The 72,089-nt window shown below is 37.5% G+C and overlaps 1 long non-coding RNA gene and 1 pseudogene across 1 annotated transcript; both read left to right on the forward strand.

Annotated features, from left to right (window-relative positions):
* The first annotated feature begins 20,535 nt into the window (after positions 1-20,535).
* LOC138816100 (uncharacterized) lies at positions 20,536-28,893 on the forward strand. The gene is made up of 4 exons (XR_011368557.1): positions 20,536-20,843; positions 22,979-23,112; positions 27,130-27,181; positions 28,854-28,893. It is a non-coding gene; the product is annotated as an uncharacterized lncRNA (long non-coding RNA).
* A 5,316-nt stretch (positions 28,894-34,209) lies between these two features.
* Positions 34,210-34,306, forward strand: LOC138816102 (U6 spliceosomal RNA; annotated as a pseudogene).
* Positions 34,307-72,089: the final 37,783 nt, after the last annotated feature.

Here is a 72,089-nt window from a genome sequence, read left to right on the forward strand (position 1 = left end):
CTCCTAGTCAGGACCTTAACTTTTTTTGGGGGGCAGGCACGGGGGTTGAACTCAGGTCGCCACAACTCTGACTCAGCCCTGATTACCCTAGGCTGGGGTGCAGCTTTTAAACCCACAGATGATCCAGGGATCCTAGGACCTGTGTTCAACTCCCAGCTCTGGCAAAAAAGTAAACAACCAAGATTGAGGAGGAAAAACCAGGAAATTTTAGACAACAGTTTTACCTTTGTTTCCTTTGCACTGTGACCATCCTGGCTCTCAATGACTCGGCTTGAAAATTGCACATGTCCTTGCATGGCCGAAGGCTGGCAAGCTGTCAGTGAAGCCTGAGCCCAACCAAGACACCTAGGCCCTGAGTTTGATGCTGGGACTTCCACCTACTCGTTCCTATCTATAGGAACAATAATAGAATCTTTGTAATGTACCAATTGAACTACTAATTAGCTAGTCATTGTATTATAAGATTGTACGCAATAAATATAGGTCATTGATTGACTTAATTAACACTTTATTAAGTCTCCTACTGTGATAAATTAATGGTGGCATAATTTTAGACCAAATAATTCATAGTAATAGAATATATAAAAATATGATATAGGTTATCATTCTTTATATAGAGTTACACACTTGAATCTACATAAATGTCTATCTGTCTCTATAACTTTATTTATAGATTCATATACGTATGTAAATACACACACACGCTGCAATCTACACATATATCTGTTTATATATATTGGCCACTCCTAGGGCTTCATCTCAGGTCCTCAATTTTGCCCGACAACTTCACTTGCGTCAGCCTGGTGGGCTAACATTGATCCACTAAAATATATAATTGACCCTCTAAAATATATGATAACTAAATAAAAAAACAAAATAAAATGAATAACTACACTAACTGCAATATGCAATAAACATGTATATGTAAATATAAATCATGTATTTAAAATGTATATGAATATTATTTTAGCAAGTGCTAGGAACAGGCCTGTCTTTCTTGTCTTCCAGCATTGTGAGCTTTCCTTTCCCCCACAGTACTGCAGATTTACCTAGCCCCTGAGTTCAAATCCCAGGCCCAGCAGAAAAAATGGCGTGTATACAACACCAAGTAGCCTAAAAATTGTTTAAATATTTTAATGTATATATGTATGTATGCATTTATGTATTACATATTTTTATTTTGTCAAGCACAGGACTTGAACTCAGGGCATGGCAATTCTGCCTAAGCTTTGATCACTCTAGGCTGGGTTGCAGCCACTGGACCCACAGCCGAACCTAGGTTCCTGGGCCTCAAAGGCTGAGAGGATAAATAAATAAATAAAACGACACAGAAAAAAACCCAGTAACTTGCAATGGCTGCCTGTTTTACATTTGTTTTCTTTTCAAGGTGACCATCCTGGGTCTAAATGACAGGGCTGAAAAAAGTGTTGTTAACCTGGCATTGATGAAGGCTGTCGGACTTCCAGAGAAGCCATGGACCAACACGACAACATAGGCTTTGTGTTCGAAGTCGGGTCCTGACCCCAACCAATGGAGGGAGATCCTAAGAGTCTCGTTCCTATTCATAGGAATAGTGATGGAAAGATATGAATGTCAAGGTTGAATTACTTGTTCCTGCATGATACTAGCATAAAATTAAAGAGGGATTTTAGGAGGCTGATGGATTTTAATAAATATTTTTGACACATTAAAAGAATACTATTAATTACATGGACACAATAGTTTCGGGACAGGGGTCAATATAATTAATAATTCATTAGGGATGAAAACAGTAATATTAATTACATGGAGGCATAATAAATACCCAAGAATTAATAGGAATGTAGCCTATATAACTGAATAATGTACAGACATCTCTGGCACTCTATAAAGATCTATATTTATTTGTGTACTACCATCTGCATGTCCATCTGTTCTTGTTTTGTAAACCCCTGGGGCTCAATCTCAGGTGCTGGGAACTGCTTGTTGGCTCCATATGCCCCAGGCTGGCATGCTGACACTCACCCATTCATGAATTGGGCCTTGTAGGCTGTAAGTTCAGATGCCAGCACTAACAAAAATTGAATCATGCAGTAAGACACAGGGTGACACATGTTTTCTTTTTCTGTGAAAGTCCTGGGTGTCAGGTGTGAAGTTTCATACATAGGCAATTCTATATCCTATGTAATAAATATAGTAAATATTCCATGTGTTATAGCAGTCAATAAAATAAATGGTAAACAAATAAAAAATAAAATGAATAACTACACTAAGCACAATTTGGAGTCAACATACAGGGCTCAATCTCAGGGCCTGGGCACTATCTGGCAGCTGAATTGGCTAGTGGCTGCTGTGCTGGCAGTCACCCACTCATGAACTGAGACTTCTTTGCCCTGAGTGTAGATCCAAACACTCCCAAAAATGTAATCTTGTAGTGAGAAGCTGAACATGACACATGTTTTCCTTTTCTGTGAAAGTGCTGGGTGTCAGGTAGGATATATAATTTGGATATTAATCTATATGCTATGTAATATGATGTAATAAAGTTAAAAAACATCATAGGTAGAAGAACTGCCACTACAGTAAATGATAAACAGATTGAATTAGTAGTGAATTATTCTAGGATAAAATTAGACACAATAAGTGTAGGATGTGCACTGTTTAATATTTTATTAAGCATGAACAGAATAAAAATTACATGGAGACATAATTAGATAACTAATAATTGGGAGTAACACATGATGCATAATTTAATAATATATAGACATTGGTCTCATTCAATGAAATATCTAATTATATGTATGGATATATGTACATATATGATAAACAATTATAGGATATTGAGTAATTATTAATTAATGCTTTATTAATTGTTAACTGGGACACATCATTAAATGGAGACATAATTTAATACCTAAGAATTGGTAGCAATATTATCTATAATTTAATAATATGCAGAAATCTCTTTTTCTGTATATATTTATATGTAGCAATCTCTACACCTCATTCCCTCCAGATGCTCAGGATTGAGTGCTCTCATAGTAAGCACAAAGCCCTGGGTGCGATTCCTCAGTGCCACAGAACAGAAAACCCAGAAGTTCTGCTGTCTTTCAATCAATTGAGTGCTAGCCTTGAGCACAAATGTTTAGGCACAATGTCTAAGCTCTTACTCAAGCCACAGGTCTGATGCAAAATAAAGGTAGGATATTCTAACTGCTTAATAAAATATTAATTAAACTTAGTGCACATCCTACACTTATTGCTCATTACAGAGCAATCTAGGAGTCTGATGCTGACAGCTGCCACCTAACCTGACTTAGCCACATGTAAACGGCTGCAACCCAGCTCCACGAGTTACCCAGGTCATCCTGGCTTATGCCCATCACCTTAGCTGCTCAGGGGCTTTAAAACCCAGTCTTGGAAGGAAATCTGAGAGACACCTCAAAATGTGGATCCAAGTGGTAGAGCTTTGAGTTCAAGCCCCATGGCTAACACCCCAGAAAACCACCCCTCTAAACCATTAGATGTGAACTTCTATGGTTTGTAAATTTTCCTCAAAGAATGGTGATACTGATGAAAGCACCCTAATTCTAATGACAGCTTGTGGAATGGAGCTATTTGCTGAGTCCTCCATAGGTTGCTCTGTTCTGAGTCCTGCACAGGGTGCTATATGCTGAGTCTTTCACAGGATGCAGTGTGCTGAGTCCTGCATTGGGTGCTGGGTGCTGAGTCTTTCACAGGATGTTCTGTGCTGAGTGGTGCAAAGAGTGCCATGTGCTATGTCCTTAACTGGGTGCATTCTTACCACTTTTCTATGTAAGAGCCCCATAACTTAGATAATTATACAGACAAGAATATTGAGGCTCAAATAGGTCCCCATGTCAGGGACAAAATTATGTATTACTGAAGACTCATGAGTTGTCTTCAGCAGAAAATGGCTTGGTTTGATTTTTTCTTGGTCATGAACCTTGAACTTGGGGCTGAGGCACTGACTCTTACCTCTTGAGCTCATGGCTAGCACTCCACCACGTGGAGCCATGGACCCCCTTGCAGCAGAGGCCATGGCCAAGGGGTCAGTAGCTGAAGTCTGTCATCCTGCCTTCTTGGGAAGCTGAGTTCTAAAGGTTTGAGTTCCAAACTATCTCACACACAAAAGGTACCATGAGTCTATTATCTCCAATTCACTACTAAGAACCTGAAGGGGAAGCTGGGTGTTTGAGGTCATGTGAGTTATCTTACCTACTCAGGAGGATGAGATCTGAGGATCATGGTTCAAAGCTAGCCTAAGCAGGAAAGTCCTGAGAAACTTAGTTCCAATGAACCACCAGAAAACCGGAAGAAGCCCTATGACTCAAATGGTAGAACACAAGAATTGAGCTGAAGAGGACAGGGACAGCACCAAGGCCAAGACTTCAACTCCTTCAATCGACAACAACAACAATAAAAAAAGACAGAAATAAACTAACAAAGCTGAAGTAGAGGGCTGGGAATGTGCCTTAGTGGTAGAATGCTTTGCATATATGAAATCCTGGGCTTCATTTCTCAGGACCACATTACTAGGACAAAGCCTGAAGTGGCTCTGTGGCTCGAGTGGGAGAGGGATATCATTATACAAGAGAAACTAGGTACAGTGCTCAGATCAGGAGGTCAAGCTTCAAGATTCATGTATATGTTTGCATGCACACTCACACCCGTGCACACACACAACATGATGTGCACACATACACACAAACACATACATCACAGACCAGATGTGATGTTGTTGCACAAAGTGGAAAAGTACTGGGCTTCTGCACTGAGCTCATGGTCAGCACCCAGCCCTGTGTTCAATCCCAAAACCTAGCCACCCAGGGCCCAACTAGGAGAAGTCAAAGGTTTCAAAACCTGATGAGCTTCACCAGTCCTACATGACAGGAAGCTTTGTGATATCCAACATGTGCTTGGATTTCCCAAGCTTCTGGAAACATAGGAGCGGCATCATAGGCCCAACATTGCCTGCAATGAATCGTATCATTATGTTCAGTGCCCTAGTTGTTTGCCCTTCAGGCAGGCAACTGAATTATGTTGAGCACTGTAACTGATCACCAGACTATAATCTCACAAAGTCAGGATAATTGCACATAACTTGGCCTGCCATGGGAGGTGGCACAAATGAAAGTCTCCTGTTAAAACAGAGCACTGAGGAGAGAGATAGCTAAGGGTACAAAGAGGAATTATTTTTTGTAACCTTCAGAGCCCGCCCACACTCATCCTCACTAACTGGCCCAGATGGAGTTGTTTGTTACCCAGCTGTACAGGAGTGAGGGCTTTTGTGTGCGTGTCCAGACAATGAGATAGTCTTCCTCCAGCAGGCCTGTGATGCAGAGAAACCCTTAAGTTACAATGTGAACAGTGAAGGGAGCCCCGGAACATGCACTATCTTGAAAGAAGTCTGTCTGTTATGAACTCATTGTACTGAATACAAATTTCCTCAGTTGGTGCGATTCATCATAGCTACTCTGGATTTTCACCTATAAGAATACAATGCAAAAACAAAGACAGGCTCTTTTTGAAGGGCCAGGTCCTAGGGTGGAAGTATAAGCCTATACACGGTCCCTGAGCTCCTTTTGCTCAAGGGTAGTGCAATAAGCTTGAGTCACAACCCCACTTTTGGGTATTTCTGTGATCTCTTAGAAATAACTGTGTCATAAATTTTCCTACACTGGTTGGATTCAAACTAAGTTTCTCTACATCTCAGCCTCCTGAGGACCTGGGATTACAGCAGCAGTCACTGGCACCTTTTTTCTTCTCTTCTTCATTTTTTAATCTGGACAATCTGATTCTTAATGGTCATTCCCAAGGTTATAATTTATAAGTAAACTACCCAATGTTTTTTACAGCTGCTTTCCCTGAGAAGGATTTTCTCTCCTCATCTTCCCCTCTGGTCACAAGTTTGAGGCCAAAATTGAGAAATGAGTGTCACAGGATTTGGGAGCAAATATCCACAGTACATGCCAGTTCTGTTACTTAGCATTGAGCTGCTGTGAATTTACTGTCTCAGGATATGAGAACCGAAAGCTGGAGCGATCCTCATACAGTCTGCATTGCTCCTTTAGCCTATAAAGTGATCTAATAATTATGAGTGCTTTGTGTCTCCAACATTAAGTGTCTAGAACACACTAGTAGCATCTTCATGTGAAGGGTTAAAGTTTTGAGGCAGTGACCGCTTGTTGCTTGTTTCTAGCAGAACAACATTTGGTGGTAATCCAAACACCTGGTTGGTTGTGTGCCTTTATAAACCCTGCAAATCTTTAGCTCGGGGTTCTCCTCCTAGGCTCCACTGTGTTCGAGTGTAGGATGAGACCGAGCTGCCGCCCATTTAAATAAAACCTTAAAACAGCTGTAAAGTCTGACACTCGATGGTCTTCTTGGTGGGGATCCTGCGACCTGGGTATAACATAATAGTGGGGGCTTGTCTGGGATCCCCCCAAAGACCTCCGAGATCTCAGACTCCAAAGGTAAAACAGCGCTGTCTTTATTAATTTGTCTTGTCCTGTCATTTGTCTGTTTTACTTTCATTTTCCTTTGTGAGGATGGCCACTCCGATTTGTAAAGGGTTGTTGAAGCAGGCGCCCTTTCACCACAACCCTGGAGGAACTAGGAGATGTCCAAGATCCTCTTGTGGGGCAGGGGTCCTTCGAACCCTGCCATGTGGGGCGGGGTCCTTGGAACCCCGCTGTGTGGGGCAGGGAGTGGGGCGGCCCTTGGAACACCACTGTGTTAATTGTGGGGCGGAGGTTGGTTCAGTGTTGGGCCAGAACTGAGCAAGAGGGCCTCCTAACAGAGGCCCAACTCGCCCACTGTGGCTCTGCTCCTTCTGCTGTGTGGTGTGGGTGTGGAACCCCACCATGACAGTAGTCAGTGGACCAATTTGGGAGATGTCCACTTTGTAAGCTTTTTTTTGTAACTGTCAGGCCTGCATGTGTTTTGTTTGTACTGTTTATTGTTTTTTGGACTGTACGTCTGACAGGACTGGAAACCATAGATACCACTCCATCTAGTCCCTTGCACTTACAAAAAGAAACTGAGACACAGGGAAAGAAAAGGTACCCCCTGGTTTTTCAGGGAGATAACTTGAAATAAGAAATGTTTCCTCCCCCATACTCTCCTTTCCAGGTTCCTTTTGCAGAACCTGAGAATGATCAAGAGGAAGAGCGAGCTATAGAACACTCGGCACCTGCCCTTAACGTTTCTGAGGAGCCAGTCACTCGAAGATGCCGTGGGATCAATCCCCCTTCTAATGCAGCTGTTTTACCCTTATGCTCCATAGGTCCTGTGGATGTGGATGATCAACAGCAACTCTAATATTGTCCATTTTCTATCAGTGATCTATACAATTGGCACACCCAAAATGCCCCCTTTTCTGAGAAACCCCAGGATTTAATTCGTTTGCTTGAATTTGTTCTCTTTACTCATCAGCCCACTTGGGATGATTTTAGTCCGCTTTTACAGGTCATTTTTACCACCGAAGAGAGAGACTGTATCCAAGAGACAGTCCGGAAACATATCCCTGGCCCCACAAGAGCACCTATTATGGATCCTGCCCTGATCACTGTCTATTTTCCTGAGATCCGACCAACATGGGACTACAATACAGTTGAAAGTAGGGAGCGACACTTCGTCTATCGTCAGGCTCTGTTGGCAGGTCTCAAGGAAGAGACTTGCCAACCTACTAATATGGCCAAAGTTTATGCTGTTATACAGAGAGGAAGTGAAAATCCCGCAGCATATCTTGAGCAGCTCAGGGAAGCTTTTAGTCAATATACCTGTATGATCTTGAGACCCAGGAGTCGGCTCAGATGATTATGTTTGCCTATATAAATCAAGCTGCACCAGACATAAAGTAGAAGTTGCAGGCTCTAGACAGACTTGGTGAAAAGTCTATTAGGAATCTAGTAGCAATAGCGGAAAAGGTTTACAGTAAGAGAGAGAGAGAGTACCAAAGACAGGAAAGGAATGACAGAGAATGTGAAATTGAGTGTGAAAAGAGTGACCAAGCCAAAGAAAAGAGGCCAGACTTGTTGGACTCATCACTATCGCACGCCGACCATACCTGGTTCACAGACAGCAGCAGTTTCATTTGAGATGGAAAAAGGTACGCTGGTGCAGCAGTCACCACAGACACTGAGATAGTGTGGGCAGAAGAACTCCTCCAGGGAATGTCTGCACAAAGAGAAGAACTAGTGGCACTAACAAAAGCCCTACAGATGGGAAAAGGGAAGATACTAAACATTTACATGGACAGTCGGTATGCATTTGCCACTGCATATGTCCATGGAGCCATTTACCAAGAGAGGGTTTGACAGCTAAGGGAAAGGCTATTAAAAATGAACAAGAAATTTTAAGGTTCATCCGGGCCTTATGGGAACCAGCAAATATTGCCATTATCTACTGTCCTGGCCATTGAAAGGTAACTGATTCAATAACCAAAGGAAATAACTTGGTCGATCAGGCAGCTAAGGGGGTGGATCTCCAGCCTAAAGCAGAAGTAGACCCAGGGCCCCAAGCTTTGCCTCCTGAGCCTCAGTACTCCCAAGAAGATTTGGAGTGGATAAAGAAAAATTCAATGGCCTATAAATCCCCAAACAGAGAAAGAAATAAAGACTGGTGGAAAACTGGTGAGAGAAAACTTATCTTGCCACAAAGATTGGGCAAGAGGATTCTTATGAGAATCCATCGGGTCTCTCACATGGGAACTGAAGAATGGAGGACTTGTTCCTACACTCAGAAGTAAAAATCAGGCAAGGAAATCAACTCATTGAGGACATTGTTAAAAATTTTAAAGCCTGTCAACTTACCAATGCCCTTAATCAACTGGTTACAAAAGGAGCTTGCCTCCATGAAGATAGGCCAGGTGTATATTGGGAAGTAGACTTCACAGAAATTAAAACTGGAAAATTTGGATATAAATATTTGCTAGTTTTTGTAGACACCTTTTCAGGATGGGTTCAAGCCTACCCAACAAAGCATGAGACTGCGCACGTCATATCTAAGAAGACCCTGGAAGAAATCCTACCCAGGTATGGCATCCCATCCACCATCTGGTAAGACAATGAACCAGCCTTTGTCCCAAAAGTAAGTCAGGGAATAGCCGCGGCACTGGGGATGGATTGGAAATTGCACTGTGCTTATAGACCCCAGAGTTCAGGGCTGGTAGAAAGAATGAATCAGCCTCTAAAAGGGACCTTAACTAAATTGGCTTTTGAGACTGGCGCAGACTGGGTATTGCTGCTTCCTTTTACCCTGTTTAGAGTAGGAAATTCACCCTATCAGCTTGGCTTTACTCCTTTTGAAATAATGTATGGACACCTTCAACCCATTATCCCTAGCCTTAGACTGAATTGCTTGCTGATTTGGATGATATTGAATTTCTGTGTAAGCTTGACTATTTAGAGCTGGTGCATAAGAGGATGTGGCCCCAGCTTAGAGCATTATATGATTCTGCTTCTATTCCTACCCCCATTTGTTTAAACCAGGGCACTGGGTGTTTGTTCGAAGGCAAAACCTGAGATCTCTGGAGCCACAGTGGAAGGGACCTTACATGATTCCACCCTTACATGGTGCTACTGGTGTGTAGCCCTGCTGCTACTGTGGCATTGCTGCTTGGATCCACTGCTCCCATGCCAGACAGGCTGACCCCTTTGCCCTGGACAAGCATGGGGAAACATGGGAAGTCTCCAAGCATCTTACCCAACCAGTCTGCATACACCTCAAGAAAAGAAAAATGAACTGATTGTTATTGGTATACTTGTTTAATAATATGGCTATACCCATTCAAGATCAAGAGCTGTTGGAGTTCAGTTTAAGGCTGGAGCCACAAGATTTTGTTCCAGGACCATAAGTCAAGGGGGGGAATGAAGGGTTAAAGTTTTGAGGCAGTGACCACTTGTTGCTTATTTCTAGCAGAGCAACACATGGTGGTAATACAAACACCTGGTTGGTTGTGTGACTTTATATACCCTGTAAAATGTTTACCTTTGGGCGCTCCTCCTAGGTGCTACTGTGTAGGAGTGTAGGACAAGGCCTGAGATGCAGCGCGTTTAAATAAAACCTTACAACAGCTGTAAAGTCTGACTCTTGGTGGTCTTTTTGGTGGGGGTCCTGCGACTGCGGTATAACAATGTTTCCATTTTTCTCTAGTACTCCTCGAAATATAGACTAAGGGTTTGTGTGGAGAGGCTCCTTGGTGAATCCCTGAGGAAACCACTTGAAGCCTCCTCAGGAGAAAGCCATTCAAGCCAGCTGAGCAGGAGAGTCTCTGAGACTATTTTCTCCAATAAACCACCAGAGAACCAGAAGTAGAGCAGTGGCCCAGAGGGTAGAGCTCCAGCTTTGAGAGAAAAAACTGAGCAGGAGATACAATCCAGACAGTCAGGAAAGCCTGGGAATTGCTTATGTCCAATTAATTACCAGCTGGCGGGAAGTGGAGCTGTGGTGGTGGTAGAGCTTCAACCTTGAGCAAAGCAGCTCAGGAACACATCGGCCCCTGAGTTTAAGCCCTGGGATGGCCACAAAAAAATTCAAAAAGAGAAGGCCAACTTTATGTATCAGTGCCCTACCTACTTATGTGTGTATGTAAATTACCTCCCATAGTGCAAACTCTGCTTTTATTTACTGGTTTATTTTTCAGATATGCTAATTGTGCATACTGCATCATTCTCTTCATTTCAGGCCCATTGCTTTTCTCTTCCAGGACTCTAGGCCTGTGTCTTTATATGATGCACACTGAAGCTTTCAACAGCCTTTATTTACATTTTATCATGAGGGCAATGCAGGAACAATCACAAATCAGGCAGGGGAAGAGATCAGGTCTCTTGGAAATAACCGATATTCAGAAAATTAAACTTGAGAACATAAAATGGTAGCATACTTATGTAAAAACTACCATTAAGAAAAAAATGAAGGGGCTAGGAATATGGATTAACGAGAGAGTGCTTGCCTAGCATGCAAGAAGGCCTGGGTTCGATTCTTCAGGCACCCGTACACAGAAAAAACCAGAATATGTGCTGTGGCTCAAGTAGCAGAGTGCTAGAGACAGTGCCCAGGCCTTGAGTTCAACCCAACAACTGGCAAAGAGATAGCTACCTAGTCAGGAAGGTAGGTAGATAGATAGAAAGAAAAAAAGAGAAAGAGAGAGAGAGGGAGAGAGAGGGAGAGAGAGAGAAAGAAGGAAAGAAAGAAAGAAAGAAAGAAAGAAAGAAAGAAGGACGGAAGGAAGGAAGGAAGGAAGGAAGGTAGGTAGGAAGAAAGGAAGAAAGGAAAGAAGGAAGAAAGCTGATAGATGAATCCGTTTTTGACATCAGAAGGAAAGAAGGGAACACTTCCCAGTCACGAGTCTTTCTGCAGTGTTCCAGGACTCCAGCATCACCTTCACACAAACGCAGATCTGGATGACTGTCTCTGTCCCACTTCTCAGGCAGCCAAGAGCCCCAGAGTCAAGAGGGCAGAGCCAGGTTCTAACTCAGGTGCTTGGAGACAGAAGAGAAATGGCCCTGCTCCTCCTTGGACTGTGGATTTGCATTAATGATGTGGAGAATGTAGTAAGGAAAATGGACTGGCAGAGATAGGAGGGCCTTCAAACCTGAAAAATGGAGAGTCAAAAGCCCACACCTTAAGACCAGAGAGCAGGGTTTTCTACTCTGTTCCTCTCCTCTTCCCCACAAAACTGGCTCTCTGTAGGTAACCTAAAGATAGCCTGAGGCTCCCTTCACCTGAGGGAGGAAATTTAATTAGTCATCGTTTGAAGATACTGAGAGAAGCCTGACCCTGCTGTAACTCTAACAAATGTTTCAGGTTTCTCCCATTGCTGGCTGTGCCTGGAATGAATGAAGTGGTTTTGCAGCTCACTTCCCTTCCCTGTTGAGTGTGTACATTCTGCCTCCTAATCCTGCAGGCCTAGTTCTCTGCACCTAGCCTGGCTTTTGAAACTGTTTTCTGTGCTTCAAATACAGTGTTACTCTGGAGTTCTTTCTGCTAACAGAGCCAGGGCTTGGATCCTGAGAACTTCATTTGAACCCCGATTGGGTCAATAATATTTCTTTCCTTCTTCTGTAGCTCAAGAACTCCAAGAACATTTAGAGTGCAAGTAACTTCTCATCACCAAGCGAAACACAGGAATTTCTTGAGCATCTGACCTTTCAGAACAGGAAGCCAGAATGTCCTAGACTTCCCTACCTTGGCTGGTTTCACCCTGTGATAGAGACCTCAGCCTCCTGAGCTAGGGTGATGGGTGTAAGCTATTGGTTCTCTGCTAGGGTCTGAACTGTAATGACCTTGACAATACAAGTCAACTGCTTATCACAAAGGGCTTGGGGAGCATATTAAGCCTTTCAACAATGTGCCTTTCAGAACCTTGTAGGATGCAAGTTTATAATGCTAGAATCTGAGAGGCTGGGATTATGTATGTGCTACACTTGAACCTTGAGGTCTGACTCCAATTCTGGTGTACATCATCATTCATTTTCCAAACCATATTCTCATAAATAGCAAATAGGAAAATTACTTTGATTATCCCTCACTCTTTATCCAGTGTGTGTTTCAAACTGAAGCCTGGGCTCTGTCTGTGAGCAATTCAGCTCAAGGCAAACACTCTACCACTTGACCCACAGTGCCACATGGGGTTTTTTGATGGTTCATTGGAGGTAAGAGTCTAACAGGCTTTCCTTCCTTAGGCTGTCTTCAAACTGTGATCTTAAGATCTCAGCCTCCTGAGAAAGTAGGTTTCCAGAGCCACTGGAATCTGGCGTATTGTTTTTGCCAGACCTGGGGCTTCAAATTAGGGCCTGGGTACTGTATTTGAGCTTCTTTTGCTCAATGCTAGCACTCTACCACTTGAATCACACCACAACTTCTGGCTTTTTCTGAGTATGTGGCACTGAGGATTCAAACCCTGGCATTCAAGCATGCTGAGCAAGCTCTCTACCACTAAGCTACATTCCCAGCCTCAACCTTACGATTTTATCCCTCAACTTGCCTATCCACAAGAAAAGGCTTCTGAGTATAAATCATCTAAACAAATCCCTATAGGAAGTTGTTCAAGATAAATAAGACAAAGCTCATACTAGGGACAGACTCTAACCATGTGATGACTTGACAAATGCCTCCATTTAATTATGTATCATGTTTCAACACTTAATTAAGTATTAATGAAAATGAGTCAATGTACTGAATTATTGTGTATAATTTTATAATATATGTACACAACATAATAAATATTATGTGTATAATAATACTAAATAAATAAACAATTAAATGAATAAAAAATTAAATACAAAATCAATAATAATCATAATATGAAATAAATATACATATGTACCTATATATCTTATATTACACATGTATACAAATATTTTTTTCAATTGCAAGGCCTTAATTCAGGCCCTGGAAACACTAGCTTGAAAATCTTTCCCTCAAGGACAAGGAGCTTAGCCTTCACCCAAGGTGCAAAAGAGTTACTTAGACAGTGAGCTCAAATCCCAGCAATGGCAGAAATACTGGCCCCAGTTCCAAGACAGTGACTTATTATTTGTAACAGAAACAGTTACATTTATTCAGTTCCATACTGAACACTGAAATAAATCAGTGTAGAATTTTGTACAGCTATTCAGACATCCATCCCTTACTCCCAAAGTGCTTCTTGAGCACTACATAATTTTGTACGTTTTTCATTTTAAAATGTTGTACAGAGGGGTCACAGTTACATGAGCAAAGTAATGAGTACATTTCCTATTGAGCATTGTTGCCTCCTCGTTTGTTTTTCCCCTACCATCCCTTCCCTCCCATCTTCACAACTAACTTCCCTCCTGAGGTCAGTGACTTATTTATTTTTGGCTTGGCATGGGGTTTGAACTCAAGTAATAACAACTCTGAGCCTTCTGTCACATTGCTACGGATTCATCAAGACTCTGAGTTCAAATCCCAGGCTAGGAAAGAAAACTGGAAGAAATTCCAAACCAAGGAGCTTTATTATTTCAATTTAGTTAGTTAGTTGGTTAATTAATGAATTAATTAGTTAATTAATTTTGCCAACCACGGTGCTTGAACTCAGGTCATGACAACTCTGACTCAGCTTCACTCTCCCTAGGATGGGGTGCAGCCTCTGGACCCAAAGCTGATCCTGGGACCCTAGGCCCAGAGGGTTTGCAGGAAGAAAAAAAAAGCACAACAGCACAAAAATTGGGGAGCTGTAGAGGACTCAGGGTTTTACAAGTTTTTCTTTGCATGGTGACCATCCTGGGTCTGAATGACATGGTTTCAAAGTGGACCTGGCCTGCCATTGCTGATGGCTGGCAGGCTATCAGGGAAGCCATAAGCCAACATGTCAACATAGGCTCTGGGTTCAAACACACTAATAGCAGGAGATCACAAGAGATTCATTCCTATGCATAAGAATACAGATTGAAAGAGTAGTTCATACATTTGTCTAGTCTAAAATTGGATGCAATAATCCTAGGATGTTGATTGACCTTAATTAATAGTTTATTGAGCATGAAAAGAATAATATTTTTTCAATGGAAATATAATAAATACCTAAAAGTTGGTAGGAATGTAGTAGATGTCGTTCAGTCATAGATAGACAGCTCTGGAACTCTTTAACAATATATATTTATTTGTATACCACCTTCTGCCTATCCATGTATTGCTGTTTTGGCCAATCCTGGGTCATGATCTCAGCACCTAGGAACGACCTCACAGCTTCATTGGCTAGAGGCTTCTGTGCTCACACTCATCCAATCATGAATTGGGCCTGCTAGGCCCTGAGTTCAGATCCCAGCACTGCCAAATATTTAATCTTTGAGTAAGAAGCAGAGTGTGATATATGTTTTCCTTTTCTGGGAGAGTCCAGGGTGTCAGGCATGATGGAGAACACATCTACAAATCTAGATGGTATGTAATATGATGTAAACAATGTAATAAATGGTATAGGTGTCATGAAAGTCAATGAATAAATCGTAAATAAATGAATAAAAAAGAAATCAAATGAATGACCACACTAAACGTGATATGGACTGAACATCTATATGGAAGTATAAATCCTACCACACCAAACACGGTATCTACTGACCATCTGTATGGAAGTATAAATCCTGTCTTTAAAATGTATATACGGAGTATGTTTTCCATGCCTGAGGCTTGAATTCAGCCCACCCCCATGAGAAAGCAATGGCGGGAAATCCTGAGATACAGGAAAAGTCATGGAATGCGATTGATATCATCGAATAAGTAGTTAATGCATGATGTGACTAGGAAATGATAGGCAAGACTCATGGGGTATCACTTATTTGTAAAGCAGTGTTGATTAAGCATGACAATAATCATCACAGTCATGAAATGAAGACATCTGGAAAGATCCAAAAATCAGTAGACACATGGTAGATTGGATTCCATCACAGGTTATCATCTCTCCTACTCTATACAATTGTGTACTTATTTGCATACTACCTTCAACTTATGAATGGATGACTGCTGTGTGCCCTCCCCCCACACCCTCACCTGGGGGTCCATCTCAGGTCCTGGGAATGGCCTTACTCCTTAGTGGATCACAGACTGGTGTGCTCACATGGACCCATTCGTCAATTGGGTCTGCTAGTCCCCGAGTTGAGATCCCAGCAGTGCCAAAAGATTCATCCTGATGTCAGAAGCCAATTGTTGCACCTGTGTTCCTTTCCTGTGCAAGTCCTGGGTCTCAGCTAGGATGAAGACTGCATGGGCCACCCTGTGGCCACGGAAATAGGTTGTTATCATGTGAGCCCAGTTATACCTGTCATCATATACTGAAGAAAATACACAATACATCCATGAATAGCATACAAAATAGAATAACTACACTAAATGCACAATGCAGTCCACACATAGATTTGAGTATACATCCCATGTTTAAATGATGCATTCAGGACAATTGTGGCCCGCCCGTTGCTCGATCTCTGTTCCTGGGAACCAACCAGCTCCTTAGTGGCTCACAGTCTGGTGTGATCACGTGGACCCATTGGGCAGTTGGGCCTCCTAGGCCCAAAGTTCAAATCCCAGCACTGCCAAAATTCACCCTGATGTGAGAAGCCAGTCATTGCACCAGTTTTCCTGTGCTGTGCAAGTCCTGGGTCTCAGCTAGGATGGAGAATGTATACGGAACTCTATACTCATGGGAATAGTTTGTCATCCAGGTCACCACAGTTATATCTGTTATCCTATACTCAAGAAAATACACAATACATCAATGAATAAGACACAAAATAAAAGAATGACTACACCGAATGCAAGATGCTGCCCATCCATGTATGGAAATATAGATCCTCTGTTTAAATGATGAATTTATGACTATATTGGCCCCAACCAGGGCTTCATCTCAGGTCCTCGGAATGGCCTACCTCCTTAGTGCCTCACAGGCTGGTGTGTTCACCGTGACCCATTCACCAATTGAGCCTGCTAGGCCTTGAGTTCAAATCCCAACACTGCCACCAGATTTACATTGATTTGAGAAGCCAATCGATCCACCTGTTTTCCTGTCCAATGAAAGTACTGGGTCTCAACGAGGATGGAGAATTCTATATAGACAACTCTAAAACCATTCGAATGGGTTGTTATCCATGTCAGCATAGTTATATCTATCACCATACTCAATAAAATACACAATACATCCATAAATAAGACACAAAATGAAAGCCGGGCGCTGGTGGCTCACGCCTGTAATCCTAGCTACTCAGGAGGCTGAGATCTGAGGATCGCGGTTCAAAGCCAGCCTGGGCAGGAAAGACCTTGAGACTCCTATCTCCAATAAACCACCAGAAAACTGGAAGTGGTGCTGTAGCTCAAGTGGTAGAGCGCTCGCCTTGAGCTGAAGAGCTGAGGGACAGCGCCCAGGCCCAGAGTTCAAGCCCCATGACCGACCAAAAAAAAAAAAAAGACACAAAATAAAAAGAATAACTACACTGAATGCAAGATGCATACCACACTTATAGGTAAAGAGAGATCTTATGTTTGTTGTTTTGTCCAGTCCTGGGGCTTCAAATCAGGCCCTGGACCAGGCGTGACATTGTAGTCTTCAAGGATGGTGAGATTTCCCTTCCCCCAAGGTGCAACAGAGCTACCCAGACCTCAGTTCAAATCCCAACACTGACAAAAGATTCATTCTGTTATCAGAAGCCAGTCGTTGAACATGTTTTCCTCTCCTATGAAAGTCCTGAGCTTCCACTAGGATGTAGAATGCATAGGCAACCCTATTACTATGGGAACAGGTTGTCATCCATGTCCACATAGTTATACCTGTCACCATACTCAGTAAAATACACAATAACTCCATGAATTCAACACAAATTAAGAAGTGCACCGAATGCAAGATGCTGTCTACACATGTATGTAAATATAGACCCTATGTTTAAATTATGAATTCATGACTGTCTGGACCTCCCTGGGACTTGACGTCAGGTCCTGGGAATGGCCTATCTGCTTCGTTGCTCACAAGCAGGGGCCTCACCTTGACCCTTTTCCCAATTGGGTCTGATAGGCTCTGAGTTCAAATCCCAACACTGCCAAAAGATGAATCCTGATGTGAGAAGCCCATCGATTCACCTATTTTCCTGTCCTTTGAGAGTCCTGATTCTCCGCTTGGATGGAGAATGCATAGGAAACCCTATAGCCAGGGCAATAGGTTGTCTTCCATGTAAGCACTGTTATATTTGTTACCTTACTCAGTAAAATACACAATATTTACATAAGACAGAAAATAAGGAGAAAAAGTACTCCAAAGGCAAGATGCTGTCAAAACATATATGTAAATATTGATCCTATGTTTTAATTATTAATTTATGACTATCGTGACCCACCCTGGAGATCAATGTCAGATCCTGGGAATGGCCTAACTCCTTTGTTGCTCACAGGCTGGTGTGGTCACTTTGAACTATTCACCAATTGGTCCTGCTAGGCCCTGAGTTCAGATCCCAGCACTACCAACAATTGGATCAGGCAGTAAGAAACCAAGTGTGAAACTTTTTTCCTTTTCTCTGAGAGTCCTGGGTGTTAGGCATGATGGAGAACACTTCTACAAATTTAGATTCCATGTGATAGGATGTCATCAATATAATAAAGGGAATGGGTGTCATCATAGTAAATTCAATGGTAAATAAATGAATAAAACAAAAAGTACAAGGAACAACCACACCAAACGTGTATGGACTGAACACCCATAGGTAAGTACAAATCCTGCATTTTCACTGTATATAAATAGTATGTTTTCCAAGGCTGGGGCTTGAATTTTGGCTTAGAGTACAGGCCTGACTTTCTTATCTTCAAGTACGGTGAGCTTGCCCTTCTAACACAGTGCTGCAGATTTCCCCAGAACTTGAGTTCAAATCCATAGTCTGGCAGAAAAACGGGGTGAATTGCAAGCCAGGGAGCTAATTTATTTTCATTATTTTTTGCTCAGTAGGGGGTTTGAACTCAGGTTGTGGTAACTCTGCCTCAGCTTCGACACCCTATGCTGGGGTGCAGCCACTGGACATACAGTAGATCCTGAGATCCTAGACCCCCAAGCCTTGTGTGGCAAAAATGTACAGAAAAAATGCAGCGAGATGGCCTTTTTATGTTTTCTTCCTTTGCACGGTGACCCTCCTGGGTCTGAATGACATTGTTGCAAAGGGTACTTCACCTTGCATTGCTGAAGGTTGTCAGACTATTGAGGAAGTCATAGGTCCACGTGGCAATGTAGGCCTTGATTTCAAATCCTAGTCCTGACACCAATCAATGGCAGGAGATACTAAGAGACTCGTTCCCATCCATGGGAATAACAAGGGAATATTATCAATGTCAAGGTTGAATGAATTGATGGTGAATGATGCTCCTATAAAATTAGACAGCATAATTTCAGAAGACTGATTTTATTTAATATTTATGAAGCATTAAAATAATACTATTACTTACAGAATGTAATAATTTCAGGATACTGATTGATTTACTTAATAGTTTGTTAAGAATGAAAACAATAACATTAATTATATGGAGGCATTATAAATACCCAAGTATTGGTAGGAATGTAGTCTATAATACCGAATAATGTATAGACATCTCTGGCACTCTATAAAGATATATATTTATTAGTGTACTACCATCTGCATGTCAATCTGTTCTTATTTTGTCAACCGCTGGGGCTCGATTTCAGGTACTCAGAGCTGCCTGTCAGCTCAATTTTCCACAGGATGCCAGGCTGACACTCACCCATTCATGAATTGGGCCTTGTAGGCTGTGAGTTCAGATGCCAGCACTCCCAAAAAATGAATCATGTAGTAAGAAGTTGATGCTGACACGTTTTCCTTTTCTGTGAAAGTCCTGGGTGTCAGGAAGGATGTGCAATACATATGCAAACCTATATCCTATGTAATCAATGTAATCACTGTTCTATGAGTCATATTAGTCAATAAAATGAGAAGTCAATACATGAATAAAACAAAAAATAAAATAAATAACTACACTGAATGCAATATAGAATCAACATATGTATATAAATATAAATCATATATTTAAAATGTACACAAATAGGATGTTTTCTAGTGGTGGGCATCGATTTCAGGCCTAAGGAACAGACTTTGAATTTCTTGAATTCAAGGAGGCAAGCTTCCCCTTTCTACACAGTGCAACAGCAGGGATACCTAGGCCATCAGTTCAAATTCCAGTCCTGGCAGAAAAAAAATAGCATCTCCATGCTATGTGATGCCCAATTCGTAGGTATTTCATTTGGCCTCCATTTAATGAATGCGATTGTTTAAATGCTTCATAAAGTATTAATTAATATCGACCAGTGTCCTATAATGTAATTGTGTATAGTTTTATCCTCAAATCATTCAAGTACTGCCCATTTAATCATGATATACATCACATTCCTTTGGTAGTCATATGAATAGGAATGAGTTTCATAGGATCTCCTGCCATTTGTTGGTGGTAGGACCAGGATTCAAACTGTGTGCTCCAGCTCCTACCACTTCAACCTGAGGATAGGGAACTCACAGGTCTGTCCAAGAACATCAGCAAAACCAATGATTAGTCAGGCATCAGTGGCTCTCAGCAGTCCTCCTTAAAACTTACAAGTTTGTGAAAGGAGGATCATGGTCAAAGTCACCCCAGACAGGAAAGCCCTTGAGACTCCTGTCGAACTAGTGCCAACAAAGCCAGAAGTAAAGCCATGTGGCTCCAGTGGTAGAGAGCTAGCTTTGATCAAAAGCAACTCACAGATTGTGCCCAGATCCTGAGTTCAAGGTCTGGGAACAAACAGACATAGACAACAATCTGTGCAGCCATCCGGCTAAAGCAGGTCACCCTCTTGTCCCCAACTGTCATGGACAAAGTTCCCTGGGGAATGGGCTGCGTCATTCTACCTGCATCACAGGATTCCAGCCACACCCCCATTGTTTCATGGTTCTTTCTGACCAATGGGATACAAGAATGGTGGCCACGCCCACATTCCATGCCGACCAGTAGCACCATAATTCCCTCTGTTTGTTGACACCACTTCCAGCAGTTGAGGAAGGTAGAGGTAGCTGAGTGGTGAGCAAGATACTCGAGGCCTAGGAGGAAAGGCCTTCCTCAGGCCCATCTGCCTGCCTGAGCCCTGGCCCCCTCACCCCCTTCCCCATGGAGCAGCATTTCAAACCTGGTGCTGTGGGCTCAGACCCATGGTTTTCTCAGGCAATGGTGCAATGGTGGGCCAGGAGCCAGCTTGCGGCCCGGACCTGGTCCTTGCTCCCCTGTCCTCTGCTCAGGGCCTGAGTGTGTGTCAGGCCTCTGCCATTGCTGCTTGCCACACCTGTAGCAGCTGCCAACAGCTTCTGCCAGCAACACATGTGAGTGGCTGCCACACATCCCTGCACCTTGCACCTCATATCCCCTCCTCTCTGACCTGGACCTGCGCCTCCCCTGTGCCCCACAGTCTGGCCCACGCCCTGCCACAAATGTGCCCCAGGGGTGGGGGTGGGTGTTGACCCGAGGATCTCACCCCCATCCCCAGCAGCTAGTATCCCAGGAAACGGGGAGATATATGGTTGAGTGAGGAGTGGGCGCCACAGATCCCCTGGCCTGGAGTAGTGGGAGCCACACTGCCGCACATCTGCACCCTTCCTCTCCCTGGTGAAAACCCGGTGGCTTTAGTCAGAGGTGGGGAGGAGCATGTCTACACCTGCCTTGTGGGGTCTTTTTCTTTTTTTCTGGGGATGGGAGGTGTTGGATGCAGAAGATAGACACCCTTGCTGTGTGAACCCTTGTGTTCTGTGTTCGGTCAACCTTTCACCTGAAGACAGAGAGACAGAGAGACAGAGACATAGTCAGAGAGACAGAGAGAGAGAGAGAAAATCTTTTTCCTTGTACAGCCTGACTGTGCTCAGGTGAGTGATCAGTTGGCAAATTGCAGGTGCTGCATGGATGAGTTTTCTGTCACCGGTCTGAATGTGTGTGTGTGTGTGTGTGTGTGTGTGTGTGTGTGTGTGTGTGTGTGTGTGTGTGTGTGTGTGTGTGTGTGTGTGTGTGTGTGTGTGTGTGTAGAATTGGGTTGTAACCAGGAGGAAGAATGTTTTGGTAAATTCTACTGCTATTTTTCAGGCATGTATGGGCTTCACAGCTGAGGTCTGGGGGCCTGGAAAGGTGAGAGGCTTGAAGGGGACACAGCACTGTTAAATTACAAGAACAAGGGTTCTGTGTGCAATGGAGCTGGGTACTCCCTTGAGCCTGATTGGTGGCAGTGGGAGATTTAGAGGACATGGGAGTGTGGCCTGCAGGGGATGGCTTCCCAGGGGGACAGAGAGCATGACCAACACTTAGTAAGGATATGAGTTCTGCTAGTATGGAGCGCAACAGCATAGGTCAGACTCTGGGTCTTCTCATCATGACGTCTGATGGGCGAGGCCAACCCTATCTTAAATCTTGAGCTGTGATCTTCAGATCTCAGCCTCCTGAGTATGTAGGATTATAGGCATGAGCCTCTGGCACTGGGACTCTGGTTCTTTTGGTATATTAGGGTTAGACCTAAAGACCTAAGGCTTGCCAGTCAGGTCTTCCACAATGCGAGTCAAGCATTTCTGTCTTGGGCATTTCTGAGATGGAGAATTAATATATGCTCAGGCTGGGCTGGATCATGGTCCTCCTATCTGTGACAGGCATGATCCACCAGGCCTGGTCTTCTGTAGTTGGGATGGTAGACATGTAGCACCACGCTCAGTCATTGGTTTAGATGGATTGTCCCAAACTCAGTCCATGGCAGCTGATTCTTGACCAGAGGTGAAGCTCTGGGTTGGGCCTCAACCATTGGACTTCAATCTCCTAATGGTACAGTTGAGGAAACAAGGGATTAATACAGAGGGATCTCTGGAGCAGGGACAGGCACAGAGGGAGGGGCCATCTGATCCTGTTCTTGGCAATTCTGTGACTATATGATAGGAAGATTCCCAGAAAGATCTCAGATAGTGTGTGTTATTAATGGTGAAACAGGTATAGGATTATGAAACAAAACATGGCTCTTTTTCTTTATTATCCTATCCCTATGAGTAACGGGATCCTTAATTTTGTTCACTTTTGAAGCTGGGGAAACTGAGGCACAGAGAAGCCAGGTGACCTACTAATGACTCCTAGCTGACAGGAAGCTCTGTCTGACTTCTCTGCCATGCTCCTTAGGACAATGGGTGCAATTCAATCCACTTCTTGTGGTGGGAAGTCCACTTCTTTTCAGTCATGGGGCTTGAACTTTGGGCCTGGGGCAGCTCCCCAGCTCCTCAGCTCAAAGCTAGCACTCTACCACTTGCGTCACAGCACCACTTCCAGTTTTCTGGTGGTTTTTGGAGATAAGAGTTTCACAGGTGTTCCTGCCGGGCTGGCTATAAACCACGATCTTCATATCTCAGCCTCCATTATACTTAGGATTATAGGCCTGAGCCACCGGCACCTGGCTTAAGTGTAATTCTGACCTTCTTTCTTTCTCTTTCTCTCTCAGGAACTGATTCAATGGGTGCTGGAGGAGGTGGCCCAGCATCTCCATATGGTTGAAACCAAGGTGGCCCTCTCATTCTGGAGGTAGACTGTGGGTCAGGCTCTGTCTTGCTCACTATGTTGTACCAGCTCCATGAGGTAATTCCCTCTGTGCCCTGACTACACTGTGACAGTAATCCATTATCCAACTAGCCTTACTGGACTCAGTACTGTGTTCAATGCTCTTTTCTAGCAAAAATTTCTTGTTAAAATTATGATACATAGTTACAGAATGAAAATGTAATGCCATCTTAAGAAAGTCATTTAGGGTTCTGGGAATGTGGCTTCATGGTATGGTGATTGCCTAGCATGCATGAAACCCTGGGTTCAATTCCTCAGTACCACATAAATTGCAAAGGAAACACTGAAAGTGGTCCTGTGCCTCAAATGGTGGATGGTTAGCCTTGAGGAAAAAAAATAAAGCTGAGGAAAATTCCCAAGCACGAGTTATAGCTCCAGGACTGCCAAAACAACAAAAGTAGCAACAACAACAACAGTCTAAGTGAGATTTGGAAACTCTTTTTGCAAGTCTTCGCACCAAAAGGGCAGAGGCTAATTAACAGTTGTGACAGAAGAGAAGGAATAACTCCAGATGGAAAGAAAAAATGATCGTAACTAAGGTATAGCAGAAACCGTTCTAGGAAACCATTTTTGGATATTGAAGAACTAGTTATCAACTAGGCTTATTCCTCATTGCCTTTAGCATTCCAAATCTCCTAGGCTAGTTCTTAATCTCTGTGTGATAAATGTATCTCCTTCTATGCTGTTCTTTCCCACCTGATATCCTTTGCTTTCTAAAAATCTGTCTTTCTATATTTCTCTGTGAACAGTTTCTGATACTAAATACACTTACAAAGATGGAAGAGGATGCTAATGTAAGAGTCCCATAGCTCATGGGTCATTAATGTAACAAAATGGGAAAGGAGGACATATTTTTTGCTAACTCAATCATTCTGGCAAGCTTCAATGTCACATCATTTGGTTCAGATTTCCATTCTTTGTCTACATAGTGACATTAAGTGCACAGAAATGCAAATATGAGCCGGGTGTTGGTGGCTCATGTCTGTAATCCTAGCTACTCAGGAGGTTGAGACCAGAGGATTGTGGTTCAAAGCCAGCCTGGTCAGGAAAGTCCATGAAACACTTACCTTCAATTAACTCCAGATACTCGGATGTGGTGCTGTAGCTAAAGTGGTAGAGTGCTCAATTTGTGCTGAAGAGCTGAGAGACAATGCCAAGGATCAATATTCAATAATCACAACCAACAAAAAATTACAAATATGGCTTTAATTTTCCCTCAAAGGAATGATGAAGTCAATAGTAATCTTCCCAAATGATTGAGTAGTTCACCTACTTTTGCTGAGTTATTTGTTATGGCTTCTTTGCTAAACATATTCTCTTCTTTAAAAATTGCCAAATAGTAACTTTATAATAAACTTCATCTAATATTTCTTGGTTCAAAAGAGAAGTACATACAGTTGATGTCACTTAGCTTTCTTATTGTCTTAGTTCAAAGCCAACCCAGGAAAGAGAGTCTGTCAACACGTATCTGTAATTAAACACCAAAAATCCCGAAGTGGAGGTTTGGCTCAAGCAGCAGCGGAGTACTAGCTTTGGGCCAGGTGGGAAAGAAAGACAACTGTTCAGGGACAGTGGCCAGTCTCTAAGTTCAAGCCCCAGAACCAGCACAAACTAAATAAACAAGGAAACAAAACAAACCCTGGGTATTTCTTTGGGACTCTCCTTAAAATAGTGGTGGTCTGAAAATAGGCTGCTTTTGCTTATCATACTCACTGGATCCTGCTTTTTTGGAATCCTTATTGCTATGGAAAACTCAGGACTTGACTAAAGGAATTGATAACTGATTCCTGCAACAAGAGAATCATCTCAGGAGTGAAACATCCATCCATAAGACAATTTAAAGCCTCCATATCTTTGCTTCTTTGCAGTAGAACATTTTTAAAATAAAGTGACTTCCTTTTGTTCTATACTGGCCTTCAAATGACACATTGTTTCCTTTTGTAATACTCTCAACCAGAAGTTCACAGACAAGTTTTATATGAGTAAAGGACACACTCACAAAAGTCAGGGACAGAATTTCCTTCCAGCCTAGGATCCTTTTCTTATACAGTAAAAAAGAAAGCAATAGTTAACTTGAACTTTGTCATTTCTCTATGTTCGATTCCTCTCCTGGGATCAGTTTCCACATCCAGTAACAGTTACTTCCACTTACTTCCAGTAACAATCTATGGTGCTGCTCCGGAAAAAAAATGAATGTTTTCTTGCTTCATTGAAATAGCACAAAGATACTTTTGGCCATGAGGTAACACGTGTTTCAGAGACAACTTAGTAAAGAGAAATGAAATTTAAATTGCTTATAAATACATTATCCATGAGAACATTTTGTTCAAACTTCCTATGTGCTCTGTAAATTAAGGTGAATTTTAAATGGGAAGAAGGTTCTCAGATCATTTTTGTGAGTCTATGTGCTGCGCATGAATTTCCCAAGTGTACATGAGTTAAGAGTAAGACAAACAATAGCAATTATAAGAGAAAAAGAAGTTCTGTGTTTATGTATAAGTGTTCAATAAAATATAGAAGACTCAACAAATAAGAAAACATTGAAAAAATAAAGCCAAATCCAATATGTAGATTTATGAGAGTGATATAGAGAAAGCATTACTCCTAAGTGGAACATGAAGCATGAGGCCACTGCCTTTCTAAATCACGCTTGCTAATCACGTAAATGTGCAAAAAGGAGAATGGAAGAATGATTCTGTTTCCAATGCAAGTCAGATATAGGAGAGTCTACACGTAACTGGAAAAAAAGAATCCATCTTGAGAGAACAGGAATTATACCAGCAATGAACCTGGTGGCTAAGATCACATTCCTTATTCTTTCCTTTTCTTATATTCTTTTTGTTGTTGTTTTTGTTGTTTGTGGCACTTGAAATATAGGACAGGTTGCTGTCCCTCTGAAACGCAGCTCAAGGCTAGGGCTCTTGCACTTGAGCCACAGTGCCACTTCCAATTTTCTAGTAATTATTGGAGAAAAGAGTCTCCAGGACTTTCCTACCCGTGCTGACTTTAAACCCCAATCCTCAGATTTCACAACAACTTGGTTTATGATCACATTTCTAACAGTGTACACTCAGGATATGTAATGCATATGTTCATCTATCTTTATATGAATTCTTGAGTTAAAAATCTGGGCTACAGGTTAGACTTTACACTCGCAAAAGTGTTTGAAGTTTAAAAGTTGATACTCCTGGAAAAATAAAACCTAAGAATGTAAAGGAGTCTGGGAAGGTAAATTTGCATCCAGCTTGGACAGTATAGGCTTTGAGACACTACCTATAATTAATCAGCCAAAAGCTAGAATACCAGTCACGAGCAACATTGCTGAATAACAGCTTTAGGTTTTTGCATACATACATATGAACATACACATACACACAGAGGCACTTATAGGTGCACACAAAAAGACACAAATGAAACAACTCTCAGAATATGTAGAAAAGTTAGAAAACAATAGAAAATAAGTCCTGAGTAAGATTAGAATCAAATGATAATTTTAAATATTAGAAAGCCTTCAAGTGAACATTCCCCCAGAAGTTGAGAATATTACATAGGTAGGGACCAGAGATAGTAAGAAAGTCAAGTAATCATTATTATTATAGGATCCATGGTGGAATGAATCAGGGAACCCTGCAGGTGCATCTGAAAATGTTCATATCCTGTGTCAAATGTTAAAACATCTTTGAAAATAGTACATAAACAGTCTGAGCATTCAGTCTAGTGGATAAGATCATAGGAGAAGTTCAGAATTGCTAGTCTGTTTCTAGATTAAATAAACAAACTATGGCAGGGCAAAGTGCTACAAGCTTGGAATTCTAGCACTCAAACAGGAGATTAGAGAGTGGAATTACATAACGATACCTTCCCTGGACCAGGTAGAATAATTTTGACTCAGTAAAACAAACCAAACAACAAAAAAGGAATACACAGTTGGAAGTTTGGGCTAATTTTGTCATTATGTTTTGAGAAGTCAAGTTTCCTATTGAATGCAACTCATATATATCCTCACTTGTGTTTTAAATGCTCTCATCCTTACAGAACATTCCTAGATGAAAAATAGCTCATGATTCCCATCCAAAAATTTGCAAAAGTAAGTCAGCCTCATTCTGTTGGATTCCAAATTAATGTTGAAGGATTACAAAAGCTTAAATCTGGAGAAATAGCAAAGTTCGTCTAATGTAGGACTTTGTAGACCTTGTTAAATTAGAATTTAGATTTAAAATATATTTTTTGGTTTTATTTGTAATTTCATATTCTATAGTATACTACAAAATTATTTTTAAGTAGAGGGATTAATTGTTAAATTCACAAATGATTCTGGCATTCTATTTGTCTAGATATTCTTTCAAGAGAGTTATAATTAGAACATAGTTAATAGACAATTCCCACAGTTCATGTATACTATGTTAATGTGAATAATCTAGACAGAGTTGCCAAAAAATGGATGACATTAATTTATACATTTAGAAAAAACAATTTTTAAGGGTTTGGTTTAATATGGTATGAAGAGAGTAATTGTGTGACATCTTTCTTCTACCTATATGTAAAACAGGAAGTCATTTCCTTATTTACGTGCCTCTGTATACATGGAGAAAAATGCTAGGTTTGGGGTTTCTTTTCAATTTTGTTTTTGTTTTATTGGTTCATCCTAGAGCTTGAACTCTTGGCCTGTACAGTGTCTCTGAGCCTGTTGATGCTCAAGTCTCGTGCCCTACCACTTCAACCTCAGTGCCACTTGAGTCTGGCTTTTGTGGAGAATTTTTTTGGAGATAAGATTCTAAGAAACCTTCCTGCCTGGGTGGGCTTTGAACCATAATTTTTTTATCTTAGCATCCTGAATATCTATGATAGTTAAAAAAGTATAAATATAAATAATATTTGCAAGTGTTCTGATCTCAAGAATACCAGTGGAGGAAAAATGATGCAGATCAATGTATTGTGGTGTTCTTTTCAGAACAAGGAGGGCGTCACATTAGCAGAGGTGTAGTATTTTTTCAAAATAGAGATAAGGTATTCATGATGTGAATTAAGGAATTTTAAGGTGCCCCTTAAAAGTTGGAAACTGTTGGGCTAGGATGATTTTATGGCATAAATCTTGGGATTGATAGTCATAGAAATAATAGCTTACGCTGTTAAACAATAGCTTACTCTTGAAGAAATAATTATTACACATGCTTCATAGTTTTATCCTCTACCACAATGTGGTTATTTTTCTGTTGACTTCTCAGTCTGTAACACCCCATTGGAAACTACATTTATTGCACAATTATATAACATGCAAACAGGTACTGTTTAGAATCTCTCAGGAATGTTGAGAATTTAAAAATGAGTAGTTATTAGTCATAGGAATTTTGAAGAACACATATATTCTGTCCTCTTAACAACTTACTTTTAAAAGTTATGGGTTTCCATAGCATTTTAAACAGTTTTCTGTTTTATAATGAGAAAGTACTAAATTTATTCTTTTTTGAAAAATTTGGCAAGTATATTGTGAAAATATTGTCTAGTTGGATAACATTCAAGTTGATGACCCTCTGATAAATAAGGGGTAATTAATACAAATTAGATGCCAAATAGTATTGATTTTTAAAATATTACTACATAAAGAATATTATTTCCTGTGCCAATACAGTGAAATTATATTTTACGCAGCTTATTTTTCAATTTTATTATCAAACTGATGTACAGTGGGGTTACAGTAATTGTAAGGTATTAAATCATAACTTTTCAAATTTGTTAACCTTTTCTCATTTTTTTCACAGTTTTCCTTCACCCCTTCATCCCTCACAAGTTGTAATGTACATTTCCAATATATTGTCTTGTGAGTATTGCTATTGCATTGGTTTGCCTTTTGTCCTTTGGCTCACCATTATGCTTTTCCTCTTCCCTTCGCTAATTAAGGTAAATGTATATACAATACAAAATGATATATCAGAAGGATAAACCACAGGGGGAAAACCCAAAGAAAACAGAAATCACATAGTTCATCAAAAACAACAACCACAAATGAAAAAATCTGGTTCCATATCTTGGAATTAATTGTGCTTAGCATCAGCTAATATGGTTATATATACGGATAACAAAGCCACTGGAATATAATAGCTGCCTGGATACTATATCATGAAAATAGCATGTTAACTTTTTGATGGTAATGGTGGAATTAGGATTGGTGAATTAGCGGTTCTGATAAAGGATTTTCAAGAGTTTTAAAGTTATGACAGGTAAATTTTAATTGTTCAAAATTTTAACAACTTAGCCTATTACGAAAATTTAAATTGCCTGGAAGAATAGTCTTTCATGCAAAGAAATCCAAGGAGATTTAGTAGAGTAGAGAGGGAGCAATGTGTATTAAGATGGCTCTTTTTCACACTAAACAAACAAACATGTAAATCCTGTAGGGTTCCTTGGAATTGTCCTTAACCAGGAAATATATTTTCACTGTTTGAAACAAGGTTGTATTGGAATTTAAATTCAAAGTTATTAAAAAAAATAAGGCATCAAAATTTGTGAATTTACCTTTAATTACCAAAGAGTAATTATCTGAAAAAGATAATTTGAGTCAAAATATTTAGGGACAAAGTGCTCTTCACAATGAAAGAAGGTGTTGGGATTACACATTTTTGTTTGTAACACTTTCCACAAAATCTTTTGATGTGAAGCAGTGAAACACAGAAAAAAATCTGATTGGATACTTCAAACCAATGATTTCACATTTCTAAGTGGCTTACAAAAGTAATATCCTTATTAATATGAGATAGTGAAGACTTCTGTTATTACATATGCCAAAAAGTTCAGACAAGAATTGAGCAAATGGAAAAGTTAATAAAAAAAGTTTTCTTAGAAGACTTAGCTAAGTATATTGTATTCAGCAGTGAAGGAGAGGCCAAAACTTTTTGATATAAATTGTGTTAGTATTTTTACTCCCTAAAGTGAGTTTACAGAGCCTATTTGGCTCACTACAATGCAGAACTGATTGAATGAAGACATGAAAATAAATTCCACATCCAAATGAGGCAACTTAAAGAGTTTTAAAAGAGAAATAATGAAGATTTCACAGTGGTGTAGCCCATATAGTCCTTCAGCTTCACTAGACATGAAGCCAAGAAGCTGTGATTAATTGGAACTCCGGCAAGAGCTAAGAGGAGGACATAGAAGTAGGAAATAGAAGCATTGTCCTTTTGTAACAGACACTGTCTTCCAAGGTATGGGTCATTTAATTCTATTCTCCTCCATCCATCTTGGTGAACAAATGCAAGACCAAGAGAAAAAAAATCTATTGAAATAATTTTGCCTAGAATAACTTCACTGTTCCTAATATGGTATCTAAGGAGAATCTTAAGAGAGAGAAGATAAAAGTGCAGTATTTTTTGTTTCCTATCAGCATCTTGTTAGGAAAATATATCTTTGAGCTTAGACAATTCTGATTGAACCAACAAGTGATGGAGTACTTATTTTTGTGGGCATTTTAGACACAAGAAATCTTTTAAGGTAAAAGAAAAAAATAGCCAAATATTTGTGATCACAGCTTCTAGGGCTGTATTCTGGAGACAAAGTTTTACATTAGATTTCTCCTCATTAACATTAATGTTGTTTCATGGCAACCAAATGCAAGAGGGATATTTAATGGACTCACTTGGCCAATTAAACAGCATGAAAGAAGAAAATGGCAAATAATATTTAATGAATTACTTTGCCAGAAGAAAGAAGGAAAAATATAATTCAAAATCAATTGACTTAAAAGTATGAAGAAAGAGTAGTGAAGAGAGATTAGAGAAAATATAGAGTATTGTTTTCTCTCCAGTGGAGTAATGGGTTCATGATCTTGTTTCTTCCACTCTAACCTCACAAGCTACCAAGTGTGTCTCAGGACTGGATTATCCAGTTCAGACAGAAAAATCGTAGAAGAAAGATACTATTTGCAGCAGATTTAGGTGATTTATAACCTTAGACATTCTATTTAATTCTGTTCAAAATTCTCCCCTATGCCAAACTTCCCTCTTTGAACAGTTTTGTTTGCTTTTCCCAAGACTGCCCTTCATTAATTGATTAAAATTTTGAGAGGTCATATTCATACTCTCTGGAGATTGCTGTTTGGTTGTGATTTTTCTGTTTTTTTGTTTCTTATGTTTTTTAACTGAATTTTAAAAGGTTGTGCAATTGTTTTACAATTAAATATGTGCATCTAATTGTCCAATGCTCCTAGATCTGAGTCACTCCTTCCATCATTCTCAACCAACCCTTTCTCCAAGATTTATTTCCAATTTACCACTTCCTTTATCATATGTTTACATTGAATATTCTAGCTGTACTTGCCCCTTGTTCATTTTTCATTCACTCTATGTCTTTACTATAATTCCTCTCTGGTTTCAACTTCCTGATATTGTGTTAAACTGTCTATTAATACTTTGAATGGTTTATATGCATTCTATGGACTTTCAATCCTGCATATTCTTGAACTGATGTCAGCTTATATTTCCATAATTGATTCATCTGCAGCAACAATTTGCTGGAGACTGGAGAGGTGAAGCACCTAAACAAGATTTTATTCTCATCCATTTGGAAGATTAATCTTTAGTCAAAAAGAAAGTTAAAAAAATGGCTTAGAATGTATTCCTAACTACGAATTTTTATAAATGACTTTGTACAATGGTGTGATTCTTTTATTTTACATGGAATAATATTTTCTACTGCCTCTAAGTTTTGAAAAAGAAGAAAATGAAAATTTATTCCAAAAGAGGAATATGATAAAAATAGAAGACAGATATTATGTTTGTCATATCTCTGATGAATACCCATATTCAAGACTTAAAGTCATATTTCTTACTATGTTAGACAGAGGGAAAACATAAAATAACATATGATAAGGCAACTATTTGTGACTTTTTAAAGTGTACCTTATTAAATGATGAAATTTATTAGCTCAGGTTTGGGTTTGAAATTTAGGAGGTTAACCTATTTAACACATTTCTGGAAGGCCCTTACTGAAAAACACAAATTGTGGGTGGTACTATTTCTACAATTTAATGAATGGTTGAATGTGTTTGGCATTAGTGCTGTGTAAAAAATTCAACTCTACTGTAACTTGCTCCCTACACTTAAAAAACTTGTAATGTCACTAAGTATCATCAATTTGTAAATCGTCATTTTGACGAATGTGATTTTAAAAAGTTTATTTGAAAAGGAATACACTTTCAGAAGATTAAATGTAGATTATCATTGGTTTGAGAGTGACATTTTTATACCACAGAACCATGTTGTACTGAAGTCCCAGTGTTTTGAAGCACTCCGTAATGCTTCAAATATTTTTCTGAATTACATTTGACCTCTAAGTCAAGTTTTTTGGGCTTTGGTAGACCAATTATGGATCTATCCTTCAAGGAACTATTTTTTGGGCCACGTATGTTGGAATAAAATCTTTCATTAATCATAGGGGAGGGGTATTAAAAATAATCTTATGACACATTGTGAACTTGTTCACTCATATGGGCTGGTCATCTATAAGTTGAATGTTTTAATTACAGTACTTTCTCTTAAATTTTCTTATTTCATTCTTCAAGTTGCCTTGCATTCCACAATTGCTTACTGCTAATTCCAGCATTTCAAGGAATTGGGGCCCTGAAATATAGGAAATGAGAAATTGAGATTGGTCTTCAATTACTATGTGCTGACATGTTGCATGGGCCTTGGTGAGAAGTCTTGCCCCTGTTATCTGATGATGCAGGTAACTGGGACCTGGGATCCTAGGACCCATGGGGACTGCAGAAGAATAATGTTTTTTTAGACATCTTAGCAAAATTTAGGTATAATCAATAGGAATGCTCCCGAAATATGGAGAAAAACAGTTTGGGACAAGAGAGTTAAAACAATAAACAGAGCAGCAGAGTAAAATGCATTATAGATTAGAGGAAAACATTGTTTTTTTACCATGTGGATTCAGAAGACCAAGAACAGTTAGGATATATCACAAGTTAATACTAAAGACATTGCATTGATACTTTTTATATTCTAATATATATTTTAAACCTAATTATTTATATTCCAATTCTATTTATTGGAATAAATAAATATCAATTTATTTGTCCAATTATCAACTAATTCTAGTAAGTTTTACTTTGTGAAATATAAAATCAGCACATATAAATATAAAATATATAACTATATATAATATAATTAAAAGGCACAGGTTTGCATTGTTTTGTTGTAGTTACTGTATCAAAGGCAACTCTGTTTTAAAGTATTATTCCATTATCTCTACCTTAGTGTTTGATAGAGTTAGACCTAAAGCTTTACCATTTGTAGATTTACAGCATGGAGGCAAGAGGAAACACTGTGATTAAAACAGTATCAATTTAATGCCTAATAACGAGGAGAAACATATGAACTTCTCCTGCAACTATGAAAATATTTGGTGATAAAAAGGCAGTAGTTTAAGTTCCTGCCTGGTTGGATGGTAGGCAGGCCAGGACATTAAGTAATCATGCATATGAACAATTTTTTTACCTTCTTGGCTTTAGCTACTTTTGAAATGGAATGTATAATAAACAATTATATTTTGATAAAATACCTTCTAGTCTGAACAGTTCTGTTTGAACTGTTCATCTCTCTATGATCCCTTGTAACCAAGATTAGTTTTGCTCTAGTAAGACAATCTATGCTGTCAGGGTAAGATATTCTGGTGGGTCTGTTCCCACATGGAAGAAGGGTAAAGGCTCAGGTAGACATTTGTGACAGTAACACCTCATTTGGGAAAATATCAGCTGAAGAAGTTTAGAAGTACCTCTTAAGCAACGCTTACTTTGAATCCATTAGGTCCACATAGCTAACACAGTTGGATAAATAAGTTCTTGAAAAAGCCATCACCTTGGACCTATCTATAAATAATTGAGAGTACGATCAAATTCCAAATAAAAAGACTTAAGATAGTCATTGACAAAAAATTTGCAAATGTGAGCAATTGACTGATCAATATAATTTTTTCTACTATTCACAGAATTTTAGGGAAATAAGATCGATAGCATTGTTCGGAACAATACAGTTTCCTTGTTACAAGTAGGCACCCATAGATATAGGCTTGTATAAAGATTGCATCATTAACTACTTAAATTTAGAGGATACTACATGCTTCAGCAGCACGAATACTCAAATTACAATGCAGAGATTAACATGGCACTTGCACAAGGATAATATGAAAATTTGAGAAGTATTCCATATGTTTCATTCTTCAGATGCAAGAAATGAAAAACAGTTATTAAAAAGTTGATTACAAAATTTCAACTGTAACAATACACGTAATTCATATAATTAAATTTAGTTTGACATCAGTGTATTAAATATTCACCTCAGAAAGGCGTTTACATAGCATAAACTTTAAAAAACTTTTCAAATTAGACAACATTGTCATTTTATCCCAAAGAAAAATAATATTAAGACCTAGAAAAAAAGGAATCAAACTGTTTCTATATGGAATGCAATCAGAAAGGACACATTAATGAACCTAAATATTATAAAATAATGTAGAATTCAAAGTATATCTAGGAGAAAATAAAGTAAATTATGAACATTATGCAAACATAGAATATAGTATATTTTAAAATATGCTTTTTCAGACAAGCACCAGAAATATTTTAGTTTCTGTACTACTCATTTCAACAGGTAAGTTAAAATTGTTTCTGATTAAAAAATCACAAACTCTGAAGAAATCATTATACATGTATACAAAAACTATTGAATACATTTTGACATCCAATGCAGGCAATTCACTTGGAAGAATTCTGCGGAATCCATGAATTTTTACAGTAAAATATTGGTGTTGCCGGGCATATGTGGCTTATGCCTATAATGCTAGCTACACAAGAGGCTGAGATCTGAGGATGATGGTTCTAAGGCAGCCTGGGAAGGAAAGTCTGTGGTACTCTTATCTCCAATAAACCACTAGAAAACTGGAAGTGGAGCTGAGGCTCAAGTAGTAGAGCGCTCACCTTGAGCTGAAGAGCACTGAGATAGCTCCCAGGCCCAGAGTTCAAGCCCCATGACAGACCAAAATAAAATATATTGCTCTTATTTGGATTGTGAAAATATTTTGTAGGGACACAAAAGATCGACTTGCATTTTTGAAATTTAAGAAACTTAACCCGACCATTAGGACATAGGTGAACAATTTGTACAGCCTTCCACAACTTCATAGAAGTAGTGATACATACTTATCCTTTTGGCAATATCAAATGCAATTTTTTCTATGTTGTTCTCCAGGCCTGGTTTTATATAATGGTTCAACAGATGGAGATCCAGCGTATCTTTGCTACCTCAATTCTCAGCAGCAAGATGTAAGGGGGACAAGAGGCCTTTAGTTGGGCATTGGTATTTGCATCATGATGAAGTAATAAAGAAGTCACTCCGGTATTATTCCACGTATATGCACTGTGCAGGGGTGTCCAGTCATCTACATTATTGCATGTACCGCTTGAGACACCAACTCACTGACAATGTCTAATTGTCCACTGTACGCTTCTCGATGAAGAGGGGTATACTCATCGTCATCCCTACTATTCACATGAGTGGCCTTTTGGGAAAGAAGTCTCCGCACTGTAGTAAGCCGAATATTTTTGGCAGCCCAATGAAGAAATTTGCTTGGATCCTTCTCCATTTTTTTCTTGCAATTGATATCATTCCTTATTTTTTCATCTTGTTCTTCATATTCCTAAGAATTGCCTAACCAGAAACTTTGAGTGCCAGTGGGAATGAGGTGTCCATGTATTTTCCTAATAGTTCACATTGGTTGAACTGGTCAGAAATATCCAATGATTTTTCTGCAACTGTTTATTCACCATGATTTATTTTCTCTTTTTCCAATTTTACTATTCGAAATTATTCTAACTGGAGAGTAGGGAATTGATGGAGAGCAGAGGAAAGATGTTCCTCCGTATTCAAATGTACACACTGACAATGAGGACCAGTGATATCTTCATGTGCAGCTTATTCTAGGAATGAGAAATTAGGAAATAACGCCTTCTATATAAATGACTTGGGAAATGGCAGAGCAAAAACTGAAATGATGCAACCAAAAATATGAAAGCAAAGTAAATCAGGATAATTATGGAGCAATCATATTATCTATGAGAACCAAGAAAGGGAGAGAGAGAGACAGATGATGTGCAATGACCTAGCTAGCCACAAAATCCATGCCTCTGATGAATTTATAGAGCAAACAGAATTTTATTTTTTAAAAAAGTGGGAATAGAATTTATGTATTTACTTGAAATTAGTAAATACATTTATAGTAGCCTACATAAAGAGACATAACTTTGACCAAATTACAGACAATAAACTAATTCCTTGATAATTATAGCAACAGATATGACTGAAATCAGGTGAATCAACTTTTCCTGTATAATGAAGAAATAGGAAGGTAGTAAAGCAGCTAGAGAAGGCAGGGAGATTGTATCTGTGACAAAACTTTGTGCAAATTGGTATTGAGGATTTCTTACCGGTGATCCACTTTCACTGGAGGCATGATACTGAACTATAGATTTCTGATTCTGAATTATTGATTTGATCATTATATTCTCCAAGAAGAAAAATGAGAATTGATAGTTAAGGACTACTAATACATTTTGACCTTCTCACTAAGCACTTTCAATTATTGAAATCACATGAAGACAATAGACAGGCCTACTTTTTTAGATGAAAGCAAGTGTCTTTAAAAAAAAAAAAACAAGGAATGTATGTAGTCATGCAAAGGACTTCTATTTTACCAATGCCTCATACATTTTTCTAATGTTGGGTAACAATAAATAATGGATCTATTAGAAAGCTCTTAAGGATCATATGTTCAATAGTGAGTTCTCTTACACTATAATATGGTATTTTTTGTGTATGGTCTTAAGAATAATTTACATTACTAACTTGAATTTCTGACAGGACAGTATCATCACTGTACATCTTGCTTCTATACTCTCAGTTTTAAATTACTATTTAAGTATGTGCATTAGATAACTATAGAGGAAAAAGTAGAAGCCACACTGATGGCTTATGTCTTTAGTAGTAGTTAATCAGAAAGATGAAATCTGAGGATTGTGGTTTGAAAGCAGACCAAGAAAAAAAATGTCCATTAGATTCTGATTTGAAAGTAACCAGAAAAAGCTAGAAATGGAGCTGTGGTACAAGCAGTAAAATGCTAGCCTTGAGAAAACTGAAACAAAAAATAAATTCTGGGACAATGCCAGGCCCTGAGTTCAAGCCCTAGTATTAGCACCAAACTAATTAATAAGGTAATCAATTAATTAAAAATAAACTAAGTGGTCACATTTGGAGAGGCAGGTAAAATGTAACATGGGTGGTGATGGTTCATGTATTATTTTGTAATAAGGCATATTATCATTTGTCCTAATCACTAATATTTTATTTGAAATTTTTTGTACAATAAACCCTGAATTTAGCATGCATGTATATGTGTGTGTACATGTGCGAACATGTGTATACATGTATATGTGTGTGTGTGCTTTTGCAATGTTGCTTGACAATCTGGACATGGTGAGGCTGAAAAGAGCTAACTGTGTTGCAATGTTTTATTTATCAGTGTTCTGTCATGTCATTTCAGTGGAACCACCCTTCTGTACATATTATTTGTCTACTAAAAAAGTCATCATAATCAAAGCATTTACAGCATTAAGTTAGATAAACAGACCACTTTCAGCTCTTATTGTATGTGAGGTAAGAAGATACAGACATAATTAGGTAGTAAGTTATTGCTGTAAGATCATTGTCAGTACAAAATTCATATTTGACCTCTTAAATTGGTTATATTTTTAAGATACACTCATGGAGTGATTTGGACCGACTTGACCAAATAGGTATTACTCTCTGGTTATTCTTGTGAAACACAAGTTGGATAAACTCCGGATTTCTGTAGAAAATCACTTTCTTTGCAAGACCATATCTATTCGCACTAAGAGGTAATCAAACCCATATTACGTTTGAATATCCCATCTTATCGACAAAATAAGTATTGTCGATATGCTTGTTAGATATTCCTTCCAAAAACGAACAAACAAAAAGGATGTGTCATGTCCAGATTGTGTTTGCATTTGAAGGTGTTTTGTACATGCACAGGGATCTTTACCAATGGCTCTTTTGTGGGAGTAACTATGGCAACTTTAACAAATAAGGCTTTTTGAATATCTTTTCCAATATACATAACATCCCAGAGGAAGTCCTGCAATTTCTGAAAGTCCTTTGAATATTTTAGTATTATTTCAGTTCATTGACTATAGAGCTAAATTTTCTGAAATAAATATTGTTAAGATCTGAAAATGTAAGTGGGCATATAGGCTTTTTTATGCCTCATTTTATGAAAACCCACTTTTTATGAAAGTAAATGGAATAGAATAAAATAATGTAAGTGAATTGGGTAAGCTAATTATTAGTATAACTTTGTTTTCTATTAACAGTCCATTGAATGTACATGATAGTTAAATTATTTGCTTTGTGTCTCTGTACTTCAGTTAGTTTTAGAATCTTTATAGTTATGAGTGAATGTTTAGTATAAAGGTCTTTTTAAGTGATTAGAATTAACCTTGTGTTTTGTGTCCTACTCCCAAGAAAATGAGTTATTTTTAAGTGTTAATAGTTTATGATTTTCATTATCATTATCATAGGGAATCATTATCATTATCATAGGGAATTAAAAAATGCAGCAGTATTGATGTCTTTTTAAACCAATTGTATTCACAAGTTGAAGAGTCTTTAATTCATACTTAGGTCTTGGTGCCTATGATTTTTAACCTCTCATTCCTAAAATTAATATGTCAGACTGCATTTTTGTGTATATGAAAGGTAAAATATTTATCTGGGGTGAAAAGTAATTTTTATATCAGTCTTTCTTTAATAACATTATGAAGTAGTACATTTCTCTCAAAATGTTGGGTATAAAAAGCAATCAAAATACTTCTAATGGTAAACAATTTAGGTGAGCTACAATGTGGAAACGATTGTTCCAAAAGACCTGCATTCTGTTTCCATCAGGAATTGGGCAGGTCATTTTTTCAATAAGACTGTGTTAACCAGAGATGGGGTCCCCAGGCAGTGTAGTGTTGAGTGAAGGGATAAAATATGATTTCTAGTATTTTGAGCTAGAAATCAAGAATGTTATAGTTTAGCAGTTCCTTTCATCAGGGAGGTATAAATTGATTATGAACTTGGAGTTTTCATATTACAGTTACTTATTTTCTTTTTTTGTTGTTGTTGGTCATGGGGCTTGACCTCTGGGCATGGGTGTTGTCCCTGGTCTCTACCATTTGGACCATAGTGCCACTTCCAGTTTACTAGTGGTTTATTAGAGATAAGATTCTCACAGTCTGTCCTGCCCGAGCTGGCTCTGAACCACAATCCGCAGATCTCAGCCTCCTGAGTAGCTAGTATTACAGGCGTGATCCACCGGTGTCTGGCTTAGTTACCTATTTTCTAACAAAGATAAAGTGAAATATTATTAGAGTGTGCACAATAATTTTGGGAAATTTTCCTAGAATTAGTAGACTGAGTGCTGGTATTTAGTTATAAAATAGAATGAGGTTATTTGATATGGTGGGAATGGACTGCAGCCTAACATTTACCGTGGGTACAATGTTGTACTAGTAATTGCAACTCTGAAGACTTACATATCATCATCTTAGAATTAAAAATAGAAGTAGTTCTACTTTATGGGATTATTGTGAGGATTAAATTAGATACCAAAGGTAAAGTACTTGGAAAAACAATCATAGTTTGATATTTTCTACTTGTTATTTTATCATGTGATATATTCAAATATTTGTACTGTGATTTTTATATTGTGTCTATTTAGGATAGGCAAAGTGATATATTGATATTCATTGTGTTGTTCACTTTTCTGTTATTATGAGGATAATACCTGCAAAGAAAATTTCTGAGAAGGAAATTATCATATTGACTCATGGGTTAAGATCAGATGTCTCCATTGTTTTTCATTATATTTTTAGTAAATAGTTGTACGAAGGGTTTTCCATTCAATGAATCAGTTTTTAAGTATGATGGCTCTTTACATAAATTTCTCACGTCCTTCCAAACCTCACCCCACTTTCATTTTTTCCTAGTTTCATACTATCTGCATTGAATATTATGGCTTCACTCTCTACTTCCGTAAGTGTCTTTAATCCTTCCCTTTGACTTCCCCTCACATTTTCCAAGTGATACTTTCCTGGTATTCTTTTTGTTGGATTAAAAGTTCAATTTTATAAGAAATTACACCTTTTAAATACTCCTCTGCAAATAGCATGCTTTGATTAATACTGTTGTTTAACTTGCATAAAATTCTGTCTTCCAAATACGCGTCCTTTGTGTGTCTGGTTCTGACGTCGTTTACTTAACATAATTTTAGATCTATCCATTTGTTTGCAAATGCTGTAACGTCTTTATAATGGATGGGTGCAATCCAATTGTGTATATGTGCAACACTTTCTCCAACCATCCCTCTGGTAAAGGGCGTCTGGGCTGATTCCATAAGTTCTCTATGGTGAATAGTGCAGTAGAGAACATGATTGTGAGATTGATTTTACTGTAACTTTTGGGAAGAATTCACCACTGTTTTTCTAGGAGCAACCCTCTAGCCAATTTTCCAGAATAAGCACATCCCTTCCTTCATCTCCATCACAAGGTTTTTCAAGTTCTCAAAAACACACTACCCCCTACAGATCTGAATCAGCTAAAACCACACTGTGCCCATATTCTTTGTTGTTGTTGTTGTTGTTGTTTTCTGTCCGGTCGAGGGGCCTGAACCCTGGGCCTGGGCGCTGGCCCTCAGCTTTTCTGCTCAAGGCTAGCAATCTACCATTGGAGCCACAGCGCCACTTCCAGCTTTCTTCTTTTTGCTTATGTGGTGCTGAGGAATCAAACCCAGGGCCTCATGCATGCAAGGCAAGAGCTCTACCACTGAGCCACTCTCCTAGCCCCGATGTGCCCATATTCTTTTAATACATTTTTCATAATTTTACACATAATTTAGTGAGAATCTTCTATGTACTTTCCTAATGTGGTAATGAGGGATATGACAATAGAGTAAAAGTGAGAGATATGGAATTTAATTAGCTACTATCATTTAAAATAATTTTCAGCTCTCATAGCATCACTTACTATTATTTTAATCTTTATTTGATTACTTCACCTATCCCCTAAATTATAGCATGATTTAACTACAAAGGCAAAAATGTGTGGTTTGACTTTGACACTCATGTGTGAGGATGCAAAATATGGACAAATAAAAGGATTGGAATTAATAGCCATTATCCATTTTGTTAAATGGTTTTCTCAAACTGATTCTCACAATTTATATTTCATTCAACAAGAAACGTGACTATTCCCTATGCTTTGCTCCTCATTTAACTTGTTTCCATGTTATTTTGTAATGAAGGATGATTTCATAAATCTACTGTAGATACAAAAATACATTAAAATATTTCTATATGTATGCATTGATATAAATATACACACATATATTATAAAAGTTATAATGATAAATTTTAACTTCTGTAACTGTACAATTTACTAAATTATTAAAAACATGGACGGCTCAGGCCTGGAATCCTGGTTACTCAGGAGGCTGAGATCTGACGATCTTGGTTTGAAGCCATCCTGGACAGGAAAGTCCATGAGCCTCTTATTTCCAAACAACCAACAGAAAATCAGAATTGGAACTGTGGCTCAAAGTAGTAGAGTGATAGCCTTGAGAGAAAAGACTCAGAGATATCACCCAGGCTCTTAGTTCAAGAACTAAAATCTACCCCAAAAAAGTATTTAATTTACACCTGTGTAAGTAGAGTATTTCTTTCACCCAAATGCACATCCATGCTCATTGCAAGGTAACTCTGTTGTATCTGGAGTACCACATAATATTATCATAAGTAGAAAGCATTGCAACATGGGTAAACTCTATCTCTCTCATGGATTTTTCTCCACTCAATATTCAAATCTTGCAATTATTCCAATTATTTAAAGTCATAGCTTTTTTTCTTTAATACCCATAATATTAGAATTTAAATTTAGTGTCTTGTGTCTTCTAAATGGATGTTCTTGCCACTTTGGCATGCCCCCAGCCCTAAATTATCCTGATTAACTTTCAGATTGAATCTCGCTTCCTACTTGTGTATGATCGTGGGCTCAGTCTACTTGGTGTTATTCTTCCTGGAATTTAGAATAACAGGTTCCTGGCATTGTGTACAGATCTTTCGGTCCAGTCTGAGCTTTAACCACTATCCTCACCACAGTAGGCTCCCATGTAGTTAGGATTTTCATAAGCTTATCATAGCTATTTTTTTTTTGAGTCCGGTCTTGGGGCCTGAACTCTGGGCCTGGGCGCTGTCCCTCAGCTCTTAAGCTCAAGGCTACCACTCTACCACTTGAGCCATAGTACCACTTCTGGCTTTTTTCTTTTTGCTTATGTGGTGCTGAGGACCTCATGCATGCAAGGCAAGCACTCTACCACTGAGCCATCTTCCAAGCCCCTATCATAGCTATTTTTAAAAAACCTTTGAATTTCCTTCAGGTTCTTGAGTACTGAGTTAATTTGGGCTTGCTTGGGTTGTTTTGCTTCTTTTGAATGTATGTATGTGTTGAGTTGTTCCTCATTTTTCCTTTTGTTTCTTTCATTCAAGTTCTTACCTATCGTGCTGAGAAACCAAATCTTCTTTCTCAAGATAGTCAAGGTAAAAAAAAAATATTTATTCCAAAACAATTCCAGTAACATTTAAACACCTTCAGGAATTTCGAGAAGATGGCAGAGGAGAACCTGGTGGCTAAACAAGCTCTCGCAGAGAAAGCAGTTCTAATGTTCCAGTGAACAGTCCTAGGCACACCAAGTGTGCATCACAGTACAGAGAGTTTGGCCAGAGAGGGAAAATCCAGGTAAGGAGACAGATGTGAGCATTTTCCAGCAGCCATGGCTGTGGCGGCTGTGGCGGCTGGGGTGGCATCCATAGCCACCATCCCTACAACCCAGAGAGTTTGGGACAAATGTGCCAGATGCAGCAGGTAAGCAGATTTTACTCAAAACCAACAAGAACTGACAAATAGCAGATATCTTCATCCTGCAGATAGCAGAACATAGGCTACCCAGGAACCAACACTCCCGCATGAGTACAAAACTGACATTCTCACTGCTTCTCAAAGGAAGCAGAGGAGGGAAGGCCACTCCTCCCCCCAACAGCGGAACTATCCATCTTTGATACAGACAAAGGCCTGGCTAAGCAGCTAGCTTCAACTCAGTCCTTTGATGAAAACAAAAGAGTCATTTAGCGAGTCACAAGTACTTACCCTGACCTGCCATTCTGAACTCCACAACCAGGCAGAGAAAGCTACACCCCCGAAGGAGTGGCTTTCTTTACTGGGTAAAAAGAGCCAGAGGCTGCTCCTCTCTACATCAGCCCTGACAATCAATGAAACACAGTAAACATAAACCCTGAGAATGGCTCCAGGCTGGGCTCTGTGAATGTCTCATAAGCTAGCTCCTCAGGGAAAAGCTATTGTTTTCTGAAAGGCCTCAACTTTTCCCAGAACCCAACCTTTTCACAGCAACTCCAAACTAGAGGAAACAGCCATCTCCCTCTTTTGTGATACTCAAAGCAGATCTCCCTCCCACTGAACTAGCCTGGGAGGAGTATCACAAACTTCTGGGTAAACCAACAGAATTTTTTCTGCCTGCCCAAACAAACTGACTTAAAAAAACCAATCAAGCCACAGAAAACGAAACACCACAAGCAAACCAGAGACTCCACCAAGAGACTGGTTACTGACACAAGGGAGATACAGGATCTTCCCATCAACACCCCAAAAACAAAATCAAAGAAGTCTTTTTTTATATATTTTAAAATATTTACTTTTTAATTATAAAAAATTGTTTTTATTAATCTTTTTTTCTTCCTCTTATAACTCTTATTTTAGGTGTATATGTGTGTATGTGTGCTTTTTAAAAAATCTCTACTGACCTTTAGGTCTTTTTTGTTCTTTCTTTCTCATTCGTTTTACTTTTTCATCTTTTGTTCTTTTTGCATGAATTATTTGTTGTTCTGCTTATCCTCATATATACCTGTCATTGATTATAAGACCTTATCCCCCATTGTGTACATACTTAATTCATAAATGTATTCCTCAATTCAAAACTGTTTAGTATTAAATTCCTTAATGGCAGTATTATCTATTTATACCTATACAATATTTGAAGTATTTTTAATTTATTCTTTATTGTGAAAATAATGTACAGAGAGGTTAAAATTACATGGGCAAGATAATGAGAACATTTCTTATCAAGCATGTAGCCTCCTCCTTTGTTTCCCCTTCCCTTCCCTTCCCAGCCTCCCACTGCCCCCCATTTTATCCTCCCCCCCCCACCAAATTTGTAAAGTTCGTTTTCGACATGACAACTTGTACTTATCATTGTTGCTATGGGTCCACCTGTATCTGATTTAAATGACTTGTTTTTCCTCTTCCCCTCCACAAATTATTATTTTTTGGTTTTTCAGGTCTCCTTTCTATCCCTCCCCTCCTCTCATCCTATCCCCCTTCATCTCTCAATGTCACTTCTTTAAATTTTCATTACTTTTAAGAGTTTCACTTTTTAAATTTAAATATTTGTCTTTCCTTTTTTTTCTTGTCTCTTCTTTTAATTTTTTTCTCTCTCCTTCCATTCTTTCCAATCCATTTCCCTCTTGAGAGTAGGACTTGGTTAATTTCACTCTCCTTTTGCCTTTCCACATCCCTCTAACCCTATTTTTCCACACCTTTCTCCCTAAACATAATAATTTCTGGTTTGTCAAATTCTTCTTTGCTATTCTTACCCCATTAATACATAGTTGTTTAATGTTGAATAGACTGTATCTCTTGAAATAGATTGTATCTGCAGACTTTTGACTATGCAATTACAGGACTTTGGTTGATGCTTGCCTTAAAATGGTGTTCTAGCACAAAACTAGCATTACTTTCATCCCAAATGGGCAGAACAAGCAAGAAAAACACAAGGAAAAATGGCAAGTCCGGGTATCTCAATTCCCACTCAAGATAATCAGGTGATAGAACAGATAATGAATAATCCAGAGGAGAGTTCCCATAAAGCTCTACAAACATTACTGGTAAACATGGTGAATGAAATGATTGAAACCCTGCAAAGGACTCAGTGTGAGCATGATAGGGAGAGAGAAGAGGCAAACCAAAGATCAAAACAGGAAGCTCATGGGCTTGAGGAAGATACTAAAAGGTTCATACTGGAATTGTGTGAGCAGGTTGAGAACACTTAAAGAGAAATAAAGGAATTGCGTGAGCAGGCTGAGATCAGACAAAGAGAACTACACAAGTTTCATGAACGTTAGAAATCTAATCAAAGAGTAATACAAGAATTGCAAGAGCGGGATGAGCATAGACAAAGATCAATAGAGGCATTCATGGAATCCATAAACAGGCACCTGAAAGGAGTCAGGGAGACCACAAAGAGAATGCTGAATGGAGCCCCACAGAAGCAATGGGAGTCCAAGGAAAACATAACCAATCAACCAAGTGATTTGAGAATAAACACTGAACACAAATTAAGGAAGTAAAGAATTTCATACAAGATCTAAAACAAAGCTCCAACAAAGATTTTGAAACCATAAAAACCGACCAATAAGAAGCAAAAGAAATGAAAAAATGTAGTAGAAAGTCTTGACAGTAGGTTAGACCATGCAGAAGATTGAATCTCCGGCATTGAAGACAGCCTAGATATTATAGAGAAAGAACATACAACTATCCAAGACAAATTCAAGAAATATGATAAATCTATTCAACACTTGGCAGACACCATCAGAAGGTCTTATCTGAGGGAAATGGGTGTAGAGGAGCACATAGAGACAGAAGTTAATCGTCTAGAACATTTGTTTAACAGGATCCAAGCAGAAAACTTCCCAACACGCAAAAAGATAGGCATATTCAGATACAAGAAGCTTTTAGAACTCCAAATAGACCACACAAGAACAGGACATCCCATCATCACATTATAATCCACACGGGATCAATTCAGATCAAGGAAAAGTTCCTTCAAGCTGCCAAGGAGAAAAGATCAGTCACCTATAAAGGAAAACCAATTAGAATCACCTCAGATTTCTCAACAGAGACAATTAAAGCAAGAAGAACCTGCAATGATGTATGCCATGCCCTAAAGACAACTATCAACCAAGAATAGTGTACCTAGCTAAACTCTCCTTCATAACTGAAGGTAAAATAAAAATCTTCCATAGCAAAGAAAAACAAACAATATATGTACATCAAATCAGCTCTACAAAAGATACTTAAAGATGTCCTACACATAGAAAACCAACAAGACCACAATAAAGGCCAAGAAACCACACCCAAAGAGAATCCAAGAACCGTAGGAAGAATGCAGTAGGCATAGCTCCCAAGAAGGAGGATAAAATGGCAGGAACATCCAAATACCTCTCAGTCCTAACTCTCAATATTAACGGATGTAACTCCCCAATAAAGCAAACGCTTTTTATGAAGCCATCATTACCCTCATACCAAAACCCTCATGAAAGAAAGAGCACTATAGACACATTTCTTTCATGAACATTGATGCAAAGCCTCTCAACAAAATTTTGGCTAATCGATTTCAACAATTCATCCAAAAAATAATACACCACGAGCAAACAGGATTCTTTTCAGCGATACAAAGCTGCTTCAATATACGCAAATCAATTAACACTTCATCATATCAAAAAGAGCAAGGATAAGAACCACATGGTTATCTCAATAGATGCAGAAAAAGCTTTTGACAAGATCCAACACCCCTTCATGGTGAAGGTCCTGGAAAAATTAGGAAACCATGGAACATTCCTCAATACAATAAAGGCTGTGTATGACAAAACTACATAAAGCATTATACTCAATGGTGAAAAACTAAAGCTATTTCCTCTAAACTCAGGAATGAGACAAGGATGCCCACTCACTCTTCTGCTCTTCAATCTAGTATTAGAATGCCTATCTACACCAATAAGACAAGATGGGAACATAAAAGGGATACCAATAGGGATAGAAGAAATAAAACTCCCCCTCTTTGCAGATGACATGATCTTGTATTTAAAGAATCCACTCCCAAGTTACTCAAGGTGACTCAAAACTTTGGCAAAGTAGCAGTGTATGAAATTAACCCTCAAAAATCAATGGCTTTTCTGTATGCCAACAATGAGAAAATTGTGGCTGAAATTAGGAAAGCAACTCCATTCCTAATAGCCCCACAAAAAATGAAATACCTAGGAATTAACTTAACCAAATGAGTGAAGGACCTCTAAACTGAAAAGTTTAAATACCTAAAAAAGGAAATCAAAACAGACTTAGAAAGTGGCAAAAAAAAAACCCATGTTCTTAGATTGGAAAGATCAACACCGTAAAAATGGCAATACTTCCCAATGCTATCTATAAATTGAATGTGATACCTATCAATATTCCAACCTCATTCTTCAAGGAAATAGAAAAGGCAATCCAAAAATATATATGGGACAATAAAAGACCACGTATAGCAAAAACGATCCTTAACAGAAAGAACAGTGCTGGAAGAAAATCAATAAGAAATTTCAAACTCTTCTAGAAAGCCATAGTAATCAAAACAGCTTGGTACTGGCACAAGAACAGACCTCAGGAACAATGGAATAGAATTGAACACCCAGAAATGAACCTAAAGAACTACAGCCACCTAATCTTGATAAGGCAACTAAAAAAAATAGAATGGAAGGAAGACAGCCTCTTCAGTAAATGGTGCTCTCAAAATTGGTTAACTACTTGTAGAAAACTAAAGCTAGATCCTTATATATCACCCTGCACCAGAATCAACTCCAAATGGATCAAAATCCTCGGAGTCAAAGCAGACACTCTGAAAAATTTACAGGATGGAATAGGAGAAACCCTAGATCTCCTTGCCAAAGGCCGAAATTTTCTTAATAGAGAGCCAGAAACACAACAAATCATAGAAAGGTTAGACAAATGGGATTGCATGAAGTTGCAGAGCTTCTGCATGGCAAAGACTTAGCTAGCAAGATCAATAGAAAGCCTACGGATTGGGAGAAGATCTTCACTATCCATACAACGGACACGGGTCTCATATCTAAAATATACTTGGAACTCCAAAAAATTAAATCCCCCAACAACAAATCCTAAAAGCAACAACTGCCCAATAAATAAGTGGGCTAAAGAGAAACTTCTCTGAAGAAGAAAGAAGGATGGCCAATAGACACATGAAGAAATGCTCAACCGCGCTAGCCATAGAAAAATGCAAATCAAAACAATATTGAGATACCACCTCACCCCAGTTAGAATGGCTAAAATCAAGAACTCTAATAACAACAGATTCAAGAGGAAATGTGGATAGGGGAACCCTACTGCATTATTGGTGGTAGTGTAAACTTGGTCAACCACTTTGGCAAGTGGTATGGAGGTTCCTCAAAAGACTCTACATAGAGCTCCCCTATGACCGAGCAATCCTTCTTTTGGGCATTTACCCAAATGATCACAAAGAAGACCACACTAAAGTTCCCAGCACAACTATGTTTATGGCAACATTATTTACCATAGCTAAGCTTAGAACCAACCCAAATGCCCCTCAGTAGATGAATGGATCAAGAAATTGTGGTATATATACACAATGGAACTCTTTGCCTCCATCAGAAAGAATGACATTTCCCCATTGTCAGGAAAATGAAAGTCTTGGAAAAAATTATATTAAGTGCAGTAAGCCAGGCCCAAATGCACATAGGAGCCATAGTTTCCCTTATTGGTAGTAAAGTGTATATGTCTGAGACAAGCAGAAAAGGTAAGATTCGTTGATGTTATGTGAAATGTACCTCAACATAAGTATTCAAATATTTTTTTTCTTTCATGCGATTGTTTGAAATATATTTATAAGATGAATTTTTGTTGCTTTGTATGTCCCTCCCCCACGATATAACTCCTGTTTTCACTGTATTTTATGTTGGTATAATTTGTGGAGGGGAAGGGAAAAAACAAATCATTTAAAAAGGGATAGAATTGGACCCATTGTAACAATGAGATTTACGAGATATTATGTCGAAAAACGAACTTTAAAACTTTCGCAAGGCGGGGAATAACGGGGAGGGGCAGAAGGGGTGAGATGGAAAGGGATAGAAAGGGGAAACAAAGGAGGAGGCAACAATGCTTGATAAGAAATGTACTCATTATCTTGCCCATGTAATTGTAACTCCTCTGTATTATTTTCAGAATAATAAAAAAAAAACTTCATACCTATTAATGGTATATGAATTCTATGTGCTTAAAAGGGTCTTTTTATATTCACAGCCGTCTTTGGCATACACAGACAGAGCATGGGTTATATGAAGATAATAAATTTCCAGATGCTTGCCAGGAGGAGTAAAACCTATAGTTTTTTTTTCCCCAGAGGCTTCCCTGTTCATGAAAGAAATATGCTACTTGATGCAGGAATTCACAAAATTACATTGCTAGGAAGAACTTAAACAATCATCCAACATTACAGAGTTGAGGGAGATGAATTGATCTCCTGAATAATTTACTTTTTGGTCAAATAAAAGCAGGCTGCCATGAAGAAAGTAGACTTTAGAGAAACATGATGAGTTGTATGTAAAGAGTTGCTTTGCTAATTTTCTTAATTTGTGAACTAATACAGGGAAATAAAGTACAGCAAGATAAAAAAATAAAGAACTCTGCATTGAAATACTCATTTGTGTGTGTACACACACGTGCATGTTCATGTGCTCATGCATGCATTCATCATTCCTGCTCTAATCATCTGTGCCCCAGGATAGTGGTCTACCACTTGAGCCACTGCTGCACTTCTGCTTTTTTGGAGGTAATCACATGTTTTTTCATGATTGCACAGGCTTTGAACAGTGGTCTTCAGATCTTGGCCTCCTGAGTAGCTAACTAAGCTAATTCACCCTCTGAGTAGCTAGTTAAAATTCTGTCTGTCCTCTATGCTACACTTCTTTTTTATCCTTTTCCTGAGGTAATCACAAGCCTGTCATCTATGTGTCTAATTGCTTTAAAAATACTGTTACTGCTTGGCACCAGGGGCTCCAATCTGTACTCTTAACTACTTAGGAGGCTTGAGAACAAAAAGTAGGACAAATTTTAGGGGAGTTCCTTCTCAATCTATACCTGCGTGCATTGGATCATTTCCACCATCCTGCACTATCTAGAGACTAAAATTGGAAGGACTGCAGGATCCAGGAAACTAGACAAGTTGGTGTGCAGCTCGGATGCCATTGATGCATCAGGTGCATGTCCTTGTGGAAAGGGAACCCATATCCTAAAATTAACCACTGATATAATGCCAGCCTAGCATTATTGTTCTTGTTAGGCTGGAATCCTCACAATTTTTCAAAACCAAAATAAGTACATACATTAACATCCCAAAACTTAGTACAATCTGTTCTTTGCTCTAATATCATCTTTATCTAATTATCGTATGATGTGACAGAATAGTTACTTCATTAAACTTATGATATATTTTAAAAGACCTAAAAAATTCTTTCTCACTAATTAAGTGCAAACGAATGGCATATTGCCTCATTTCTTACACATTTGACTGCCACTAAAAATCCATTCAATGATTATTAAAGTAATATATTCTTTTTTAATTTATTTTTATTTGTGAACATAATGTACAGAGGGGTTACAATTACATGGGCAGGATAATGCATATATTTCTTACTAAGCATTGCAGTCTCCTCCTTTGGTTTACTATTCACATCCCTTCCCAGGCTCCCCCCTACCCCCACAATCACAATCCTTCTCCTTCCCCCCCCTTCCCGTCCCCCCCCCGCACCGACGTTGTAAAGCTCGTTTTGGACATAACAACTTGTACTTCTCAGTGTTGCAACAGGTCCACCTGTATCCTTAAACAACTGGTTTTTCCCCATTTCCTCCACAAGTTATACTGACATCAAATATAGTGAAAGCAGGGGTTATAATGTGGGGGAGGGACATACAAAGCAACAAAGTGATAATCTTATAAATGCATTAGAAACACATGCATGAAAGAAAAAAAATTAAAATACATACCTAAGGCTTCATTTTCCTGACATTACATTATCTGACCTTTTCCGCTTGACTCATACATATACTAGATATTGCAAATAAGGGAAACCATGGGACCTATGCTTTTTTGGGCCTGGCTTACTTCACTTAATATAATTTTTTCCAAGTTTTTCCATTTCCTAACAAATAGGGCAATGTCATTTTTTCTGATGGAGGCATAGAATTCCATTGTGTATATATACCACATTTTCTTGATCCATTCATCTACTGAGGGGCATCTGGGCTGGATCCATATTTTAGCTATGGGAAATAATGCTGCAATAAACATAGTTGTGCTGGTAGGTTTAGTGTGGTCTTGTTTATAAACATTTGGGTAAATGCCCCAAAGTGGGATTGCTGGGTCATAGGGGAGTTCTATGTGAAGTCTTTTGAGGAACCTCCATACTGCTTTCCAAAGTGGTTGAAAAAGTTTACATTCCCACCAACAATGAACTAAGGTTCCTTTCTGTCCACATCCCCTCCAGCATCTGTAGTTGTTAGAGTTCTTGATTTTTGCCATTCTAACTGGAGTGAGGTGATATCTCAATGTTGTTTTGATTTGCATTTCTTTTATGGCTAGGGATGTTGAACATTTCTTCATGTGTCAATTGGCCATCCTTCTTTCTTCTTCAGAGAAGTTTCACTTTAAAGCTTTCGCACAATTATTTATTGGGCAGTTGTTTCTTTGAGGATTTGTTGTTGGGGGTTTAATTTTTTGAGTTCCAAGTATACTTTAGATATGAGACCCTTGTCCATTGTATGGCTAGTAAAGATCTTCTCCCAATCCGTGGGCTTTCTATTGATCTTGCTAGCTATGTCATTTGCACTACAGAAGCTCTGCAACTTTATGCCATCCCATTTGTCCAACCTTTCTTTGATTCGTTGTGTTTCCGGGTCTCCATTCAGAAAATTTTGGCCTGAGCCAAGGAGACCTAGGGTTTCTCCAATTCCATCCTGTAATGTTTTCAGATTGTCTGCTTTGAGTTCAAGGTCTTTGATCCATTTGGAGTTGATTCTGGTGCAGTGTGATCTAGCTTAAGTTTTCTACATGTAGTTAACCAATTTTGCCAGCACCATTTGCTGAAGAGGCTGTCTTTCTTCCATTCTATTGTTTTAGCTCCTTTATCGAAGATTAGATGGCTATAGGTCTGTAGGTTCATTTCTGGGTTTTCAATTCTATTCCATTGGTCCTGAGGTCTGTTCTTATGCCAATACCAAGCTGTTTTGATTACTATGGCTTTATAGTAGAGTTTGAAGTTTGGTATTGAAATTCCTCCAGCAGTGTTCTTTCCATTGAGGAGCGTTTTTGCTATTCGGGGTATTTTTTTGTTCCATATGAATTTTTGGATTGCCTCTTCTATTTCCTTGATGAATGAGGTTGGAATTTTGATAGGTATTGCGTTTAATTTGTAGATAGCCTTGGGAAGTATTGCCATTTTCATGATGTTAATCTTTCCAATCCAGGAGCATGGGAGTTTTTGCCATTTTTTAAGTTCTGTGTTGATTTCCCTTTTTAAGATTTTAAAGTTTTCATCATAGGGGTCCTTCACTTCTTTAGTTAAGTTAATTCCTAGGTATTTTATCTTTTGTGGGGCTATTACAAATGGAGTTGCTTTCCTAATTTCAGCCCCACTTTTCTCATTTTTGGCATACAGAAAAGCCATTGATTTTTGGGGATTAATTTTATAACCTGCTACTTTGCCAAAGTTTTGAATCAGCTTGAGTAATTTGGGAGTGGAGTCTATGGGATTCTTTAAATACAAGATCATGTCATCTGCAAAGAGGGAGAGTTTTATTTCTTCTTTCCCTATTTGGATCCCCTTTATGTCTGCATCTTGTCTTATTGCTGTAGCTAGGCATTCTAATACTAGATTGAAGAGAAGTGGAGAGAGTGGGCATCCTTGTCTTGTTCCTGATTTAAGAGGAAATGGCTTTAGTTTTGCACCATTGAGTATAATGCTGGCTGTAGGTTTGTCATATACAGCCTTTATTGTATTGAGAAATGTTCCATGGATTCTAAATTTTGCCAAAACCTTCTTCATAAAGGGGTGTTGGATCTTGTCGATGCTTTTTCTGCATCTATTGAGGTAACTATGTGGTTCTTATTCTTGCTCCTGCTGATGTGATGAATAATATTAATTGATTTGCGTATCTTGAACCAGCTTTGCATCCCTGAAATGAATTCTGTTTGATCGTGGTGTATGATTTTTTGGATGAATTGTTGAAGTCGATTGGCTAAAATTTTGTTGAGAAGTTTTGCATCAATGTTCATCAAAGAAATGTGTCTATAGTTCTCTTTTTTGATGAGTCCGTGCCTGGTTTTTGGATGAGGGTTATGATGGCTTCTAGAATGTGTTCGGTAGTGAGCTTTCTCTTTCAATGTCATTGAAGAGTTGGAGGATTATTGATGTGAGCTCTGCTTTGAAGGCCTTGTAAAATTCCGCGGTAAAACCATCTGGTCCTGGACATTTCTTAGCTGGGAAGTCTCTTATTGCTGTTTCTATTTCAATGCTTGATATGGGCCTGTTAAGCTGGTTTAACTCATCTTGGTTTAGTTTTGGCATGTCAATATTTGCTAGGAAAAGGTCTATTTCTGTCAAGTTCTCAAACTTATTAGCATAAAGTTTGAGAAGTATTCCCTTATAATGTTCTGAATCTTGGTTGTTTCCGTGGTGATGTTTCCATTCTCATCTCTGAGTTTATTAATTTGGGTGTGTTCTCTTCTTTTCCTGATAAGATTTGCTAAGGGTCTGTCAATTTTTTTTAATTTTTTCGAAGAACCAACTCTTTGTTTTGTTGATTCTTTCTATAGTCTTTTTGGATTCTAATTCATTTAATTCTGATTTAATTTTGATTATTTCTTTTCATCTACTGGATTGGGGTTTATCTTGCTGCTCTTTTTCAAGGAGGTTTAGATGTGTTATTAAATTGCTAGTTTCAGATCTCTCCAATTTGTTGATGTAGGAGCTCAGAGCTATAAACTTGCCTCTGAGTACTGCCTTTGCTGTGTCCCAGAGGAGCTGGTAATTTGTGTTTTCATTTTTGTTGAATAGCATGAACATTTGAATTTCCTTTCTAATCTCTTCCATGACCCACTCATGATTCAGCAGTGTGTTGTTCAGCCTCCATGTGATGCCGGACTTTCTTTGGTGGCTTTTGTTGTTGAGTTCTAATTTTATTCCCTTGTGGTCAGAGAGGATGCAAGGTGTAACTTCAATGTATGTTAATTTAGACAAGTTTGCTTTGTGGCCTAACATGTGGTCTATTTTAGAAAACGTTCCTTGTGCTGCTGAGAAGAACGTGTATTCTGATGCTGCTGAGTGAAATGTTCGGTAGATGTCTGCTAAGAATATTTGATCTATGCAGCTGTTTAGATCTGCGGTTTCTCTGTTGAGTTTTTGCCGAGTTGATCTATCTATTGGGGAGAGTGGTGTGTTAAAATCCCCAACAATTGATGTCTTTGGATCTATATGGTATTTGAGGGAAATTAGTGTTTCTTGGATAAATTTGGGTGCTCCATTGTTTGGCGAATTGATATTTAGAATTTTAATATCCTCCTTAAGGAGAGATCCTTTAATTAGTATGTAGCGACCTTCTTTATCTCTTCTCACGAATTTTAATTTGAAGTCTATTTTATCTGATATTAGGATTGCAACTCCCGCCTGTTTATGGGGGCCGTTTGCTTGGTAGATTTTGTTCCAACCTTTAACATTGAAAATGTGTTTGTTTTTATGGGCAAGATGTGACTCCTGCAAGCAGCAGATAAAAGGGTCTTGTTTTTTAATCCAACTAGACATTCTCTTTTGCTTAATTGGAGAGTTCAGACCGTTAAAGTTAAGAGATAGGACTGAGAGGTATTTGGGAGTTCCTGCCATGTTATCCACCTTATTTGGGGCTGCACAAACTGGGTTCTTCCTATGGTTCTTGGATTCTCAGTTTGGGTGCAGTTTCTTGGCCTTGATTGTGGTCTTGTTGGTTTTCTATGTGTAGGGCATCTTTAAGAAACTTTTGTAGGGCTGGTTTGATGGAGATGTATTGTTTCAATTTTTCTTTGCTATGGAAGGTTTTTATTTGGCCTTCAGTTATGAAGGAGAGTTTAGCTGGGTACAGTATTCTTGGTTGATATTTGTTTCATTTTAGGGCATGGCATACATCATTCCAGGCTGTTCTGGCTTTGATTGTCTCTGCTGAGAAATCTGAGGTGATTCTAATTGGTTTCCCTTTATAGGTGATAACCCTTTTCTCCTTGATGGCTTTAAGGATCTTTTCCTTGGTCCGAGTTGATCATGTGTGGATTATAATGTGTCGGTGGGATGTCCTATTCTGGTCTGTTCTATTTGGGGTTCTAAAATCTTCTTGTATCTGAATAGGTCTATCTTTTTGTATGTTTGGGAAGTTCTCTGCTAGGATCTTGTTAAACAAATTTCCTAGACCATTAACTTCTTTTTCTAGGTGCTCCTCTACACACATTATCCTTAGATTAGGCCTTCTGATAGTGTCTTCCAGGTGTTGGATAGATCTATCATATTTCTTGGACTTGTCTTGGATGGTTGTATGTTCTTTCTGTATAATATCTAGGCTGTCTTCAATCCCTGAGATTCGATCTTCTTCATGGTCTAACCTGCTGTCAATTCTCTCTACTTTGTTTTTTATCTCTTTTCCTTCAAATTGGTCAGCTTTGATGGCTTCAAGTTCTTTTTGAAAGCTCTGTTTTAGGTCTTGAATGAATTTCTTTACTTCCTTAATTTGGTGTTCAGTGTTTGTTCTCAAATCACTTAGTTGATTGGTTATTGTTTCTTTGGACTCCCATTCCTTCTGTTGGGTTCCATTCAGCATTCCCTTTGTGGTCTCCCTGACTTCCTTCAGCTCTTTTTTAATGGATTCTATGAATGCCTTTAGTGATCTTTGTGTATTCTCTACCTAGTCTCTCAATTCCTGAATTACTCTTTGATTAGCTTCCTTCCATTTGTGGGATTCCTGCAGTTCTCTTTCTTCCCGTTCGTGGGATTCCTTCAGTTCTCTTTGAGTGTTCTCAGCCTGCTCATGCCATTCCTCCCTTTCTCTTTGAGTATTCTCAAGTTGTTCATGCAAATCCTGTATCAGTTTTTGTGTAGCTTCCTCACGTTTATGATATTCCTGTATAAGCTTTTGGGATGCCTCCTCTCTATCCCTTTCACGCTCATACAGAGTCCTTTGTAAGTTGTCAAACTTCTCATTTATCATGTTTGCCAGCAGTGTTTGTAGAGCTATTTGGGAACTCTCCTCTGGATTATTCATTATCTGTTCTGACCCCTGTTTATCAAGATTGGGAATTGAGATATCCTTATTTGCCATTTTTCTGGTGTTTTTCCGGCTGACTCTGCCCATTTGAGATGAAAATAGCATCAGTTTTGTGTATCTTAAGGCAGTTTTGTGTATCTTAAGGCAACCATCAATCAAAGTTTGCATTGTACAGTCAATAGTCTACAGATACAATATAGTTCAACAGATACATCTATTCAACATCAAACAACTATATGTTAATGGGCTTCGAACCGCAGACAAGAATTTGGAAAACCAGAAATTATTAGGGTTAGGGAGAGATGCGGGTAAAAAATTAGGAATAGATTGGTGTGGAGAGGCATAGGTAGAGTTAACTATGTCTTAATCCCAGTGCAGGAAATAGGTTGGGTAGGATGCAAGTAGAGAGAGAGAGAAAAATAAGAAAGGGAAAGGGAAATGAAAAGAGACCAGAAAAAAATAGAAACGTAAAAATTAATATTATTATGGAGATTAAAAGACCATCTATTTAGAGAAGAATGTGAGTATATGAAGGGGAGGGAAGGGACATAGTGGAGAAGTGAAAAACAAAAAATGCTTAAAATATTATATACGTATAAAGAGGTAGTACTGCTATTAAGGGATTTAAGTTTCAGAGGTTTTGAATTGAGTAATAAATTTGTGGATTAAGTGTGTACACAATGGGGGATAGGGTCTACTAGTTAACCACGGGTTTATCTGAGGATGTGCAGGACAAGAGTTAAGTCACATAACGAAGATCAAAAGAGAGGAAAAGGTGAAAAGGATAAGAAAAGGAGAAAAAAGGTCAGAAGTTCAGTAGAGCTAGACAAAAAACAAAAAGATAGTTAAGAAAGAAAGAAAAAGAGTAAGAAGACAAGAAAAGAAAGGAAAACGCACATTCACGTATTCCTAAAATAAAAATTATAAGAGGAAAAAAAGTTATGGGAAAACAATAATTTTTTCAAAAAAGGCAAAAATTAAAGATTAATAAAATTTTTTTTAAAAAAATTAAAAAAATTTTTTTTTAAATTTATATATATAAGGTACCAAAAAAAGCAAAGGAAAAAGAAAAAGAAAAGAAGAAGAAGAAAAAAAAAAGCTCTTTGAATTTTTTTTTATTTTTTTGGGAGGGGTGGCAAGAATCCTGTATCTCCCTTTTGTCTGTAACCAGCCTCTTGTTGGAGTCTCTGGTCAGCTTGGGGTCCTGTGGCTTGATTGGTTTCATAAGTCAGTTTGTTTGAACAGGCAGAAAAATGCTCTGCTTTACCCAAGATTTTGAGATCCCCCTCCCAGATTAGTTTAATGGGAGGGTGATCTGCTTTGAGAATCACAAAAGAGGGGGATGCAGTGGTGAGGCTAGACTCTGGGTAGATTTGAGGCCTTCAACAATTAGTAGCTTTTCCATGGGGCTATTTTGTGAAAAAACTCACAGAGCCCAGCCTGGAGCCTTTCTCAGGGTTTCTGTTTTTCAATTGATTGTTGAGGCTGCTAGAGGGAGGGGCAGCCTCTGGCTCTGGTTACCCAGTGAGGAAAGCCACTCCAATGGCGGGCGCCTGAGCTGGGTGACTTTTCCCTGGATGGAGCTGAGTCTGGCAGGTCACTTCGCTGTTAAGTTCTTATGACCTGCTAAATGACTCGTTTTATTCCAAGGCCTTAGTTGGAGCTAGCAGCTCCTCCAAGCTTTGTCGGTATCCAAGATGGAGATCACCGGTGCTTGGGGGGGAGGGGTGGCCTTCCCTCCTCTGCTCCCTGAGAAGGAGTGAGGACATCGGGCTTCTACTCACACCGAGTCTTGGATCCTGGGTCGTCTCTGGTCTGCAAACTGCAGGATGAAGATGTCCGCTCCTTGTCGGTTCTTGCTGGTGTTGAGTAGAATCTGCTCGCCAACTGCGTCTGGCTCCTTCGTCCCGGACTCTCTGTGTGAGTGCTCAGGTATAGCCCTGGCTGCGGTCTCAGCCGGGACCCTGCCGCCGCTGCCGTGTTGGTTGATGGCAAGCGCTCAGATGTGTCTTCTTGCCTTGGCTTTCCCTCTCTTGTCTAACTCTCTGTCCTGTGATGGCACACTTGGTGTGATTCTCTGGCTTAGGACTCTTCACTGGAACTCTAAAACTGCTTTCTATGCGAGAGATTATTCAGAATCCAGCTTCTCCTCCGCCATCTTCCCGGAACCCCTATAGTAATATATTCTGATTTATTACTTTATTTGTAAAAGATTTTAAACATTTTGCTTTTCTGCTGAAGTTTAAGTTTTTAAATAGTATCATCAAAATATATTCCTTGGTTACTTGGTGCAGTTTTTTATAAAGTTTTTAACTAATGGCTTCTAAGAATTCTTAATTGCTATATTATCTGTTTTAATTTTAATTTCAATATAATTTTATTTAAAGGTAATGTACAGAGGGGTTACAGGTACATAATTAAGGTAATGAGTACATTTTTTTTGGAAGGAATATTTTTAGCCCCTCCATCGATTTTTTTTTGTACACTCAATTACTGATGCTTTTGCTGTTGGTATTGTTCAAATGTACTTTTGCTTTCTTTGTTCATACTTTTTTATTATAAAATTAATATAAAGAGTGTTTACAGTTACTTAAGTCAACTAAAGGGTACATGTCATTTTATTTTCTATATTTCAAATTTTGGTCTTAATTAATTATTTTCTTGTTTTTTAAGATAATTCTTTTTTCAGAGTTTTAGGATTAGTTCATTTAATTTTGCATGATTTTTACACATGTAAATTATTCACATATATGTTACTTTTAAAATATTTAACATGTGAATATTTAATATAATTTTCTTAATTATTATATGGTTGGTGAATTTACATAAATTGGTTTTCTTATGGTTCTAAACATATTTTTCCAGGTAACAAATAATTACTGTATTTTCAAGAATCACATACTATATTAAGAAAGGCTTCATTTCCTGGTCACTTTTTTGTAAATATTTGTACTTGAATTAAAAAAAAAAGTTTGAGCTGAGCATGGTGATTTGGGTCTTCCATTTTTTACCTATGGTAGGAACTGTGAATAGGGTCTATAATTCGGGAGAGCCTGAGAAACTATGAAACCTTATCATAAAAATATCCAGAGTGAAATGATTTGAGATATAGCCACCCATAGCGAGATATAGAGCACCTGGTTATCATATTCTAAATCTTGAGACTTAAACACCAGTAACATTAATCTTTTGTCAAAATTAAAGGATACATGTTTCAAAATGTTTATTATTTAAAACTTATTTACAAAGGTTCTCATGTCTTCTATTTCTTAATTTTCCATTTACTTAATCTATAAGAATCCAAGTATATTGTGATTATTTGATTTCTACTAAACGCTTAAATAGTATGAGCAATATTATGATTTCATATATTAGTCTTTTTTTACTATTTGTGAAAATTTCCTCTATTTAATATTATAATATCAATATTCCAAATGTGTGTATGTGGTATGTGTGTGTATGTGTGTGTGTGTGTGTGTGTGTGTGTGTGTGTGTGTGTTTATGTGGTTTTTGTGTGTGTGTGCTTTGTGTGTACCTTTGTAATGCTTGGGAGATCACACCATTATTTCACATATGCTAGGTCAAGATGTTACCACTGAACTATACTGTGTAGTTATAATGTAATTAGTGTTTTAAATTATGACTTTAAAATTTTCATTCCTAGTATGTTTTTTCAAAATTATATATGATTAAATGTGATCCATTTTCTATCCACGTTAGCAATTTGTATTGTTATTTTATTGTTATTTAGAGTATTTCCACTGCTTTTTCACTTCCAAATTCTTGTGTTTGTTATTGATAAAGGTTTTACTTTGCTTCTTTTCTCTCTTCATTCTTTTTGCCTTTAGATTTTAGCTATTCTTTCCTTTATTTCTTTGGAAATTAATTATCATATTGCTATTACAATTTATTTACATTGTAAGAGGTCTATACAATGCTTTATTTTCTATTTTGTTTTTCCTATCTTCTCTGACTCTCAGTCCACACTATTAGGTGGATTAAAAAGAACTTGATTAAGGACCCTTTGATTATTTTCCTCCTTCTCTTCTCTGAAGTCTTTCTGTTTTTGAAACACAATAACAATGACATACAGCTCCTAGGTGGTCCATCATTCTATCCCCTTTCACTCTTCTCTGTAGTCGTTATCATTCACCTTTATTATTCTATAGTGTTATCTAAATCTTAAATCATTCCTAAATTAATTTTAGTTGTTTTAAGCATTCTCTAAAGACATTTTTCACTATATAATATCTGGGGTCTTGTGTTTTCACAAGGTGCAAAATATGAGTGACTATCAAACATCTAGATATCTGTAGAATATTGGTCCACCAACTCAATAAACTTGTATGTAAATTCAAGGAAAACAGGTCAATCAGAACAATCTTGTAAAATGGTGTAGCTTGAGCACTCTAACTAGATTTGAATTTTATTACCATGTTTATTAGTGAAAGAACCGACACATAGAAGAATGTAACAGATTTATCAAAAATAAATTCTTAGTTTTATTGTCAATAGATTTTGAAAAGGATGCCATGACTTAATGAAATAAAAATAGAGTACTAAATGGGTATATTGGCACTACTGCCTCTCTAGTTTTAAAGAATGATCTTAGACTACTACCTCAAACCATATACAAAAATTTTTAAATAAAAAATGATTATCAAACTAAATGTGAGTTGTAAAATCCTACAAAACAAACATGTAAAAATTCATGACAATGGATCAGTAACGGTTTCCAAAAATTTGACATGAAAAGCATTAGTGGCTAAAGAAAAGCAAGAATAAACTAATATCAACTGATGACCTTTCTTAATTCTATGAAAGTAGTGAAAACATATCCAACAGATAGAGGGTACATATTTGTTAATGCTACAATGTTAATGCTACAGTGATCCTGAATCTTAAGTACTATTATATGTTCTAATTCTGTATAAATTTTTTCCGAAAAGGATATTTGTATAAAGAACATATGTAAATTAATAGTCAATAGGAGGAGCATATGAATTAAGCTCCTCTTTAGTATCTAAGAAAAAAGAAAAAGAAAATTCAGTAGTATGACCATAATATAAAAAGATGACACAAAATATAGTAATGCATTTGTGGAGAAATTGATATACTTCGCATAGTAGAATGATTTGTGTAATACTGCAGTCATTTTATTAAGCAATTTTTCAAGTCTTCAAAAGGTCAAAGAGAATTGTATATGTTCTAGCTATTACACTTCTATGTATGTATTAAAGAGAATTAAAAACTTGTATGGATTCGGAATGTAGTTCATTGACTGTGCACTTGGACAGTATGAGTGAGAACCTGAAATAATTCCTCAAAACAAATTTTGAAAAGACACCCTATAGAAAATGTATGCAGGACAAATTCCTGTAACTCAATTTTATATCTATTTTAATATCTGTTCTAAAATTTATAGCATTTCTATTTGAAGAAATCCAAGTTTGTGAAAATTAGGCTTGGAAAACCTATGAGTGTACAATTCACTTCCAAAGCACTAAAATGTATACAATGAAAGGAGATAATATATTGTATGTGAATTTCATGTCAGCAAAAAAATAAACCTATAGTTAAAAATTCTTCCTACAAAATGCAAAATACCTAATGTTTTTGGTGTTGGCTAAAAATTCTTTGTAAACTGCTGTTTCTAAAACAAAGATGTGATTTCTGTTTATTTTGAGTTTTTTGTCTGTTTTTATACTTTATGCAGAGATAACCCAATCAAAAAATGTATGTGATAACTGGAATATCTAGGAATTATACATCACTTATACATAATTGATAACCTTTTCTGGAAGAAACTTTTACCAAATGATAGAAAACACAAATCTATGCATCTGCATTTTTTGATAGCCATATGTTACTTGCTCAATCCAATTGCTTTTCTCTACTTTGCTAGAAAAAAGTATTCTCAGGGTAAGAGCCAATAACGTGAAAAGAAACAAAACATACAATCATCTTGATTTATTTGTGACAAAAACAAATGAAATAAAACAATTCCACATAAGCGACTCCATTATTAGTATTTATGAAGATGATTCTGAATGCCAACATCCATTGAATTTTTGGAATTTTAATTTCTACGAACATATGAAAATTAGAATAAGAAAATAAATATAGTTTTAGAGAAAACCAGCCTTGGAATAATTTTTTAATTGTTTTGAAATTACAAAAGAATTAATACCATTAAAATTATCCTTTCCTATGGAATTCATTTAAAAATGTTTATCATTTATTATAATTTAAATACCAAGCAAGAGTAATTTTACAGAATAATTACAAATATTGTATTACTATCATAAAACAGAATAAAAGACAGTCCCAATATATTATCATTATTCTTAATTTTAAATCATTACCTAAATATCTTAAACAATCTAAATAGTCATGTCTTTAACATAGACGTAAATATTCTATACTTTTTACCTAACATTTTCCATTGGCATGTATTCATGTTTCTAAGAAATGTTCACAGCAGGTAAAAGATGCTTCTGTGAAATTAATGAGATATATTTTGTTGTTCTAGATGTTGTTTGCAAGGTTATGCATTGTCCCTAAGCCATTTTGTGTTCAAAGCCAGCACTCTACAACTTGAGGTATAGAGCTAATTCCTCGTTTTAGTGGTTAATTGGAGAATCTAACAAGTACTTTTCTGTCTGGGCTAGTTTCAAAAACAATTCCAAGACCTCATTACCCAGAATAGCTCGAATTATAGGTGTGAGTCACTGGCACTTGGTTTAATGTATATTTTAATTTTAATTATGTTTCAAGATTTTTGTTTCATTATAATGTACTTCGTTCTACACATAAATTTAGATATATGTATGTATTTCTGATGACAATCTCTAAAAATGTATATCTTTCTACACATTATATATATATATATATATATATATGTATAAACATTTCTGAAGACAGACTCCTTCTAAAACTTCTTATGCTACTATCTTTTTACCTTTTTATTTCAAAGATATACAGTATGTTTTTCCAAAAGTTTCCTAGAATAAAATATCTAATATTTCAATAGAACGTAGCGTTTATTACTTTTAAGGGAATTTTAGATATACACATGATATTGTAGTATATTACTTAAAATAATTCTGTTCAAACTCTTAAATATTTGTGTGTAGTGGTGAGGAGAGAGGAAGTTAATTCATACTTGTTAGGAAATTGCAATACTTCAAAAATGTATTCTATAATATGTTATAAGCAAATAGCCAAGCTACCTGTTATGGTTTAGTTTTTTTGTTTCTTTGTTCAAAATTTTAATATGGATGCATGCACAGTGATTAACATTAAAATTATTAATCAAAAGACAAAAGGAATAATCGCAAAATCATAGATACATATCAGAGTTTCAATAGCTAACACTGATGATTCTAATAATAATTTTGATGAGGATAATGATGATCACAGAGTATCCTAATAATGACAATATTGTGATTGAAAAGGAAAAAAAACTTTACACATTTTTGAAGCTATATTTCCCATATTAAATATATAGTAAAAAATAGCGTTGCATTACATACAATAAGAATAACAAGAGGAGAGTTTCAATATCAAGAAATACTATCACATAAATGAGTAGAGACAGTAAAAACCCTAATGTTATTCCTGAAGTCTCTCTAATGTATACACACTTTTCTTGGTGGTATTATTTTCTTATAAATAAAATTATTTATTTCCACATTTTGATGGACTAAGGTATAGTTTTCAGCTTAGTGTGATTAGTTCAAAAACATTCTCCTATAGATACTATTCAATAACCAATGTTTCCAATGATATATTAAGGGTATGTTCTTCAATACATCTGAAAAAACATGACACTATTTATTTTTACATAGTACCACTTACATATCTGTAGTTACCTTAAAATGACATATACCTTAGAGCCAGGAGGTAAAATTTATTTTTATTTCTGCAGGAAACAATTTGTGACTTTATACCAACAAACTGAATTTGAGTCTTTCCTTATTTGTAAGGTAAGGTGGAAAATGTAAGGACTCTTCAATTTTCTTTTTTCCTGCTCTAGAAGTCAACCCATATATTCTTCATTATTTCTGGTAGATTACATCCATTTATAGATGAGAAATGTAAGGCCAACAGTCAATGTAGTGAGTAAATAATGATACTAGAATTTGTGTCTGAGTTATTCACTCTGTGTGCTTACAAAGAGAGTAATTTGGTGATGGAAGGGACCAATATGAAAAGACTATGGGGAAAAAGCATACTTTGGATATGGTTGTTTTAGGACTAGGTGACAGTGTTGAGTAAATGAAACAGGCTGGTGTCAGGGGCATAAAAAAGGAGTATATAGAAATCATTTGAGTGGGGGCTGGGAAGGTGGCTCAGTGATAGAGCGTTTGCCTTGCATGCATGAGGCCCTGGATTCGATTTCTCAGCACCACATAAGCAGAGAAAAAATCCGGAAGTGGTGCTGTGGCTCAAGTGGTAGAGTGCTAGTCTTGAGATGAAGAACTGAGGGACAGCGCCCAGGCCCAGAGGTCAGGCCCCACGAATGCACCCACCCAAAAAATAGAAATTATTTGAGTGACAGAAACTGAGAAAAATCTGGATCATTCATCTTATCTAATGGGAGGGAGTAGAAGGGTAAGAAGAAATCTAAATGTGCTTCCACACGTTTGGCTGACAACTCTGTTAGTGCTACTCTTAGTTATAAGGACCACAGGTGGAAATGATGGATTTAGGGGAAAAAATCTGATAGTTCTAAAGTTTAGTTGCAAAGATGGGTCTGGTTAGACATCATCAAAATATCCACGACCATGAATATGAAAAAGAATAATAAAATTGGGGGCATTATTGAAAGGAAAAGGAAAAGGAAAGTTCTGACACAGGTGTGAGCAATGTGGGCACCACTGTAGACAAGATTGGAAGAAAGAGATAAATAAGGAAATAAAAAAGTAACAAGCACAGATTTACAGAAGTAAAGGAAGGAATTTGCAAGAAGATATTGAAAGAAATATGCTATTTGGATTTGAAAAGTAAAAGGACATAGACAAGTTCAATAAGATCATTGTTTTGGTGAAAGTCATATTGATAAAATTTTGGGATATGAATATGAAGCCATAAAATTCTGGATCCATAAATTCAACAGATCCTGTTGATTTTAAATGTTGGGAACCAATGCTTTTATCCTAAACTTAGAAAAATTATACAGATATAATTGTCATGAACTTTACTCATAGGTATTGTGTGAACATTTTTGAAGACTGTGTTTATTCAGGAGTTTGTAGATTGAACTACAGCACAGACAAGCCTAATTTGTCCTACAGTTCCAATGTGTGGCCCATGTATCCACATCAGTTTGGGATTTTATTGAAATATTTTTAGATATGTTTGGATGTCTTATCAGCCTATTCGTTATAAATGTAAGCCAAGTAACACTAAGTATTAGGTTGAACAACAGCATTACTGATGTGACTGAATACTCCTCGAATTGATTCTTCTTTAGAATAGAAAATGCCTCAATAGTCATTGACACATCATAACTGCCATATACTCCATTTAACTCTAGTTCTTGTTAGGGATATCTCCATGGTGAAATAACCCTGTCAATCATCCTACCACAAATTCTTATATGTAGGGAATGCTTTTATAAACTTCAAGCTTTTATTGAATTGGAGAGTTCAGATTTTACCCTCACCAGTACGACTGAATGCCTAAAAAGGTAAAACATTTTGCTGTAATGCCTTCCTTTCATTTTCTCATACCCATTGGCAAGTAGGGAAGGATTCACCTACAATGCTGACTTTTACTAACACAACATCTTGGATCTAGTGTTAATTCGGATACTTACTAATTAGCTTTAGATTTTGTGGCTATTTATATTTCTCATGGGAAACCTAATAAGCCCCATGGAAATTGACCTAAGGAGACTTTCAATTCTAATATCAGTTTTTCTCAAAATGCTTTAAATTCTACATTCTCTAATGTGAGCATAGGGTTACACTGTGGAACTTTTCTCCTCAAAGAGTGAGTACTACCCTATTGCTTAATATGGACAAAGTACTTTCGTACATAGACTGGTCTTGTGCAAACAAGAAGTGGTAGTTGAACAATGTTCTTAGCAGTTTGTATAGATGAAATGGAAAGAGAGCAACTATGAACTCAAAAGGAATGTGCAAAAAAGCGAAAGGCACAAAGTAGAATGTGCCAAGGTAATGCTGAAGTATAATTTCAAATTATGTGCTCAGGTGTGAGGGTGTGTTCAAAGTACAGCTTAAGAAAAAGTAGTTGGGTATCTTGGGGAAAAACTGCTTTAAACTCTTCGGTGATAATTGTACAAGTAGAAGCCCGTAACTCTGACTCTAATCAGCTACATCATCATCAACTTAGGGACTATTTTCCAAGTGCAAAGTGAGAAAAAGAGGGCTCATCACAGTTAGTGTTCAGGTTGAAGTAATGGAAATAACATAATTTTTCTTATAAGACTTCACTTATTTTGGTGGGTTAAAGTAGGAAAAACCCAAGTAAATTTTTTGCATGTACCTAAATTAAGTGGGAAATAGTATATTACTCTCTTTTTAACTGGGAAGTTGTACATTACGTCTTTTTATACTCTAACTTGGGAAAATGATCTGCTGTCAGTCGTTTTCTTTCCCCTCCCCATCTTTTGCCCTAACAATTACATATTTTTTATTTAAAGAGACATACTTGAGCTTGCATTACTAAATCTTTCAAAATTATATGAACTAATTCATACTTCTGGAAGCCTCCTCTATCTTTCTCAAGAGAATATTTTGTCACTACCATTTTAACCCATATGATATTGGATATCTTCCTGTCTAATTCAGTGCAAGATATAGATTAGATTCATCCAGATATCGCAACACTTGTACCACCATGAAAACGTATCTTCATAAAAATCATGATTTTAGAATATCTGGGGAGGTGGCATCTGTCATTTTTGAATGACCTTAAGTGATACTTACATGCAATCATATTTTAAATCAATATGCCTCTCAGGAGATGAACGAATTGACAAAATGTGATAAATATATCCACTGTGGAATTCTATGCTTGCAATTCATATGGAAAAGGAAAAATCCTACTAAGTAAAATAAACAAGACACAAAGAAAGAGATTCCATGGTTTCCCTAATTTGCAACAAGTAGGAAATATCTAGGATAGTCCTAGCAGATGAGCAGAATGGCTCAGTAGCTATGTATAAGATTATGAACAAAATGAACTCCTACATATGGAAACAAAGGTTTTCTTCGTGGTTGTTGTTTTTAATGTACTCTGTGATTCTTTTTTCTTTTGTGTTTTGCCCTATGGTTTGTCCCCTGCTGTATTTGATTTCAGTATCATGTGTTATTGTATATATATTTATCATAATTAGGGAAGGGAAGAGGAACAACAACATGGCGTGACAAAGGACAAAGTATAAACCAATGTAATAGCAATGCTCACAAGACAACAGTATGGAAATTTACATTACAACTTGTGAAGGGTATTGGGGTAAAGGAAAACTGTTAGAAAAGTGAGGTAGTGGATAAAAAGTTCTACATGTTATGTATTCACCATCTTACAATTACGGCAACCCCTTCTATATATCACCTTGACAATAAAATTAAATTAAAAAATAACTTACATAAAATATAATTTCACTGTATTGGTATAGTAAATACCACTCTATTCCCCCTTTCTTTATCAGAGGGTCATCAACTTGAATGTTATCAAACTATACAATATCTTCACAATATATTTGCCTTTATGTTGAAAAAAACATTACCTCATATTAAAACAGAAAAGTTTAATTCTACGGAAACTCCTAACTTTAAAACTGAATAATTGTTACAACGACAGAATATATGTATTCTTCAAAATTCAGATGACTACTAACTAATCATTTTCAAATTCTGATCATGCCATGCCAGAGACATTTAAAACAGTATCTGTTTGCATTTTAATTAATTCTGCAATAGATGAAATTTCCAATGTGAATGTTACATATGTAAAAGTGAATAGAAACAATAGCCACATTCTGGTAGAAGATAAAACTATGACCTATCTATAATAATTAATTCCTGAAGAGTAAACATTTGTTCATAAGAAAAAGCTATTATTTCTATGACAATCAATTCCAAGTTTTTATCCTAGCCCAAAAGTTTGCAACTTGTAAGGTGCACCTTAAAATTGCCTAAATTCACATCATCACTAGCTTATCACTATTGTGAAAAAAATACTACACTTCTGCTGTGATGCCCTCCCAATTGTGCAAAGAACACTACACTAAACTTTTCTGCATCATTTTTCCTCCAGTGGTATTCTTGAGATCAGAACACTTGCAAATATTATTTATATTATTATTTTATATTAATTTTATTATGTATTATTTTTATCTATCATAGATATTCAGGAGATCAGAATTTCTGAATATTAAGATCTGAAGATTATGGATCAAACCCACCCAGATAGCAAGGTTCCTTATATTCTTATTTCCAATAAACTCATAAGGAATAGCCAGACACAAGTGGCACTGAGGTTCAAGTAGTAGAGCAGTAGCCTTGAGCAAAAACAGGCTCAGGGACAGTGCCCAGACCTAGAGGTCAAGCCCTAGCATAAACTAAACAACAAAAACAAAATATAAACAAGCATTAAACCTAGCTTTTTTTCCCTCATTGTATGAGTAATTACGAGGTACGTAAGGAAATTTCTTCCTGTGTTATGTATAGGTAGAAGAAAAAAGATGTCATACAATTACTCTCTTCATACAATGTTACACCAAAGCCTCAAAAAATTGATCTTTTTCTAAATTTATATATTAATAGCATCCATTTGTTGGCAACTTTGTCTAGATTATTCAGATTATCATGTTATACATGAACTGTTGGAATTATGCATTAACTAATTTCTAATACTTGAAAGAATATTCTAGGCAATTAGAATGCCAGAACCATTTGTGAATTTCTAAATTAAATCTTCTACTTGAAAACATTTTTGTAGTATCCTAGAGAATATGAAATTACAAACAAAAAGCATTTATTTCAAATCTAAATTCTAATTTAGGCAGGTCTCCAAAGTCCTACATTAGATGAACTTTGCTATTTCTCCAGGCTGAAGCTTTTGTAATCCTTCATCATTTCTTTAGAATCCAACAGAATGGTGCTTACTTTTTCAAATTTTCGATTGGGAATCATGAGCTATTTTGCATCTAGCAATGTTCTGTAATGAAGAGAGCATGTAAAACAGAAGTGAGGATGATATATGAGTTGCATTTCACTAGGAAACTTGACTTATCAAAACATAGTGAAAAAATTAGCCCAAACTTCCAACTGGGTATTCCTTTCTTGTTTGGCTTGTTTTATTGAGACAAATTATACTACCTGGTCCAGGGAAGGTATCGCTATGTATTTCCACTCTCTAATCTCCTATCTTAGTCTGAGTGCTAGAATTCCAGGCTTGTATCACATTGCCCTGCCATAGTTTGTTGGTTTATTTAATCTAGAAACAGGCTAGCAATTCTGAACTTCTCCGATGATCTTATCCACTAGACTGACTGCTTTGACTGTTTATGTACAATTTTCAAAGACGTTCTAACATTTGACACAGGTTATAAACATTTTCAGATGCACCTGCAGGGTTCTCTGATTCATTCCTCCATGGATCTGATCCCTTTAATAGTGATTACTTGACTTTTTTAATATCTCTGGTCCCTATCTTTGTAATATTCTCAAGCTTTTTGGGGGAAGTTCACTTGAGGACTTTCTAATATGAAAATTATCACTTGTCCTAGTCTTACTCAGGACATATTTACTGTTATTTTCCAACATTTTCTACACATTCTGAGAGTTGTTTCATAAGTGTGTTTACACATATAAGTGCCTCTGTGTATGTGCATGCTTGCGTGTATGTATGCCAAAACCTCAAGCTCTTATTCAGCAGTCTTGCTCATACCTAGCATTCCATCCCTTCAGACATTCTTACAATGCAGGTTAGCCTGGTTAATTATAGGTATTGTGGCAAAGACTTTTTTTTCCCAGGCTGGATGCAAACTGAACTTCCCAGAATCCTTTACATTCTTAGGTTTTATATTTCCAGGAGTGTCATTTTTTAAACTTGAAACAGTTTTGTGAGTGTAAAGTCTAACCTGTAGCCCAGATTTTTAACTTAAGAATTCATATAAAGATAGATGACCATACACATTACATACATTGAGTGTACACTGTTAGATATGTGATCTTAAGCCGGATGACAGTGGCTCATGCCTATAATACTAGCTACTCAGGAGGCTGAGATCTGAGGATTGCAGTTCAAATCAAGCACAAGTAGGAAAGTTTCTGAAGCACTTATCTCCAATTAACAACCAGAAAACTGGAAGTGGCACTGTGGATCAAGCGGTAGACTGCTAGCCTTAAGGTGAAGAGTAGAGGAAGTGTGCCCAGGCCCAGACTTCAAGCCCCACAAATACCAACGGAAAAGAAAAGTAAAGAAATAAAAGATATGTGAACTTAGCCACCAGTTCATTGCTAGTATAATTCCTGCTCTCACCACATGGCTTTCTTTTTCCAGTTAAGTCCATGCTCTTATATATGATTTGCTTTGAAACTAGAATTATTCTTCCATTCTAGTTTTTACAAATTTGCATGATTAGTTGCCATGATTTAGAGATAGAAGAAGAAACAGAGTGGCCTCATCCTTCATGTTCCACTGAGTAGTAATGCTTTCTCTACATCACTCCCATAGATATACATACTGGCCTTGGCTTTATTGTTACAAATTTGTCTTATTTGCAGAGTCTTCTATACTTTATTGAACAACCATACTTAAACACAGAACTTCTTTTTCTCCTATTATTCATATTGTTTCTCCTACTGTTAACTTATGTACACTTGTGAAAAAATGTACAACACACACATATTTCTGAGAACCTTCTTCTCACTTAAAATTGGTCTTAATTTATAGAGCACTTAGGAAATTTGACTTAATGTACTCCAGGATAATGGTTTTTCATGTTTTTTATTGTAAAAATGTTGTTCAGAAGGGTTAGAGTTATATATATAAGTTAATTAGTACATAATCTATCAAGCATTGTTAACTCTTCTTTTGTTTTTCCCGTCTTCCCTTTCCTCCTCGCTGCCCCAAATCCCCCCTTTCCTCCCCAAGTTATAAAGTTCATTTTCTACATAGCGTCTTGTAGAACTCATTGTTACAATGGATCATACTGTACTCTTGTTTCAGCATTTTATTATTTCCCTTCCCCTCCCCACATTAGAAAAAGGTATATGCAAGATGCAGATCACCGACATCAAATACAGTAAAAACAGGGGTTATACCATGGTGGTAGAAAATAGAAGAGAAAAAAAAATCACATAGTACCTGTTAGGTAACAATAAAGAAAAATCAAGTTGTGTCCTATCTTGGAGTCCATTTCACTTAACATCATTTTATATGGCTATATGTACATGTATAATGTTTTATAAGTGATTTAAATTCCATATTTTCTCATGACTAAGTTGTTTCTGAAGCGCTTTATCTCATGTACAAAGATGTACTTGTGCTATTTCAATGAAGCCACAAAACGTTCATTTTACCTGGAGCAGCGCCATAGATTGTTACTTGAAGTAACTGGAAGGAACTGTTACTGGAAGTGGAAACTG

Source organism: Dipodomys merriami, unplaced genomic scaffold (genome assembly GCF_024711535.1).
Source record: "Dipodomys merriami isolate MVZ:Mamm:240054 unplaced genomic scaffold, mDipMer1.0.p SCAF_683, whole genome shotgun sequence".
In the NCBI taxonomy this organism is placed as follows: domain Eukaryota; kingdom Metazoa; phylum Chordata; class Mammalia; order Rodentia; family Heteromyidae; genus Dipodomys; species Dipodomys merriami.